Source organism: Perognathus longimembris, chromosome 9 (genome assembly GCF_023159225.1).
Source record: "Perognathus longimembris pacificus isolate PPM17 chromosome 9, ASM2315922v1, whole genome shotgun sequence".
Classification (NCBI taxonomy): Eukaryota; Metazoa; Chordata; class Mammalia; order Rodentia; family Heteromyidae; genus Perognathus; species Perognathus longimembris.
The window spans coordinates 39,455,635-39,527,723 of NC_063169.1; the positions used below are offsets into that span (position 1 = coordinate 39,455,635).

General features: G+C 41.1%; 1 protein-coding gene and 1 long non-coding RNA gene across 2 annotated transcripts; both read left to right on the top strand.

Moving 5' to 3' along the window:
* Positions 1-7,926: 7,926 nt before the first annotated feature.
* LOC125357221 lies at positions 7,927-28,359 on the top strand. The gene is made up of 2 exons (XR_007212091.1): positions 7,927-7,970; positions 27,691-28,359. It is a non-coding gene; the product is annotated as an uncharacterized LOC125357221 (long non-coding RNA).
* Positions 26,066-26,874, top strand: LOC125357220 (syndecan-4-like). Its single transcript, XM_048353980.1, has one exon. It carries the CDS (start codon positions 26,096-26,098, stop codon positions 26,705-26,707), a length of 612 nt encoding a protein of 203 aa, XP_048209937.1. The 5' UTR covers positions 26,066-26,095; the 3' UTR covers positions 26,708-26,874.
* Positions 28,360-72,089: the final 43,730 nt, after the last annotated feature.

Here is a 72,089-nt window from a genome sequence, read left to right on the forward strand (position 1 = left end):
GATGTCAATACTTTTGTATTTGCTGAGGTTCTTTGTGTAGGCTATGACGTGGTCTATTTTGGAGTATGATCCATGGGGTGCTGAGAAGAAGGTGTATTGGGTCTCTGTAGGGTGGAAGATTCTGTATAGGTCTGTCAAATCCATTTGGGATATGGTGTTACTTAGGTCCTCAGCTCCCTTGCTGATCCTCTGGGTGTTGGATCTGTCTCTTGGAGAGAGTGGGGTATTAAAGTCACCCACTATGATTGTGTTTGCGTCTATCTTGTTCTGTAATTCTGTGAGAATTTGTTTGACATATGTAGGGCCTCTTTTGTTCACTGAGTATACATTTATCACCGTTATGTCTTAATTCTGGATTTTTCTTTGTATTAATATGTAGTGTCCTTCTTTGTCTTTTTTAGTTGATTTTAATGAAAAGTCCAGCTTGTCTGAGTTCAGGATGGCTACACCTGCCATTTTGGTCGGTGCGTTTGCTTGGTAGATCTTGCTCCATCCATTCATTCGGAGCCTGTTTTTGTCTCTTGTTGTAAGGTGGGTCTCTTGTAGGCAGCAGATGTCAACTTTTTGTTTGCGGATCCATTCTGCCAGTCTGCTCCTCTTTATTGGAGAGTTTAAACCATTTATATTTAAAGAGATCAAGGATAAGGGTGTTTTTTTCTCCTTCCATTTTCTTGTTGGGCTGTTTTTTCCTCTTTTTTTTTTCTTGTCTTTAGTGAGCTGTTCTTTCTGTTGGGCTTTGGCTATTGTAGTTTCTTTCTGTTTCTGTCTGTGTCTTGTACGATCTCTGTTGGGTGGGGCTCCCCTCTTAGAATTCGCTGTAGGGCTGGTTATTTATTCACATACTCCTTTAGCTCCTCTTTGGTGTGGAAAGATATGGTTTTCCCTTCGAATGTGAACTCCAATTTCGCTGGATATTTGATCCGAGGTTGCATATTGTTAGCCTGAAGTACTTGGATGGTGTTCTTCCATTCACTTCGTGCTTGGTAAGTTTGTGTGGATATGTCTGCTGTTATTTGGATCCTCTTCCCATTGTAGAAAATTTCTTTATTCACTTTGGCTGAATTCAGAATTTGCTCTTTAATCCTGAGATCTGAAGTCTTGAATATTATGTGCCTTGGGGTGGCTTTTCTGGGGTGTGGCCTGCTAGGTGTCCTATAGGCTTCGGTTACCTAGATGGGGTCCCTTGTGAGATTGGGGAAGTTTTCTGCAATAAGTTTATTGAGAACATGATTAAGCCCTCTGCTCTGGTATTCGGCTCCTTCTTCTATTCCAGTTATGCGCAGATTATATCTCTTGTCTTTGTCCATTAGTTCCTGGATTAGTCTGCCTTGAATCTTCACCGTTTCTTGGAGTGTGATCATTTTCTGGTTGTTGTCGGCTGCTTCATCGTCCAGGCAAGAGATTCCATATGGTCAGTTCTTTGTGCTGTGGATTCAATTGCGGAGTTTATGGATGTCAAAGAGCTATTTATGGTTGTCAGATCAGCTCTGATCATGGAAATTTCTTCCTTTAAAGAGTTGTATTTTAAATCTATTTTTTCATGCATTTCAATTCTCAGGATGTTAAGATCTTCTTTAAAGGAGGCTTGCATTGTATCCATTTTTGCTTCCATTTCTTTCTTGGCTTCCTGGGTGTCCTTCCAGATTTCTGCTCTAAACTCCTGGAATTGTTTTCTGATTTCATTTCTGACTCTTTCCATCATTCCTGTTAACATGGCTTCATTTGCTTTTTTATTCTCCATCTCCTCTTCAGTCGTGATGCTTTTTGGAGCTGGCGAGTTGGCTTGCTCTTTGATGAACTGTATTATGTCTCTTTGTGATTTGCGCATCTGTAGATCTGTGGATAGCTTCTCAGGTTTGGTTTATAGCTCTGCCCTCACTTCTATGTAGGCACATCTACCAGAGCAGGTGCTGCCACTGTGGCCCCGCCCACCTGTGTGGGGCATGCCTACCAAAGCGGGCGCTGTCGCCGGAGGCCCTGCCCACCTGTGCACTGTGGGCCCGCTACAAAAGGCGTTGGTGCTGTGGCCCTATCCACTTTAGCAGAGTACGCCTCCCGGAGCGAGCCCCGGGTTGTTGGGTTGTGTTTGCACCCTCCCGTGATTCCAATGTGGGGGCGATATGTGTGGGGCCCAGTGGGATCAACTGTCTGGGTGAGGGTTAGTGCTCTCAGACTGCGCCTCCCCTGTGGGGGGGGGGCATGATCAGGCCCAGGTGTCCCTGCTGTGCTGGTATTGCCCACCAGTGCCTGTGATTTTAGTTGTAAGAGTCCGCGAGATCCAGGCGCCTTGGGTGGGGCTTGCACTGCCGGCCGTCCCCCGGCCCCTGTTCTGAAGGGGGCAGGGCCGATTCGGCCAGTTCATGATCCTGCGCGGCCTTGGGGCTGCTCTGCCCTTCCCCTGCTAAACTGACTTCCCAGTGTCTGATGGTAACTTCCCGCCTGATTTGGGGGTTCTTTGTTCCCTCAGGTTGGGGGGAGGGAGGGAGATCTTTGTAGGTTTGGGTCTCTGGTAGCTCGTCTCCCGTTGGGGGAGGCGGGTAATGGGGGACTCACTGATTCTGGATTGTGTGTGTGTCCCGCACAGCTGTTGGTCCTTCAGGGGGTGGCGAAGTGTCGTGGTGGCATCTCCGGCTCCCCCCTTCTGCCGTGCTGGGTTCCCCAGCCACCATCCGTCCGATCCCGGTGTGGACCCGAACTTCTCGTCGCTGCCGTCGCCGTATGTCTTGGTCTGCACTCTCCCTAGAGTCTGTGGGGTCCCCCTGTCTGAACTCTGCGCTCCCGGCAGCCTGTCTGCCGATCGCTGGGTTCCCCTTTCCCAGCCTGGCCCTGTTGGGGCCAGGGTCGGCTGGTGGGGGGAGGGTGCCCCAGAGATTCTCGGGCTCCATGTAGGTTTTTGGCTCTTCTTTTTTACTCCTTTGTGTTTTCCTGTGTATCTCCACTGCTTCTGGCTGCTGGTTTTGCTGGGTTGTTGATGGGGTGTTGGGTGTTGGAATTCCCAGCTTGCTATTCAGTTGGAGCAAGTCAGGGTGCCTCCCTACTGTGACGGCACCATCTTTCCTCTCTCCATAGTCTTTTTCCAGCATTCAAATTTTAAGCTGTAACTTTAGTGCTAAAATCTAACAGTGGATCTGGGATAAAATTTAAACTCTTAAGGGAACTGTAAACATTTCAGGATCTGTCTTCTGCCTTACACTCCAGTCCTTATTGTACTTCCTTCAGCATTGTAGCCCTTTCCCCCCAACTCTTTGCTTGACAGAACCCTCAATATCTATCCCCAAAATTAATGACTTTTTTTTTTTGCCTTGTGCCTTTTCCTACAGCATCTCTAGGAACTTCCCACTCACCCTAAACACATTATATTGTAGTTCCTGTTTATCTTTAAAAACTGTTTGAGTTGTCACATCTTTAAGGAGGGCTTTCTGGTGTGCTCCATTCTCAGTTTGAAGCCACTATACTCATTCTTGCTGCCATTATTTTATGACTGTGCCTTTTATTTCCTTTCAGAAATAATTACATCTGACCATATTTGTTAGTTTTACTCACTGCAATGAAATCCCTAGAAAAATTAAGTGAATAAAGTTTATTTGGGCTCCTCATGATTTTGGAGGATTCATTTCAAGTCTGAATGTTCCCAGTATCTTGGGCCTCAGGTGAGTTGGCACAAGATGGAGGGAGTATATAGCAGAGGGCTGCATGCACAGTGAGCAAATGCCTATCTCTCTACTCAGGCATGGAGCAAGGAGGGCATGGAGACCTATCACCACCTTCACAAGCATGTCCCCAGTGCCACATTTCCTAAAGGTCCACACTATATCCCACTAGTGCCACCCTGGAGACTAAGACCTTAACAAATGAACCACTGTGGGACATTAAATATTCAAACTATAACACTATCTAATTTCATTATAACATTATCTAATCTCTCTCTATATATACTATCTATAACTATAACATTATCTAATGTCTTCCCTAACAGTGTGAAATCTTTGAAGGCAGACACTTCACATCCTCAGATGAATTGCCATTCAGTAAAAGTTCAATAGGAGTTTATGGATGGAAGGACTTACAGCACCAGGCAAGAAGGTTATAAATGATGAATCCCATCCCATAGAGGTGATTTAATGTTGATATGTGACTTTTGTTTACCATTTGAAAACCCCTGAAATTAGTGATGCAGATAACACTTGTTGGTCTTTGCTAGTGTTTGGAGAAATTATCATCACACACACAAAGTGTCCCACAGGAATTCCTGAGAATCTAAAACAGATTAGGGTTCTGTGTGTACCTGCTGCCTTCTCCTGCCTATTCTGGGTGCTTAATGAATCTTGGCTACTTGCTGCACTTTTCCTTGTGTGATGCCAAAACAAATCTACGTGCTTTAAGTTAGTTTCATTTGCCACTTGCCTCCTCTCTCAATTTTTCTTTCATTGAGGCAGAATAACAATAAGCACATAGGTAAAATCAACACTTTCAAATCATCTTGTTTTATATTTCAGATGATCTCTCAATTGTACTTTTCTGATCATTCAATAAAGATAAATAATGTATCCTGTCCTATTTCTATATTGCTTTTCAATTTTTGAACATTCAAAGTGAGTTCTAGACTTTGCTTGCTGATTCACTGTTCTATAGAGGAATGCTGTGCTTTCTAGAGGGCCAAGCTACCATAGTTCTGTGACTTAGGGTGTGTTGAATATATTGGATCATGAAGGCTAGAGTGGTAAATAAAGCAAGGGGTGGTGTTTAGTTTCAGAGGAGACAAGGTAATGAGGATTTGATTAAGTACACAGTAGCTAAAGATTTCTTTCACAATTGTCTTTCAATTTATTGGTCAAATTGTGGTTTAAACATCTCATTCTACTCTTACCTTGCATTGTTCCATAAGAGAAAATAGAAATGAACAGAAAAAAATAATTTCTTAAATTCTTGAAAAAACAGTATTTAATATTGTCTGTCTTATGCAAATACTGTTGATAATAATTTGAATTTGGCTTCTGGTTGAAAGACAAAGTAACTCTTACCATTATGAAAACTTTGTTGGGGTCTCTTATACTCGTCTGTCTTAGAATATTCTCATTTTATTTCTTCTAACAACTAGGCCCAGAGTTATATGTAACTGCTAAATAGGCAAGATTGGCATTTATTTTCAAATTATCATTAAAGAATAGAAGGAAAGCCCGGCTCTGGTGGCTTTTACATAAAATCCTAGGTAGTTAGGAGATTGAGATTGTCAGAATTGAAATTCAAAGCTAGCTCCGTTAGAAACGTTCATAAGATTACATTTGGAGATACAACGCTGGCCATGGGAAAGCAAACTAAGTGAGAGTACCAGGCCTTGAGTTCCAATCCAAAAACTGGCAAAGAAAGAGAAGAGAATTAGCAGGAATTGGTTGCATATTATGTTCTAGACACAGTATTGTCTGTTTTATATATGGTGCATCCTTTAATTCTTACTCTGATCTAGTGGTATAGACATTATTGTCATCAATTCATATGCATATCCTGGAGTGCTAAAGGCTTATATAATTTGACCATTGGAGTATGAAATAAGGGAAGCTTGGGTTTAAATCCAATGACAGTTGATTCTAGAAAGTAAGCATTTAAATACTCAAATGTATAATGTGACATCTCACTATAATCTTGTCCTTCCAAAGGGAATCATTGCTAACAATTCAATTTTATACAAAGATGTTCCAGACGGAAGGAATATCTTGAGTGGTTAGAGTGCTAGCTGTGAGCAAGCAAGCCAGGAGACAGCAAGAGTTCAATCCTTGGTACCAACAAAAAAGGGGAAGAATTATCCTTCAGATATGAAAATGTATTTTAAAGCAATGGTAACACAGAATGATGATTCTCCCCAGACATAAATAGGAAGATTCAAATAATAGACTGGAACAAACAAGACTTAGCAAAAGACCACACTCAAATGGGTACTAGATCATGGGAGAGATGCAACCTTAAATAAACATGAACTGATATGCATGGTATGATTCCTTTTTTTTCTCTTGTGCTAGTCCTAGGGTCTGGGTGCTGTCCTTAAGCTTTTTATGTTCACGACTAGCATTATACTGCTTGAGCCACAGCTGAAGTTCAAGCTTTTTGGTAATTAATTAGAGATAAGAGTCTCATGGACATTCCTGCTGGATTTGAACTGTGATCCTTAGTTCTCAGCCTCTTAAGTAGGTAGGATTACAGGTGTGAGCCACTGGTGCCCAACCAAGATTTCATTAATTTCAAGCTTAGCCACATATAAAATAGTGTGTGGTATTGACAAATATAAATTTTGAAAGTAAATTTAAAAAGCAGATACAAAGTATCTCATCCACTTCACCATAATGGTTACATGTAGGAAAGAAATAGTAATTGGGAGAATCAAGGATCAGCACTGGAAGAAATACAGCCATGTTTATTGATCTATCTGGAATATATCACATTTTCTGTTCCATTGAAGCAGACAAGCAAGACAGGAGTAGCCGTCACAGGCTTTCTACCACCTTAGCTTCCCGATGACACAGATCATTCCTGCTCATGATTTATTGTCTCCAATTAGTTATTTGAGTTCATCCAAACAAAGGGCATCCTTTTGCTGAACACTAAAATGTTTGCCATAGTTCATGTTAAGCTCTAGAATAAATACTTCATAGCATTTTTATTTGCTTGTATTAATCTGAAACTCCCCAATAATTCAGCTTCCCTGAGTCCTGCAAGCTGGATCTTTTGTTGGATCTGCCAATGAATTCCTTGAAGGTCTTAATGGAGATCAACTTCCTATCTCACAGAACCAACAGATGGGAGCAGAGGGTACCAGGGTTTATTCAACAATAACTCACCAATCCTAGAGTGGCTCCACACTTTTTGAAGGTTCTGTAGAAGTGCCTAGAATATTTTTGGTTTTATTTTATATTTTTTGCGAGTCCTGGGAGAGGACTCAGGGCCCGAGCACTGTCCCTGAGCTTCTTTTGCTCAAGGCTAGCACTCTACCTCTTGAGCCACAGTACCACTTCTGGCTTTTTCTGTTTATGTGGTACTGAGGAACTGAACCCAGAGCTTTGTGCATGCTAAGCAAGCACTCAACCACTAAGCCACATTCTCAGCCCCTATTTTTGGTTTTAGATGTAAATCATAAATATTAATCATTGTAGTTATTGTTTAAAGTAATTTAGGATGCACTCCTTATTGGATTAATAAAGCTCTTTGATTAGAGAGTCTTTAATGAGGTGTGTGCCGACTGGAGAATCTTCCATAAGCTTTGGAGACTTCAACTGCTCATTCATCAAAGCCAGCAGTTTTGGCAAACTGCGCACAGCTTTAATGAGTATCACGTTGCTTTCTTCAGTTGGAATTTTTTTTTTTTGGCCAGTCCTCCGGCTTGAACTCAGGGCCTGAGCACTGTCCCTGGCTTCTTTTTGCTCAAAGCTAGCACTCTGCCACTTGAGCCACAGCGCCACCTCTGGCCGTTTTCTATATACGTGGTGCTGAGGAATCGAACCCAGGGCTTCATGTATATGAGGCAAGCACTCTTGCCACTAGGCCATATTCCCAGCCCAGTTGGAATTTTGTATAAGTTAAAGCAGCCAGGGAAATATTTTACTCAACTACACCTGCTCACACAGCATCACCTATCCCCTGGTTTTCCCATAAATAGCTCAAGATGAAGAATTGACAGTCTACATGTTTCCATACTCACAGCATGGATGACCCAACTGAACATATGGAAAGACAGATTCTTCCTGAGCCAGAGAAGTGGGCACCTAAGGCTGTTTTCTTACCTTCCTTGAACTCTGTCTGTCTTCCAGGCTTAGAGCTGGTCTGGTAATTAAGTCAGAGCTTTCACTGGCTTTCATATTGTCCTATAGTGATCTTGTACATTTTTCTGAATAATCTTAGAAATCAACATGCTCATTGATTGTCAGAACTGCTTGGACCCTTTATTTAGGCACCTATGCCAATTTTCTTTTAATTAAGCATAGGTGTTAAATAATTTGGCTCTATCATGAAATTAGTTTTTGTAAACATAGAATTAAAATATAAAATACCATTCTGTAAACATAGCTGTATTGTATAACTAGTTTTCCTTACTATTGGTATAAATTCCACCTTCTGTTGTTTAAATAATATATGAGATTTGAGAGTTCTTTTTGAATAATGGAGTGGAGAGGTAGAAGCATGTCCATGGGAAAATAGCTAAGTGTCTTATAGTAGTTTGGGTGGGATTCTTTTCATCATTCGCTGACTCTGCAAATGGATATCTCACTCTAGACATACTCTGTATTTCACAGAAGTCACTGACATGCTGTATATACACCAGCCAGGCAGTTACGATGTCTTCCACAATAAAAAAGGAACTTTCTTTCCATGTTCCATATTCCTCTTTCCAGTATACATGGAGATCAGAGCACAGATATATTTATCTTAAGTAGATCAAAGGGATAGACATGGAATGCATTGCCCATATGCCCCTCAATAAGGATTAATTCCCTAGCTTTCCAAAAGAGCATCCAGCTACTTGTTCATCTGAATTTCACTCAAAGGCTTTGCTGGTCAAAATAGCAAGGGAAAGTTTTGGATATTTTGGCCTGATGTGGGTCAACTCTTTTGGACAATATTTGTCCCCAAGTTCCTTACTGTGCCAGCTAAGGCTTTGGTATGTCTCACTAAAGGCTGGCTTTTCATTCTATCTTATCTTGCTCCTATCTCCTCCTTTCCACATGTGTTGATCCTTAATTGCTCCTTATATGCCAAACTTTGTCTCAGTATCTGCTTTTGAACAACTCCACCATTACAGAGAGCAAAGATCTCTCCTTTCATTAAAAAACATCAAGCAAGCTATGATTTCTGTACATTCAAGAATGATGGCTCAAGCTGGGTATGATGTTACATGGCTGTCATGTCAGCTATGAGAGAAATGGAGATAGGAGGACCTCATTTCAAGGTTAGCCAGGCAAAACAGCTAGTGAGGTATTGTCTCAAAAATAAGTTGAGCCATGTGTTGGTGGCTCATGCCTGTATCTTAGTTACTCAGGAAGCTGAGATCTGGGTTTCAAACCCAGTTTGGGCAGGAAAGTCTGTCAGACACTTATCTCCAGCTAACTACCCACCCCCTTCCAAAACAAAACAAAACAAAACCCAGAAATGGTGCTGTGGCTCAAAGTGGAAGAACACTAGCCTTGATCACAAAAGCTCAAAGACAGTGCCCAGACCCTGAGTTCAAGCTCCAGGATTGGCACACATATATACATATAACAAAAACTTCACTTTTCAATCATAAAGAAGAATGAAATTAACTCATTTGCAGCAAGGTGGACAGAACTAGAGAGGACCACACCAAGCAAGATAAGCCCAGTTCAGAAAGTCAAATACCACATTTTTACATATATGCAGAATCTAGACCTGCATAGTAATAGTGATGAGAATAACAATATGACATGCTTACAAAAAGGAGGCTGTTTTCAGGGGGACCACTGGGAAGGAAGAGGTAGGGAGAGGATAATGGAGGGTAAATATGACTAAAGTATGTAACATGTGAAAATAGCAGTTCATTATATTTGTGAAAATAGCATAATGAACCACACTAAAAACTATTAAATAAGACAGAGGTTAAGAAAGAGCAGTCGAGGGAAGCTGGATGGCACTGATGCATGTCTATAATCTTGAGAGGCAGACACTGAGAGGACTGTGATTCAAGGCCAGCCCAGGCAGAAAACGTTACAAGTCCCTCTTCTTACCAAAATATTGGATATGATGGTTAGCACCTGATGTTTTAGCGACCTAGGAAGCCTAATAGAGGTAGATTATAACCAGGTGCATGACTGGGAAAGAAGTGAGACCCTATCTAAAAAACAGCTAGTGAAAATCAGGACTGGTGGTGTGGCTCAGTGATAAGAGAGCCTGCCTAGCAAATTTGAGGATCAGAGTTCTCCAGTACTAGAGAGAGACACACAGAGAGAGAGGAGAGAGAGTTTGATAAAGTTATCATATATGTATTAAAATATGACAATGCAAACCCTTTGTATAATTAATTACATCAATAGACACAAAAAACAAGTAAAAACAACAGTAGCATCAATAAAACAAAGCCAGTGTTGGTGGAGCTCATATTCCCTCCCACCTCCTGGAAAGGGGAAGTAGGAGGATCAGCATCCGAGGCCACAATTTTGCAAAAGATGTGAGCCTCTATATGCAAAATAAACTAAAGCAAAATGCTGAGGCAATTCGCTCAAGTGGTAGGCCTTTGCTTTAAAAGCATTAAACCTTGAGTTCAAATTCCAGTATTGCCAGATGAAAAATAGCGATAGCTCAGGTGGTAAAGGGAAATAACACCTTGCACGGCCATTTAATTATGGATTTCAGGGATTGAAACCTAAAGATTTGGGAGCTGGGAGGCTCCTTTGAGTTCATCTAATCCAGCTCTTTCAAAGACATAGTCAGAAATGACAGGTCTGGCTTAGGAGATTGGCTGTTGTGTAAACATAACGAATTGAGGACATCACAGGTTCATTCCTCCTGCAAGGAAAGTGAGAGCTTCAAGAGATCACTCCCAAGGAATGGCGCTTGAACTTGGCCTAGTGCTGCAGAGTAAAAGACTCTAGTTTAGGAAGGAAGCACAGCCTTACTGGGGATGGAACATAGAAGTGCCTTTTCCACAGTGGGTGTTATTGGCTTAACTGGGAGATTTTCTGTGCATGTGTGTGAGTTGAACCCTTGGTCCCCAGCTAGTGGAAATATCTGGGGAGGCAGGGCTATGTTGTGAGGCATGGCCCAGCTGGAGGAACTGGGTTACTGGGGGCATGCCTTAAAGTTATAGCTAGTCTCATCTCATAATTTTTCTGTGCTTCTTGTCTACCAGCCAGTGAAGGACCTCTGACACATATTCCTACTGCCATAATATTCTGTCCTACCACAGGCCCAGAATCAACAGAGCCATGTAATATGGACTGAAATCTCTGAAACCATGAGCTAAAACAAATATTTTCCTCCTTGAGTAAGTATGCTGTCACAATGACTAGAAAGCTGTCTAATAATAGTGGGCTTAAGAGAATGCCAGACCATTTGTTCATGCCAATCCCAGCTACTCAGGGGATGAGATCTGAGGATCTTGATTCCAAGCCAACTAGGAAAGACAATTCTGATAGACTCTTATCTCCAATTCTTCTTCTTCATCATCTTTTTTTTTTAAATAAAAAAGCCAGAACTAGAAGCTTGGTGCTGGTGACTTGTGCCTGTAATCGTAGCTAGTCAGAAGGCCGAGTTCTGAGGATCATGGTCAAAGCCAGCCTAGGCAAAAAAGTGTGTGAGATTCTTATCTCCAAGTAACCACCCAAAAAGCTGAAAGTGGAGCTGTGGCTCAAGTGGTAGAGCACTGGCTAAGGCTCAGCACGTAGGCCCTGGTTCAAGCCCCACACTGGCATAAAAGAAAGCCAGAACTAGAGGCTTGATTCAACTGGTAGAGCACCAGCCATGACAGAGCTTAAGGCCTTGAGCTCAAGTGTTAGTACTGGCACATTTATGTGCACACACATGTGCATGGGTGTGCACACAGTGCTTATCTCAAGAATGATATGGCACAGGAGGTCTGCATGTCCATAGAGATTAAAACAACAACAAAAGATTGTCTATGGAGGTGGATTACTGAGGAAGTTTAAAGCTACCTGGAAGGCATGAGCAACTCACAAAGGCTGTTCCTGGGTGTGACTGCCAATATGGGCATTCTCTATGAGCTAACTCACTCCTGATGTGAATCGGTTTTAAAGGTTAGCTTGGCCAGAGTGATTTTCGTGTATACTAGGACAGCTCCTATTCTCTTTCCAAAGGGACAGCCTCTAGGAGAGGCTGCCAGGGCCCACACGTGGGGGAGCGAAAGGATCTGGCAGATGCCTCCCAGGAGCAGCCAGGAGCAGCCACTTTTCTTCTCCTTCCTAGAGCCTCTACTAACAGCTGCCTGGGAGGTGCTCGCTGTTTGGAGCTGCAGTTTTGAAACATTGCAATTACACTGTTTGTTGTGAAGTCCTTACTTTGGGTTGCTCTTGAAGTTACTAGACATTTTTTTTATTCCCAAGGACAAAGAATGCCAATTTTGCTCAAGGACAGAATGGGGCACATGGTACCTGCAGGAAGGAAAACAGAAGAGTAAAAGGCACACAGAGCAAGGGAATGTCACTGTGTGAATTCCTAAGAACAGCACAGTGGGTAATGGTTAGGGCTGTGGAGCTAAGTCACCTGTCTGCAAACCTACATTTATTAACTCTTTGACTTTGAGCAAGTTACTTGCCTTCTTTGTGCCTCTATTTCCTCATCTTCACAATGAATAATAACTGAACTGACTCTGTAAGGTTATTATAAAATAACTAAATTCTTTAACTCATAACACAAACTTTGAACAGATGTATAACAAACGATCTTAAAAATACTGGGTACCATAGACTATCTCTTTTGTTGTCTTCCATGGAAGCATACAAGAAGCTTCCAAGGATGACAGTTATTAATGAGATTTCTTCTCTGTTGAATCAGAGTAAAAAGGTCTATGTTCTGTAGTCCAGAATATACAAGCTTATTATTATTATGATGATAGCTCTGAAGCTTTCCCTTCCTGGAAAAAGTCCCCACAGGAAAAAATGCTATTTTATTTCATTATTAAAATATTGTGCATGCCAGTCCTAGGGCTTGAACTCAGGGCTTGGGAGCTGTCCCTGAGCTTTCTGAGGTCAAGTCTAGCACTCTATCACTTGAGCCACAGGTCCCTTTTTGCCATTTTTAGTGGTTAATGGTAGATAAAAGTTTCATTACTTTCCTGCCCGGGCTGGCTTCTAAGTGATCCTCAGATCTCAGTCTCCTGAATAACTTTAAATAGAAAACATTTTTCATTCTTTTTTTTTTTTTTTGGCCAGTCCTGGGCCTTGGACTCAGGGCCTGAGCACTGTCCCTGGCTTCTTCCCGCTCAAGGCTAGCACTCTGCCACTTGAGCCACAGCGCCGCTTCTGGCCGTTTTCTGTATATGTGGTGCTGGGGAATCGAACCTAGGGCCTCGTGTATCCGAGGCAGGCACTCTTGCCACTAGGCTATATCCCCAGCCCCACATTTTTCATTCTTTTCAGAGGTGGATTTCATGAGGAGACCAGCAGGAGGTGTTGTTCCTATGCAAATCTAGCAAAAGCACACCCATTTATTCAGTATCCAGGACATCATGCCTCGAAGTGGGAGGGAGGGTTAGCATCATTTGATAAAGATTTCTAGTGTGTTACAAGTTTCACTCTGTGAATTCCAATATCAGATAATAAGAATTATTTTTCAGTTCTTTGCCCAAACTTGATTCCATTTGCAATGGAAGAAGAGTGGAAACCCAAATATTTTTATTTATCCCTTAGGAGATGAAATATCTAATATTCAAAATCTATCTACTGAAGCTGGGCACCAGTGTCCCATACCTGTAATTCTAGTTATTTAGGAGGGTGAGATATAAGGATTTTGGTTTGAAGTCAGCCCAGGCAGTATGTAAGATTCTCATCTCCAATTAACCACCAAAAAGCCAGAAGTGGAGCTATGGCTCAAGTGGTAGAATGCTAGGCTTGAGCAAGAAGCTCAAAGATAGGCCCTGAGTTCAAACCTCAGGTTTGGTGTGCACACACACATGCACGCACGCACACACACACACACACACACACACACACACACCTATCTAGTGGCATCTAAGTATTCACAGCAGAATTTATTTATTTATTTCTTTTTGTTAAATTTTTATTGTCAAACTGAAGTACAGGGAAGTTACATTTTCGTATGTTAGGCATTGGATACATTTCTTGTACTGTTTGTTACCTCCTCCCTCATTCCCCCCTTCCCTTCCCTCTTTCCCTTTCCCCCCATGAGTTGTTCAGTTCATTTATACCAAACAGGTTTGCAAGCATTGCTTTTGTAGACGTTTGTCTTTTTTTTTTTTACCCTGTGTCTCTTGATTTTGGTATTCCCTTTCTATTTCCTAGTTCTAATACCAGTATCCACGGTTTCCAATGTACTCAGATAAGATAAACAGATAGTGCAGGTACAACCATAGGACAGGGATACAAGAGGATCATCAATAATAGAAGCTATGGTTTCACATCGCATGTTGAAAGTAATTACAACAATGATATGACAGTCGTTTCCATAACATGGAGTTCATTTCACTTAGCATCATCTTATGTGTTCATAAGGGATATTGGGCTCTTGTGATCCTCTGCTGTGACTTGCCTAAACCTGTGCTAATTATTCCCTATAAGGGAGACCATGAAGTCCATGTTTCTTTGGGTCTGTCTCACTTCACTTAGTATAACTTTTTCCAAGTCCTTCCATTTCCTTACAAATGGGGCAATGTCATTCTTTCTGATAGAGGCATAAAATTCCATTTTGTATATGTACCACATTTTCTTGATTCATTTGTCTACTGAGGGGCATCTGGGTTGGTTACAAATTCTAGCTATGACAAATTGTGCTGCGATGAACATTGTTGTGCTGGTGGCTTTAGTGTGTTCTTGTTTGTGGTCTTTTGAGTAGATGCCCAAAGTAGGGCTGCTGGGTCATAGGGGAGCTCTATGTTTAGTCTTCTGAGGAATCTCCATACTGCTTTCCAGAGTGGCCGAACCAGTTTACATTCCCACCAACAATGAAGTAGGGCTCCCTTTTGGCCACATCCCCTCCAACATTTGTTATTGTTAGTTTTCTTGATATATGACATTCTTACTGGGGTGAGATGGAATCTCAATGTTGTTTTGATTTCCATTTCTTTTATGGCCAGTGATGTAGAGCACTTTTTCTTATGTCTCTTGGCCATTCTCTTTTCCTCATCAGAGAAGTATCTTTTTAAGTTTTTAGCTCACTTGTTGAGAGGGCTGCTAGTTCTTTGCGGTTTTGTTTTGGAGGAATGTAACTTTTCTAGTTCTGCATATAATTTAGATATGAAGCCTTTGTCCATTGTATGGATATTAATGGGTATTACATTGAATTTGTAGATAGCCTTTGGCAAGATTGCCATTTTCATTATTTTAATCCTCCCAATCCAGGAGCATGGGAGGTTTTTCTATTTCCTTAGTTCTGCCTTAATTTCATTTTTCATGTTTTTAAAGTTCTCATCATAGAGGTCTTTCACTTCTTTGATTAAGGTTATTTCTAGGTATTTTATGTTTTTTGAGGCTATTGCAAAAGGAGTTGCTTTCCTGATTTCAGCCTCGGCGTTTGGGTCATTAGCATATATAAATGCCATTGATTTTTGAAGGTTTATTTTATATCCTGCAACTTTGCCAAAGTTTTGGATCAGCTCTAGTAGCTTGGAAGTAGAGTCAATGGGGTTCTTTAGGTATAGGATCATGTCATCTGTGAAGAGAGAAAGTTTAACTTCATCTTTTCCTATTTGGATATCCTTTTTATTTTCTTCTTGCCTAATTGCTCTGGCTAGGAATTCTAGTACTATGTTGAAGAGAAAGGGAGAGGGTGAACATCCCTGTCTTGCTCCTGATTTTAAAGGGAATGGCTTTAGGTTTTCACCCTTTAGAATTATGCTTGCTGTTGTTTTGTCATAAACTGCCTTTATTATATTCAGGACTGTTCCCTGGAATCCCAGTTTTTCCAGGGCTTTTAGCATAAATGGGTGCTGGATTTTATCGAATGCCTTTTCTGCATCCAGAGATATAACCATATGTTTATATCTTACCTTGCTCTGGTTGATGTGGTAGATTACATTAATTGACTTGCGTATATTGAACCAACTTTGCATCCCTGGGATGAATCCAGTTTGACTGTGGTGTATGATTTTTTTGATGACCTGTTGAATTCGATTGGCCAGAATTTTGTTGAGAATTTTTGAATCTATGTTCATCAGGGAAATTGGTCTATAGTTCTCCTTCTGTGATGAGTCCTTGCCTGGGTTTGGGATGAGGGTTATACTTGCTTCATAGAATGTGTCTGGTAGTGAACTTTCTCTTTCAATTTCATTGAAGAGTTTGAGAAATATTGGTGTGAGTACTGTTTTGAAGGCCTTCTGCTGTGAATCCATCTGGACCTGGGCTTTTCTTGGATGGGAGATCACTTATTGCTGTTTCTAGTTCAATGATGGATATGGGTCTGTTCAGAAGGTTTAAATCTTCATGGTTGAGTTTGGGGATATCAATTTTTTTCTAGGAAATCATCCATTTCTTCCAGGTTCTCGAATTTGTTGGCATAAAGGTTTGCAAAATAGTCCCTTATTGTGTTCTGAATTTTGGTTGTTTCTGTGGTGATGTTACCTGTTTCATCTCTGATCTTGTTTATTAGGGTTTTCTGCTTTCATTTTTTGGTCAGGTTTGCTAGGGGTCTGTCTATCTTGTTAAATTTTTCTAAGAGCCAACTCTTTGTTTTGTTGATTCTTTCTCTAATTGATTTAATTCTGATTTGATTTTAATTATTTGCTTCCGTCGATTGACTTGGGGTTTGGCTTGTTGTTCTCTTTCGAGGAGATTAAGGTGCTTCCTTAAGTTGTTGAGTTGCTGTTTCTCCAGTTTGTTGGTATATGCACTCAGAGATATATATTTCCCTCTGAGTACTGCCTTTGCTGTGTCCCAAAGGAGCTGGCACTTTGTGTGCTCATCTTTGTTGAATTCCATAAACATTTGAATTTCTGTTCTAATTTCTTCAATGACCCACTGATGGTTCAGCAGTGTGTTGTTTACTCTCCATGTACTGTAGGATTTTCTGCGGTGGATGTTTGAGTTGAGCTCTAATTTTATTCCGTTGTGTTCTGAGAGAATGCTAGGAATGGTTTTGATGCTTCTGAATTTGTACAGTTTTTTTTGTGCCCTAAGATGTGATCTATTTTGGAGAATGTTCCATGTGCTGCTGAAAAGAATGTGTATTCTGTTGTTGCTGGATGGAATATTCTGTAGATGTCGGTTAAGTCTAGTTGGTCTATGCAGTTGTTTAGTTCTGTGGTTTCTTTGTTCAGTTTTTGGCGTGTTGATCTGTCCAGAGGTGATAGTGGAGTGTTAAAGTCCCCAACTATCAATGTGTTTGGGTCTATGTGTGTTAGAGTCAGTAGTGTTTGTTTGATGAAGTTAGGTGCTCCTGTATTTGGTGTGTAGATATTTAGGATGGTTATATCCTCTTGTAGGAGAGATCCCTTTATTAGGATGTAGTAACCTTCTTTGTCTCTTTTTACCTTTTTTAATTTGAAGTCAATTTTTTCTGACACTAGGACTGCAACACCAGCCTGCTTATGGGGGGCATTGGCTTGATAGATTTGATTCCAGCCTTTCAGTTTTAGAAGATGTTTACTTTTGCTGGATAGATGTGTCTCTTGGAGGCAGCAGAAGGATGGATCTTGATTTTTGATCCAACTTATGAGCCTATGCCGTTTGATTGGAGAATTAAGTCCATTAATGTTGAGAGTTAGGACTGAGAGATGATCAGTTGTTCCTTTCATTATAGCTATCTTGTTAAAAGCTGTGTCTTCACCTTCCTATGGTTGTACCTACACTATCTCTGTAATCTTATCTGAGTATATTGGAAACCATGTTTACTGGTATTGGAAGTAGGAAATTCAAAGGGAATACCAAATTTGAGAGACACGGGGTAAAAAAAAAAAAAGAGAAATAACTACAAAAGCAATACTTGCAAAACTGTTTGGTGTAAGTGAACTGAACACCTGGGGGGGGCGGGGAGGGAAAGAGGGGGAGGGAGGGGAGCATGAGGGACAAGGTAACAAACAGTACAAGAAATGTATCCAATGCCTAACGTATGAAACTGTAACCTCTCTGTACATCAGTTTGATAATAAAAATTTGAAAAAAAAAAGCTGTGTCTTCCCATTTCTTGATCAAATATTATGGTTTACTAGTTAGGTTTCATTTCTCTGTCTGTATTGGGATCTTGATTATTTTTCCTGTATAATACGTTTTTGAGGCTTTTCTGTTAAGGTGGTTTGGTGGAGATATATTGTTTCAGTTTTTCCTTACTGTGGATGACTTTTATTTGACTTTCGGCTTTGAATGAGAGTTTAGCTGGGTACGCTATTCTTGGTTGATAGTTATTTTTATTTATGGTTTGGCATACCTCATTCCAGGTTCTCCTTGCTTTCATGGTCTGGGGTAATTCTGATTGCTTTTCCTTTATATGTGATTGCTTTCTTCTCCCTAATAGCTTTAAGGATTCTTTTCTTGGAGTCTATTGATCCTGTTTTGATCATAATGTGTCGGTGGGATGTCCTGTTCTGGTCTGGTAGGTTTGAGCTTGTAAATGCTTCTTGTATCTGTATAGATCTATCCTTCTGAATATTTGGGAAGTTCTTGGCTAATATTCTGTTAAATAGGTTGCCTATTCCATTAACTTCTTTCTCCATGTTTTCCTCAATACCTTTTAGCCTTAAATTGGGCTTCCTGATTGTGTCTTGGAGCTCCTGGAGTGATATGTTTTGTCGATTGGATTGGTTTTGTATTGATTTTTTTTTATCTTTCTCCATAGATTCTAGGGAATCTTCAGCTCCTGAGATTCAATCCTCTGCTTCAGCTGGTCGGGACTGTAGGCTAGCTACTTGATTTTGAATCTCTTTTCCTTCTGACTGGTCTTTCCTGATGATTTCCATGTCATCTCTTTGGTCCTGCATGGACTTCTTTACTTCATTAACTTCATTAATTTGGTTTTGAGTGCTGTCTCTCAAATCTTTTAGCTGGGTAGCTATTTTACATTAGACTGTTGAATTTCATTTATCTTTCTATTTGTCGAGGCCATGAAATTGTCTATTACTTTATGGAAGGATTGCTGTACTGATTCAAACTTTTCACTTATCATGTTTATCAGTAGCCTTTGTAGAGTGTTTTGAGGGTTCTCTTCTATGTCTTTGATTGACTGCTCTGTTTCCTGCTTATTTTGAGTGGGAGATAAGACTCCATTGTTTGCCATCTTTCTTGTGTTTCTTCTGCCCATTTGGATTGGAATGCCAATCTACAATCACCTGTGAGCACTGTTTAAGACCCAAAGCAGACCTTACCAAGCACTGTTGTGTAAATTTTAGAAGTTCACAATTATATACAGATACCTTGTATACCTGTATATAAAATTGGATTTGGTGTTCCTAAAGAATACAATTTCAATATGACAACCAATCTTGAGATCTGTTCAGTAGTTACTTATTTACTGTTACAGCCCTATGAGCAATTCTTGTTCTTATATTAAGTTCTTTTTGGATTTGCTTTCTCTATGAACCCCTTTGATTCACTTGGATTAAGAGGGATACCCTCTATCCAATAACCAGGAGTCAATGGAATCTGGAGGTCCTGGAAGTAAGTCAGGAGGGTAAGTTAAAGTTCGTAAAGAGAATAGAGTAAAATGTATGTGTGTGTGTGTGTGTGTGTGTGTGTGTGTGTGTGTGTGTGTGTGTGATGATTTTGGTTTAATTTCAGTGACGTGAAAATGTGGAGTAGAGTAGAATCAGTAGAAAGAACAAGGTTAAAATGATAGACAATGGGGAGTTAGCAGAAAAGACTGGAGGTGTTATTCATAGGAAAGTAATTTTTAAAGAAAGAGAATGTAAAGAGAGAAATAAAGAAAAAATACTGGAAGTCAAATGCACAAAACTGAGAAAAATTATTTTTTTTAAAAAGGAAAAAAAACAGAAAAATGAACAAGCAAAAAAAAACTTGATAAAACAAACAGGTAAAAATAGAAAAAAAAACACCAACGATGTTTCAGATATGAAAAAGAAAAAAAAAGCTTAAAAATGTTTGAAAAAAATAGAATTTTCCTTGTTTGGGTGGGCTTTCTACGGTCTCTGGTTTCCTTGCGATGGTCTGCAGTTTATTTTGCTGCTTGGCTGGTTTGACTTGCTTTCAGTTTGCAGGGGGTGGATCTGTTCTGACCCCCCTGTTAGTAAAATGCTGGGTCTCTGTGGTTCACACAGCTTGCAGGTAAGTTTTGGGCATCCTCTGTAGATGCGGATGTGAACAGTCTCGGGAACCGTGGCTCCTCTCATCTGCTCAGGGGCGGCTGCCTCTAACATCTGGCTTTGAATAGGCTGTGGACTCAGCAGGGTGGCGCACCTCTGGCCTGGTTTACCTGGCTGAGAGTCACTTGCCTGGGGGAGGTTCCTCCCTCCTGGGTGGGGTGGCATCCTGCGCAGATCTGGCTATGGAATTCAGCTCTGTTTTGGGCTATGAATTGGGCTTCTTCTGTGATGGGACCATTTATCTGTCTTGGGAACTGTTTGTTCTCCCATCTGGTTGTTCCGTGCTGCCAGTAGCAGCTCGCTGCTTTCGCTTTTAATTTATAAATTCCAGTGGGTAGGGTGGGGCACCTCTGGCTGAGCTGCAGCCCTGGACTAGCCTCCCACCTGGGCAGGGGTCCTTCTCCTGGGCAGAGCTGACTATCACTGATTGTTCCCTTTTGCCCTTTTCAAAGATGCCCCTTCGTCCTCGCTTTCCCCAGGCTGGCTTTAGTTCCAGTCTGTTCTGACCCTATGCCAGTGTCAAAGATGGTGCTTTGCTCTGGCGGTGGGGGAAGGGCTATGTTCCAGATGCTGCTCTATGGGCACGAGTGAGAATGTCGTTCCTGGGGTACTCATGCTTTCTCTGAGATTTCAGCCCATTCGTGCTCAGCCTGCAATCCTCATCTGTCTGCCGCCGTCTGGAGGATTTCTTCCTGGTTGCTGCTGTGTGCTTTAGGTGCACGAAGTGTGGGGCACTGTGCCGGTGCCGGCACTGGCATGGCGGCGGGATGCCACCCGGAGCTCAAATCTGTATTTTCAGGCTAGCAAAGTAGATTTTTTTCTTCCTGGCCAGAATCCTTGTACTGTTATAACTTACTTGGGCTGTCTTTCTAGGAATAAAATTTTCTCTGGAGTAGGAAAACTGTGATGTCGGAGGGAGACTAGCTAGGGCTCTGCTGCTTCTTCGCCGTCTTCCCAGAAGTTCCTCAAAGCAGAATTTAAAACAATATATTTTAAGAGAATTTGACTTTTCTTTTTACATCAGAGTCTTGTAATTTATTCCTATGTTCCACATATCCTGTATTTAAAATTAACAATCTCATTTTATAGAATAAATAATTGAGTTCAATAATATTCATATAAAAGCATAAATTCAAAGTTGTATGAGAGAAGAGTTACAGGAACATGCTGTATGGCTGTTTCTGTACCTGGCTGTGAGTAATTGCTTATATGTCCGCATAATTCAGTTAAATTGTTTTCACTTAGCATGCAATCTGGCAGCAGGCTGGTAGGGAGGAGACATAGAGTCCTTAGCTTGATAATTGTCACTGTCAGCCATGACAGGTCCTATTTTGAAGGCATCATCTTGTATCTTTCCATACTGCCTTTCAAATGGAAGGAATATTTCTTCTCAGCTGCATCATATTTTTCCTCCAACAAACTCAAATCACATAAATAATGTGTACACATAGTACTTAACTGTGCATGTTAAAACTTCAAATGTTATCTGTGTGTGTGTGTGTGTGTGTGTGTGTGTGTGTGTGTGTTGGTCCTGGAGTTTGAACTCAAGGCCTGTGCTGTCTCTAACCTTTTGTGCTCTACCCCTGGAGCCACAGTTCCACTTCTGGCCTTTTGGGCCATTAATTGAAGATAGGGGTCTCATGGATGGACTTACCTGCTCCATCTGGCTTTGAACTATAATCCTCAGATCTCAGCCTTGTGAGTAATTAAGATTACAGGTGTGAGCCACTAGCACCCAGCTTCAACGATAATCTGAAGACATTTCCTCCTGTAAAGAAATGATGTTTGTTACAACCTTTTTTGAGCCACAGGAATGGCTCAAGATAATCATGACAGAGGATTATGAGGCTCTAAAAATTGCCTTAAGTAATATGTACTTAAAAATTAATTAATTAATTTATTGTCAAAGTGATGTGCACAGGGGTCACAGTTTCATACATAAGACAGTGAGTACATTTCATCAAACTTGGTACCTCCTCCCTCATTTTTCTCCCACCTTCCCCTTTCCCCAGTGCCCTTCCCTCCTCCCTCTGAGTTGTACAGTTGGTTTATAGCCTATTGTCTTCTGAGTATTGCTGTTCCATTTGTTCACCTTTTACCCCTTGCCTCTCCATTTTGATGTTCCTCTTCCCTTCCCTAGTTCTGATAAATTTATGTGCAATACCCAGGGTACAAAAATCAGTTATAGTGACATCAGGGGTAAAACCATGGAGAAGAAAGGCAAAAGAAAAAGGCATAATTTCACATGGTATATTTAAAATAACAACAATAATAGCCACTTCAATAAGTTGGAGCTCATTTCGCTTAGAATCATCTTAAGTCTACAATTCTTTAGTGTGTTACATATTGAAATACCTGCAGAAAACAGGTTATTGAGTCGCAATTTATTTTTACCTTTTTATTTATTAGTCACTTCTTACATGTTATTTACTGGTTATGATTTTAAGAAGGTGGCTACTTTGAATCTCTATGTGGGTAACATGTTTTTGTCAAGGCCACAGTAGATACTCTGTTGACATTATCGATTGAGGTATTTGCAGTGTGTAGCTTGAAGCAAAAAATTGAAAACTAAAAAAGCAAACAAGACATATGAAAGATTCAAATTTCAGACTGAGAAGAAAGTTTTATTTGATCATGATATTGGAAAATAACATCTGAAAGTGCTTTGAGGAAATAGATGAGCCAGTAAGATTTCACATAATAGATACCAGGTTCCCTTCTTGTATACTTGACCTTTGCTCTTGTGTGGAGTGAGGTTATTTCCTATCTGCTTAAGAGCCTACATCTCTGTAGTCTCTCCTATGGACAAATTTCCAGAGCAATGCATTAAACCTCCAGCCCTGGAGGCTTGTAAAATGTAAGTATCACTTTAGGTCGGTGATTCTACAATTAAATTCTCAAGTTTCTTCACAAGCTTAGGATACATTTAAAAACATTCTATCTTTCTAATATCATTCTGTTGGATCTACAGTATCAGCATGTTTGATATAGTATTTTTGATCTGCTGCAAGTCAACTTAAAAGTGACAATATCCCTAGGTTTTCTCAAAAGGGTTATGAAATATGTGTATGTCTTCAAACTAACTTCATCTCATGTTGAAGGCACCATGCTAAGGGCTCTAAGAAATGATCAAAGATATTCTCTGACTGGGTGCTGGTGGCTCATACCTAGCAATCGTAGCTACTCAGGAGGCTGAGATCTGATTCAAGGTTCAAAGGCCATCCAGGCAGAAAAGTCCATGAGACTCATATCCAATAAATAAGCAAAAGAAAAAAAAAGCCAAAAGTGGACCTGTGGCTCAAGTGATAGAGCACTAACCTTGAGCAACAAAGCTCAGGGACAGCGCTTAGGTCTTGAGTTCAAGCCCCAGAACTGCTTCCCTCAAAAAATAAAAAATAAAGATATTCTATGTTCTTTGCTTTTTAATTCACTAACTGCTCTTTTTGTTTTATGATTATGAAATCATAAACTTCAGAACTTGAACCCAATTGTAAAGTTTAAAAATATGCATTTTGATTCCTTGGTAGTGTAGACTTTTGTTCTCCTTTTATTCTCTTCTTTTAATGCTTTCCCACACCTACTTCCATGTCTCGTGCTTTTCTTTTATGGATTTGTATTCTTTCCAGGACTTTTGAGAAGTTGTATTAAGTAATGTTCAGGTTTCTTGGGGGTTTACAAGACTCCTATTTTAATGAAGAATCCTTTGTACTTAATTTAAATTGATCATTCAGTAACTTACAAGGAATTTATAATTGCTGCCTTTTCAATGTCGTGCAGTTTTTTGTCCAGATCAGTTGACTTTTCCAGTCCACGTTGCCAAATGTCTAAGTGTGGAGCCACCCACAGATATTCTGTTAGTTTCTTCTTTTAATTTTTTTCTCTTTTTGGTGCCATTACTTGAGCTCTTTATTGACATTTTCTGCTTAAGGCTGGTGCTGTACCACTTGAGCTACAACTTCATTTCTGGCATTTTGCTGATTCATTGGAGATAAGAGTCTCAGAGACTTTCTGCCTGAGATGGCTTTGAACAGGGTTCCTCAGATCTAAGTCTCCTAGGGTTACAGACATGAGCCACTGCTGCCTAGTTTGTTAGTTCTTTCTTTGTCCTGCAAGTTGCTTCTGGTGAATTTCTGTCTTCCTTTCATGTGGCTCAACATTAGCTTCCTGTTTTGTTTTGAATAATTTATAATCTTTTGTGAGAATTTTTCACTCATCAAATTCCATTGGTTTTCCTCTTTTTTTTTTTTTTTGCCAGTCCTGGAACTCAGGGCCTGAGCACTGAGCCACAACACCACTTCTGGCCTTTTCTATATATGTGCTGCTGAAGATTTGAACCCAGGGCTTCATGTATACAAGGCAAGCACTCTTGCCACTAGGCCATATTCCCAACTCCATTGGTTTTCCTTATACCTTCAAAACTCTGAGATACCCATTATATTAATCTCTTGCATATGTCTTTCCATAGAAAACTTTAGGGGCAAAACTTCACACATGCACACAAGTATTTTTATTATTAATTAATTAATTTTTTTGTGCCCATCCTATGGACTGAACTCATGGCCTAGAAGCTTTCCTGAGCTTTTATTGTGCAAGGCTAGTGCTCTTCCACTTGAGACACAGATCCACTTCTGGTGCTTTTTTTTTGCTGGTTAATTTGAGATAAGAGTTTCACAGACTTTCCTGCCCTGGATGGCTTCAAACTATGATCCTCAGATCTCAGCCTCCCCAGTAGCTAGATGTCACCCGAAGGTGCTTGGCTGACAAAGATATTATTAAAGAAAGCATATATGAAGAGAATCAGTCTAATTATGATGACTATTAATATTAGATAATGTAAACATTAAAAAAGAAAATCACTTAAAAATAATGTGTATGAACAGTAACTTTTGGTAAAGTGAGTATTGCTGGGTATGACTGCTTGCTAATTCATGTAGGATCATGCTACAATAAAAATTTAAAGTCTTGACTTGCAAGGAATAAATTATTTTTCCTACATCTATAGAAAAATGATCATAGAATCTTAGTTGTGTTATTCAGAGAGAAACGAATAATAGGGAGGGCAATGGTTGGAACATTTCTGTAATATTTTTGCCTTTATTATTTCCTAAGGGAACATAAATATCTTATGGAGGAAAAACAGAGAGAAGCCACACTTTCATTTTCCTTCAAGGACAGTAAAATACAATGACATTATTTTTTAAAGACTTTGTGTGTTCATGCTTGACATTATGAAGTTATGAAGAAAACTAAGCCTTCTGTTGTTTAAAAGTATAAGAAATGAGGCTGGGAATGTGGCCTAATGGTAAAGTGCTGGCCTCATACACATGAAGCCCTGGGTTCAATTCCTCAACACCATATATATATATAGAAAAAGCCGGAAATGGTGCTATGCCTCAAGTGGTAGAGTGCTAGCTGTGAGCAAAAAGAAGCCAGGGACAGTGCTTAGGCCCTGAGTCCCAAGCCCCAGGACTGGCAAAAAACCAAAACAGGTATAAAAAATGATGGTAAAAAAGCCCTAGTGGCAAGAGTGATTGCCTTGTATACATGAGGTCCTGGGTTCGATTCCTCAGCACCACATATACAGAAAATGGCCAGAAGTGGCGCTGTGGCTCAAGTGGCAGAGTGCTAGCCTTGAGCAAAAAAAGAAGCCAGGGACAGTGCTCAGGCCCTGAGTTCACGCCCTAGGACTGGCCAAAAAAAAAAAAAAAAAAGCCACAATATTTTCTAGTGCTGACTTTTATGAACCTTTAGAAAAATACTTAATAAAAATGATAGAAATAAATTCTCCTTAGTGGTCTTTGTAACAACGTATTTTTAGTTTGAAATGAAATATCATTTTTGTAAGGAATAATAGTGCAGTATAAGTAACCAAAGAAAATCCTTGAGTGTTCTTCCTGAACCAAATTTTACTCTAAGGATTTTTAAATTTTTATGATATAAAGACTGACTCCTTCAATAAATATCTTTTTTTTCAGTTGCACCTGTATAAAAATCCTTTATTAGTTTTAAATATACATTTTCTGACATTATGAAGCCAATTAAATATTTTCCAGGTGATTTCAATAAATATCTTTGTCCCTGGGGTCCTGGGCATTAAAAATGGGATATCCTTGGCTCCGTTCGCAGCCCGCGCTCCGGCCCCGCTCCGCTCCGCGGCACCATGGCGCCCGCCCGCCCGCTCGCGCCCCTGCTGCTGCTGCTGCTCTGCGTGGGCCTCCCCGCAGCCGTCGCCGAATCGATCCGAGAGACTGAAGTCATCGACCCTCAGGATGTCCTGGAAGGTGGATACTTCTCTGGAGACCTCCCTGATGATGAGGATATCGGAGGGCCGGGGCAGGACAGCGATGACTTTGAGCTGTCAGGCTCTGGAGCTATGGATGACTCAGAGGACCATAGGACCTTCCCCGAAGTGATCCATCCCTTGGTGCCTCTAAATAACCACATCCCAGAGAGGGAAGGGCCTGGGAGGTGGGTGCCCACAGAAATTGGGGAACTGGAGGAGAATGAGGTTATCCCCAAGAGGATCGCACCCTTTGGGGATGAGGATGTATCTAACAGAGTGTCCATGTCCAGCACCGCCCAGGGCAGCAACATCTTCGCGAGAACGGAAGTCCTGGCAGCTCTGATTGTGGGTGGCGTTGTGGGCATCCTCTTTGCTGTGTTCCTGATCCTGTTGCTGGTATACCGCATGAAAAAGAAGGACGAAGGCAGCTACGACCTGGGCAAGAAACCCATCTACAAGAAAGCCCCCACCAATGAGTTCTACGCATGAATGAAGCTCCTCGTGGGCACAGCTTGGACTTTTGGGGGAGGGAATCCAGAGGATTGTGAGTGATGGGCATTAGAGTTAGGGGGTGGGCACCTTCATACTGACCCGTTGGGTGTCTCCAGCTCTGATTGCCTCTCCAGCATCAGAAGAGACATCTTCCACTGTGCTGCCTCGAGCTTCTTGATTCTTTGGGCCTTACCTTAGTTATTCTGGCAGGAAAAATATATGGGGTTACCCTTGACCTTTCTAAGGGCAAGCCTGGGGCTGGGGTTTGGGTCATTCAAAAGATTTTTAGATTCAAATCTAGAGCTTTTACTGAATGCATCTCATTGGAGCGCCCCCCCCCCCCCCTTTGTCTTCTATAAAATCTAGAGGTGACTTGTGTGAGTCCTGGTTAGAAGTCTGCCTGGGCTGTCCTCCTTTCCCATTCTGTTCCCAGCCTGCCCCTCTGCCAGGAATCAGCACAAGGCACTAGAAGGCCCTGCACCTTGGCGCCTCGAGGCCTGTCCTCCGTGGGTGCTTCTACACTACAGGAATCTCTGTGGTAAACTTGGGGCCATTCTAGGCTCTGTCAAGTGACTTTTAGAAATCAGTCTTTTCTTTCTTCTTCTTTATTATTTTTTTTAATGTGGGGAGGGAGGAAGGGTTGGGGAGATGCGTGGAAAGCTCACTTTGAAGTGGATTTGTAGAGTATTTGTGTATCTATTTTGTTGAAATGACCGTTCATTCCTTTGTGTGCAGAGTATCTGTGCCTGGGCAAGGGTGTAGAGATGGAGAAATGTTTTTATCTCGTTTTGTTTGTTTTTTTTCCCACTGCCTATGCTGTTTGTATTTAATGGTTTTGTTTTTGTTCTTATGTGTTTCTTGAAAATGAAAGGAGAGCAGGAGATGTGATTTTTATTAATTTTTTTTTTTACTATTTATAGCTTCAGACAGGGCCCCTCCCTTGTTTCCTCTTTTTTTCACCCCTCTTTTGTTAAAAAAAGTTCAACACTCCCTGCTTATGACCTTTGCCTCTTTCTGAAGCTGCTTCTTCTAAGTTAGCTTTTTGCTGAAGCCTAGTTTTCTAGCAAATCCAGATTCCAAAATATAATATAGTGGATGGTGGGGAGTTTATGTCTGTGTTCTTTCTTGTATTATTCTCCTTTCTGGTTCTAGAAAAATAGATAAATATATTTTTTCAGGATAGACTAGGGTATTTCCAATTTCATGTTGGCTGGATGGATGAGTGAGTGGATTTTTGTATGACTAGTTTTTTGTTTTTTTCCTCTTCCCTTTTCTTGCCCCATTCTTGGTGCCTTCTCCTGACTGGGCTGAAATGATTGAGGGTTGAGCATTCAAACGCTTTTTCTGCCTTCTTCCTGGGACTCGGCAGAAGGGATTCTTGGATTTGCTTTCTCTGAGCCACTCACACGTGGCTTGTTTAAATCAGTTCAGTTTCCATCATGTGAAGGGAGAGATATCACCTCACAGTTGCAGTGACTGACCACACCGGAGAGCTCGGTGGCTCCCCTTCCTGGCCCTAGGAGAGGAGAGGATTTCCACGGATTGGGCACCTTGTGTCGGAGACCTACACTGGCATAGTGACTCACGGCTTAGCTTTGCTGAGAAAACCCTTATCTCCCTGGGCAAGGAAAAGGGACGGGAGCAGGGAGGAGGGCAATGGAACGGGCCTGTGGCCTCTGCCTTTTACAGAAAAGAGGCCTGGTGCATTGGCTCATGTCTTCTTATGCCATTGGCTGGAGTGGGTGGGAATCAGGTTCCTCTACTGCATCCAGTGGCTCCTGTCATTATCCCAGCCCCGGGTCCCAGCTGGCTGGGTCTTCTTCTGGCCCCAGTCTCCTGTATTGGAATGAGCACCTTTCTGTAGTCCCTCTGACACTGTTGTCTGTTACTGATTTTATATATATATATATAAAAAAGATAATAAAACCTGGTACGTTCTAGACCGCCAAAAAAAAAAAAAAAAAAAAGGGATATCCTCTAAGTTGATGGTGATGTTCTAAAACAGATTTAATGGTTGAAAAACACATTTCTTCTTTTTCTACAGAAGTTCATTACGAATTTATGATGTGTGTGTGTGTGTGTGTGTGTGTGTGTGTGTGTGTGTGTGTGTGTGCATGTATGCAGGTACTGGGGCATGAACTCAGGGGTGTCCCTTATCTTTTATGTTCAAGTCTGGTACTCTGGCACTTTAGTCACAGCTCTACTTCTGGATTTTGGGTGGTTAATTGGAGATAAGAGTCTCATGGGTTTTTCTACCTGGATAGGCTTTGAACCTAAGTCCTTAGATCTCAGTCTTTGTTGGGCATTAGCTTGGCATTGAGGGGGGCGGTCCTGAGATGCAGCCTCTCCTCCCGCCCTGGGGCTGCGTGGCTGTTATTCACTCCTACCCCCTTCCCTGGTCGGGAACTGGAAAGGGTAGCTGACCAGCCCTGCCTTCCGTCTTGTGAGCACGTGTAGGCCAAGAATGGCGACTGTAGGAGCCCAGGGGGCGGTCCTGTGGTATGTGACATTAGCCCGTGGGGAATGTCCTAAGAGGCCCTTGGAGGGACAGCCCAGGTAGACTGTCACTAGCGTCTAGCTAGTCACTCCAGATCCCTCCCCTTCCTGCTGTCACTACTGCTATAAATGTGGTTGTTTTTCCCTGAATAAACCGGAATTCCAAGAAGCTTTCCCTGAGAACGCCTGTGTCCTGTGTCCTGATTTAAGCCTAAGAGGGGGGAGGGGCGTCTTCATGTCTACACACAGTCCAAGGCTTGCACGTGGCACTGTACTCCAGCTGTTCCACCCGTGGGATGGGGCGGAACACGCGCGAGGGTGGAAGGGTCTCACAAGTCTTAAGAGTAGTTAGGATTACAGGCATGAGTCACCAACACCTATCAATTTCTGTGATTTTTATCTATAAAATGCTCTGCCAACACATCAAATCAATCAACCCAGTCAATAAAACCTGCAAAATAAAGAAACTCGTATTTATTCATTCAATAAAATCTTACTAGGCCCTTGATACTGTTCTTATCATGGTAACCCAAATAATCTTTCCTGAACACAAGAATATTTGTGTTTAAGAGAGAGAGATAGAACTTAATAAATAGAAACATACACATTTCCTGAATTCTGAAATGGCAACCCCTCTGTTCAATACCTTAATAATAACAATAAGGTTATATTTCAAGAGTTAATAAATATGCAACTTAATCATCTAAAATATTAACTGGCATATATTAGCCATTAATATTTTATATAGTTACCTCTATTGAAGTATAGCTTACACAAAATGACTTATGCCAAATAATGAGACCTTAGAGATGATGCCTTTCTTAATCTCCAGAGCCTTTTATTACTATTTGGTGTGGGTGATTGAGATTAAAGGTGGACATTGAATGGCCTATCAATGAACCTTAAAATAAAGGATTTACCTCAGATCACCTGAATGAGCTCACAGGAATCAATACAATCCTTTAAGTATCTGAGAGTAGTAAGCAAGAGGTATCTTTGTCCAGGTGATGTGACCTGAGGCTGATTTGACTAGTACTTGCTGGCTTTGAAGACAGAAAGGGTGCATGCACAGGTTTTTGAGTATCTTCTATGCTGTTTCCCATAGGCTGCATCATCATATGTGAATTCCAGCCTCTCAACAGGCCCAGACTCCTTTGCTTCCCTCCCTCACTGAGCTCATTTCTTCCCTGGCCTGAGAATCTTTGGGTTCTCAGGAAAGTACTTTGAGGAAGGAAACTGATGTGCATGTGTTGTTCATTTGTGTTCCTTAATTTTCAAGCTTTAAAACCAGAGTTCTCTGTTATTCAATACCTGATAGGTTTTATAAATATAAAACATTTATGGTGGAAGATTAAATCCACTACTTTTTATTTCATCATAGCCCAAAGAAAAAGTCTGTCTATACATATTTTTTGGTGTGCATATATGAACGAATTTGACTTTGTGTTCCTAGTCCAGTATACATCCTGTCACAGTTAATGCCTGATTAATGGTTTTCAGATAAATTTCTAAGATTTCAATGCAAATGTACTTCAAACTCCATTATTAGTCTACTATAAATGTAGAAGACAGGAAATTAGGGATAGAGGATGGTGCTAAGGGTTAATATGGTACCTTTTTCTAGTTCAGTTATTTTGCAAATAGAAAGAACTGTTTCTTTTATCAAAACTTTTATTTAGTTAGTAAACTCTATAGAGAAGATTGCAGCTCATTACTTTCTCAGTAGAGAGTTACTTGACATGTATAGTAGATGCAGCTGAGGGAAACAACCATGGTGTTGATACAGGAAGAAATAAGTACATATACTTTTCTATGAGAAGTAAGAAAAATAGTCTGGACAAAAGCCTCCTATCTTGATTGATTTTTGGATGCCATTTTCAGGTTTCTAAGAGAGCAACCTCCTGTATTTCTTTTTTAAAAACAATTTTCAGCTTTTTTCCAGGAAGATTTTTCTCTCTCTCTTTTTTTTCTTTTTGGTGATTTTTATACCAAGTCCAGTTGGGGACTCCTCCTGTATTTGTGTCCCACAGACCAGTCCCTGTCACCCAGTGAGAAGGTTTGATTCATTCTTAGTGGTAATTCTGCATCTCTCATAGCAGGTTGACACCATACCTTCATGCTCACAGAATACAATATCTGTTGCTGCCAGAGTTAATAAGGAAAGTGCTTCTACTTTTCTTTCTTTTCAAACCAGGACTCCCTGTAGAACATCCATAAAGGGAATTGACTGCGACTCATTGTCACAGCTTAGAGACACACAGCTTCTTTATCTCCTTTACTCCCATCCTCTGCAATTATATGTAGGCACATATCTATGCTCTTGTTTCTAGAGCCACAAAGAGGCTGCAGACTTAAAATTTTCTACTAAATCATGTAAGTTTTCATTGAACAATGAAGTAGAGCTGATCTTGATGCTTTTCTTCTTCAGAGAATTAACTTGATTCAAGACTCTGGAAAATAAGATGATGAGTTAAGATATTAATGATATTGATTTATGCAAAGTAAGCCATGACAATGAGTATATTGTGCATTATGCAAACCAGAGGTGATGTACTTTAGAACCAGTCACTTAAAATCTTAATTGCAAAGGTTATACATCTGAGTTCCCAGCAGTGGCAATGCCCACATTAAACATTTAACTTCAGAGCTGTCAAAAAGTAACTGCAGTCTGAATAGAAAAAAAAAGGCAAAAAGACATTAAAGAGATCTAAACACCTAAATTGTTAGAAGCTTCCACATATTTCTTGATTTAACAAATGTGACAAGTGATAGAAGGTAGCTGAGCACAGTTGACATGTGCCTTTCTGCTTCATGACAATGCTTACATGCCTAACAAAGAGATAACCTTTTCTGTTATAATAAACTGGGGACTGAGGAAGCCATTAGTGCACAGCTGTTAGCTTATGTGTAACAAATAGATTTGGAAGAAAGCATCCCCTGTTAGGCTAAGCTGCTGCCATTTTGGTGAAACAGCAGTGGAATTTGCTGCACTAATAGCAATGATAATAATTCCCCATATTTACTTGGTGATTTACAGTTTGTAGATCTGACATTTTAAAGAGCAATGGCTATTGTGTCTTCATTGTTATGTGTGCTTTTGTTCACTTTCCAAATCTGATATGTACTCTGCAGCATAATGTAATTCTGACCACACCCTCATTAGGTAGCCAACATTTTTCAAATGAAAAAAAAAACTAATTTTGAAAGAAACTTACTGGAGGTAGAAGTAGTTCAGAGTTGAGGGAAGTGTGACTAAATATTATCACACACACACACACACACACACACACACACATACACACACACGGGGGCAGGTTCCTGGGACTTGAACTCATGGCCTGAACTCAGGGCTTGGGTGCTTCAGCTCTTTTTGCTCAAGGCTAGTGCTCCACTATTTGAGCCATGGCCCAACTTCTGGCTTTTTGGTTGTTAATTGTAGCTAAGAGTCTCAAGATTTTCCCTCCAACACTGATTTCAAACCTCCAAACTCATCCTCCTGAGTAGTTAGGATTACAGGTATGAGCCACTGGCACCTTACACCAAATATGTTTTGTTTGCTACTCACAATAAATATATTCTAACATTAAACGAATATAGTTTATCGCTGCCCTGCTCTAAAAGTGTTATTAATTGTTATATTTGGAAATATAATATGTTTATGTAAAGGAACAAATAGAAAAGGTTGTTAATTGGTACAATCTTTTCCTCTTCATTTCTTATGTTGCCTTTCTCTCCTTCATACCCCCAGATACACTCTCCTTCAGAACCAGAAAACCTTTAGTCAGACAAGGCCACTGTTCACTAGTCTGTCTACCCAGGAGGACCATCACAAAGGGTCCCATCCTTTGTGTGTGTGTGTGTGTGTGTGTGTGTGTGTGTGTGTGTGTGTGTGTGTGTGTGTGTAGGGGGGTTGAGGCAGTGGGAGAGAGAATGATTAGATCCAGAATTCTGATTAAAACATTAAGCACAAGAATGGAGGAGAAAAAGAAGCAATGCAGGAGGAATCACAATACCAGACTTAAAGCTCTATTATAGAGCCATCATAACAAAAAAAGCCTGGTACTGGCATAAAAACAGACCTGAAGACCAATGGAATAGGATAGAAGACCCAGAAATAAAGCCGCATTCTTACAGTCAGCTGATATTTGACAAAGGAACTAAAGACATACACTGGAATAAACAGAGCCTCTTCAACTACTGGTGCTGGGAAAACTGGGCAGCCACATGTAGAAAACTCAAAGTGGACCCTAGCCTATCACCATGCACCAAGATCAACTCAAAATGGATTAAGGACCTCAACATCAGACCTGAAACCATGAAACTACTGAAGGACAGAATAGGAGAGATACTAGAACTTATAGGCACAGGAAGGAACTTCCTGAACAGAGTTCCAGGGGCACAACAGAAAGGGGAAAGACTTGACAAATGGGACTATTACAAAATAAAAAGTTTCTTCACAGCTAAAGACATAGCCACTAAACTAGAAAGAGAGCCAACCATATGGGAAAGGATCTTCACCAGCACAGCAACAAAGGCCTAATATCCGTCATCTACAGAGAACTCAAAAAACTAACCCCCTCCAAACCCAGTAAAACAATTATTAAATGGGCAAAGGAGCTAAAGAGAGACTTCACAGGAGAAGAGATAAAAGTGGCAAAGAAACATAGGAGGAAATGTTCAACATCCCTGGCAGTAAAGGAAATGCAAATAAAAACAACCCTGAGATACCACCTCACCCCAGTTAGAATGGCCTATACTCTGAACTCATGCAACAACAAATGCTGGAAGGGATGTGGGGAAAGAGGAACCCTTCTCCACTGTTGGTGGGAGTGCAAACTAGTACAACCACTTTGGAGAACAGTACGGAGGTTCCTCAAAAAGCTCAGCATAGATACACCCTATGACCCAGCCATACCACTCCTAGGCATCTATCCTGAACAACAGGTCTCAGGATACCATAAAGACATCTGCACATCCATGTTTATCGCTGCACAATTCACAATAGCCAAAGTATGGAAACAACCCAGATGCCCCACTACAGATGAATGGATCAAAAAAATATGGTACCTGTACACAATGGAATACTACATAGCGATTAGAAATGATAAAATATTGGTATACACAGGGAAATGGTCAGAGCTTGAACAAATAATGTTGAGCGAGACAAGCCTAGAACACAGTGAACAAAGGGGCATGGTCTCCTTGATATATGACTGTTTGGGGTGGGGAGGAGAGTAGAGACCAGGTCTGCAAAATAAGAAACTTCTTTTCAAATGGTATTTCCACATGTTTGGGTCAGTGACCTTACATTATGTATATAAAACCAAACAACTACTAAACAAACATAAAAAGGTCTAGGATAGACCTACCAGTGAATCACAATAGCTCAACAGCTACGTACACATGATTATATAAGACGAGGACAAGCAGACGAGGACTGTTGCATGTCCTTAGGGACTTAAGAAGGCCAGAAGGAATAAAAGGAATATTTAATCACCATTTCACCATTTCTTTCTTTTTTCTTTTTTTTTCATTTTGAATGATATGATAGATATCATAGATAAATCTTCCAATTTATTCAACTTTGAGCTACATTCAGGTTTGTCTGGTTAACTCTAATCTCCAAGAGAAGGACACAGGAGGATTCTATTGTTGTCATATGTTTAATGTTCTAGGTGAATTTTCTTTGGCATACCCTACGTGGTTACTGTATATGATTTTGGTACACTGGATATTGTATGTATGCCTACCTGAACTAGGCAAGGGAAAAAAATGAGGGTGTAATAGATATCACAAGAAATGTACTCACTACCTTATCATGTAACCCTTTGTACAACACCTTGTCAATAAAATTTAATTAGTAATAAAAAAGCTAAAAGAAAAGAAAAAAAAAGAATGGAGGAGATAGTTTAAGTAGCAAAGTGCCTACCTAGCAAGAATGAGGCTTTTAGTTGAAATCCCAGTATAATCAGTCAATGAACTAATCAACAGCCTATCAATTAAAGATCACATACAAAGGGAGAAATCAGTTTTTCTTATTGGCAGCAGTGGTAGCTCCTATGCACTATCCCTGACTCTTTTCCAAGTCATGCAGGGGTATTCATATTAAGTTACCCTCTCATTGATTCAATGAGTAATTCTGAAGTATTTACTGTATAGCGGGCATTGTGCTAGAATCTGGAAATCCATTGAGAAATAGAAATATTTTCTTTATCTTCATGGGACTTATACCTCAGCTGGGAAATAGATAGTAGTCACTACTAAATAGTTTGAGGGAGGTTTTGGAAATGTTAAAGCCTAAAGCAGAGAACAGCAAAGAACAAAGTGGCTTTTTTGTTGTAGGAATACAAAGCTTTTGGATGGAGATCAGTGCCTCTCAGTTCCTTGTGCTTCTATTTTTGTTGGAGCAAATGAATTAGTATATCACCAAGCATGTCTCAATTTGTGTCTCATTCTCTGGAGGTCACTATTGTTTGTCTTTGCACCATTTCCCCATTCAACCTTACTTACGGGTGAGTCCGGGTTACCTACTGGTGAGTTTGGGAGAAGAAACCTGGCACAGGTATTCCCGCATCATCCAATTCCCCTCCTTGATAGGAACATAGGAACATGGATGTTCCTATCTACTTTTCTGTGCTGCTAAGTTGTTCCAGGTTGGCTCTGCACCTGAATTTCAACACTTTTTTAGTCTTGGTAGATGATTCTATTTAATCGGGGGATACAGTATTAAATGCACAAGGTCACCATAACTTAGAAGAATAGTGAAGGTGACTGTATAACCCCAATATGCCATAACTTTTCTGTTGTTTTTTTTTATGAATGCCTCTGAGAGTCATTTGGGTGGGGAATGGTGTAAATTACCAACTTCACATGCATTCCAGTAGTAGCCAGAGAAAGTACTGATTATAATAATTACCTTTAAACACCCATGCTTCAGAAAGGATGAGGAGAATTATAGAATTATTCTTACAACTCAATTGTCAATGTGATTACTGCCTATTATTTTATTTCCTGCAGCAAAGCCATTAGACTAAAAATGTGATTGGAATGAAAAGTGAGGAAATTCTTCTATGTTCAATGATTGGTATCTAATTTGTCTTTGACCTTTACTACCTACATAATTATTAGTGGTAAATTTAACTTGTGGTCTCTTGTGAGTGAGTTTTCCTTTTTATAATAAATGTACCTCTTTGTAGGCACAGAGGTTCATTTGGCTTGTTTTCATGATGGAACATATATATAAAAAAGCTTATAAGATACAAACACCTACATGCCATTGAATTATTACTCAACATTGACTTCTCCCTGTGTGAATTCTGACAAGGAAATTGGTATGATGGGTTTGCTTTTACATTGTTGGTTTCTTCAGCTGTCAGTAGTGAGAGCTTTGACAGCACTCTTCATCTTGGTTCTTTCTTCTTAGCAGTGCAGCAACCAAAATGCAGATGATCATGAGGACACCTCTCAATATGGGAACCTGTCTCTTATTGACCTCATGGGTGCTATTGAGACTCTAGCTTCCTTTTACCTCTCTGAGTGTCTCCTTGCCAGGGCCACTCCGTGTGTGTGGCCATGCAGAGAACCCTTACAGAGAGCCTATCAATGTGGGGAGAATGTTGCATGTCCTTAGGGACTTAAGAAGGCCAGAAGGAATAAAAGGAATATTTAATCACCATTTCACCATTTCTTTCTTTTTTCTTTTTTTTTCATTTTGAATGATATGATAGATATCATAGATAAATCTTCCAATTTATTCAACTTTGAGCTACATTCAGGTTTGTCTGATTAACTCTAATCTTCAGAAAGTCAAACCAGTCACAGACACATGTAATTTTGACAATAGGAACTGGTATTTTCTAATATGCTAATTTGTGTTCACTCAGTAACTTGATCCTTTATTATGTCTTTTAGGTCTATTAGGGTACTGAGAATGCAAAAATGAATAAGAAAAAGAAGTACAACAGAGCTATAAGCTATAGAGTAGATGTAGAAACTACATCTAGAGACACAAAAGGGCAAATTGTTTAATTTGTATTGGAGCCATTAGTGCATCAAGATAAAGGTGAGGGCTGGTGGTCATCAGAAATTGGGACCAACCTGTCAAGTGCTAGCAGCTCATGCCTGCAATCCTAGCTATTCAGGAGGTTGAAATTCAGAGGATGGTGGTTCAAGGCCTTTAAATTAAACAGCGAAAGCAGGACCAGAAACAGGTGAAAGTGGTGGAGTACCAGCTTACCCCTGAGATCACACCTTACCAGCAGAAAAAAAAAAAGAAAATAAAATTGAGACAAACTCTCTGTTTCTCTCTCTGGTTGTCATTTCCTGCTTCATTCTCTCTGTGGTCTGACCTTCAACATCTATGCAGGCATATTGTAGCAAGTGATTTACTCTCTAATTCTTTTTTTTGGCCAGTCCTGGGCCTTGAACTCAGGGCCTGAGCACTGTCCCTGGCTTCTTCCCGCTCAAGGCTAGCACTCTGCCACTTGAGCCACAGCGCCGCTTCTGGCCGTTTTCTGTATATGTGGTGCTGGGGAATCGAACCTAGGGCCTCGTGTATCCGAGGCAGGCACTCTTGCCACTAGGCTATATCCCCAGCCCTCTCTAATTCTTATAGATCCTCAGTTTTAGTGCTTAGAGTTACTGTATCTCAATTATGAATTTCTGGAAGAGAGATCTATATGACTTTCCCACCTAAAGTCAGGTGTATTTCCTTGTTTCAGTCATTTGCTCCACTTGTCACTGCAAGGACAGGTACTGAGAAGCTAAAATGAGTAGGCTCTAGAGGATCAAGTGAAGTTGTTGGGGAAAAGATGTCAATTTCGTGTGTGTGTGTGTGTGTGTGTGCAGACAAATTTAATTTGTAAATTTTAATTATCCTTAAAAATTTCTGTTTTACTGAAGTGAATATAAGGCTTGCTTTTAGAATTAAGAAGTCAAGAAAAAGAAAGCTATAGTTTAAGTTGTTGGTGCATAATTTACATTATCATAGTTCAAACTATTAAGCACATATTAATATGAGAGGATTGGAAGTTGTGTCAAGTAGTAGAGTGATAGCCATTGCATTTCACTTCTAGAACAAGCACAAGGCCCTGAAGTGGGGCTGTGGCTCAATTGGTAGGGTGCCAGTGGCGAGAAAGAAGAGAAAGAGATTGTGAAACTAAGACCACTACCCCCCCCCCCAAAAAAAAAAACTAAAAACAAAACTTCATCTTCAAAAAAATCCCTTATCTTTGCTTTTACTTACTCTAAAAATAGGCTTTTTTTTTTTTTTTGGCCAGTCCTGGGGCCAGGGCCTGAGCACTGTCCCTGGCTTCCTTTTTTGCTCAAGGCTAGCACTCTGCCACTTGAGCCACAGCACCACTTCTGGCCATTTTCTAGATATGTGGTGCTGGAGAATCGAACCAGGGCTTCATGTATACGAGGCGAGCTCTCTTGCCACTAGGCCATATTCCCAGCCCTAAAAATAGGCTTTTTTGATAGTAAAAATGCAATATGATTAAAGTACCAAGACTTGAGATGATTATGTTTCAAATGTACTTTACAATAGTTCTTTTCCATAAAATATAAAGATTAAAGTTTATTTTAGCTGTTTTATTTGTTCATTCATTCATTTATTTATACATACACACATACATACAAATCCATTCTTACATCTTTGAGCAGGATTTTATCTCAGTTCAATAAAGACCAACATGAAAATACTAAATACATGTGTTTGCTTTGTGTAATTTGTGTGATATGTGATTTTGTTGTAGAGCCGACTCCATCTTGATTAGGGAAACATGGTAGGAAATGTTGGGGGGAATAGAGCTGACTCCATCTTGATAATTAGGTCAACCTTACTGCAAAATTCTGCTTCTGTAAATGGCTTGCTCTGTGTCAAGCCCATACATCTGTGCTACGCTTTTACCTTTATAAACCCTGCTAACTGAAGGGTTGGGGTTCTCAACCCAGATCTGCTGCGTCGGTGATGGGATGGTTGTGAGTCCAAGCTTGAGCTTGCAATAAAGACTCTCGTGTGTTTGCATCGGAATTAGCTCCTTGGTGGTTTTTGGGGACTCCAAACCTGGGCATAACAATTTGAGTTGTGTGATAAGTGATTTGATTTGTGTGGTGTATTGTGTGATATGGTTCAATTTTTTACATTAGTGAAATAAGCTCGTTTTCAAATATTTCAGTTTATTTTGAAGTAAGTAAATATAAATCCACAGATAATAGGTAATTGTCACAGTAAGGTTATTGCTGGATTTCTGAACCTTAGTACTGTGGACATTTTGTGGAGGAGCATTCTTTGTCACATCCTGTGCATTGTAGAATATTTAACAGCATCTTTGGCCCCTACACACTAGATGTTGACAGTACAGCTTCCCAAGCTGTAATAATCAGACAAAAAAAAATCTCTAGACCCCAGAAGAATCCTCTGTGAGGCAAAAATCAACCCCTTTGAATCACAGATAGGCCCTGAGGCCTGTCTCACCATGCATGGAACAGCTAAGCTGCATCTTTGCCAGTTCATCTCTCAACCTTGAAGATAGGCACACAGGCCCATCCTAAATTTTCCTGTCCTTTCCTCTTGATCTTTAACTGAGAAACATAAAGCAGTTCTTTAACAGTGATAAAACATTAATATCCAAATTTCTGAACAATTTTTAAACAGTGGAGGAAAATAAATTTCAAATTCCCAAGTACTTTTGCCAGATAATCTGATTACAGTGCAAAGACCCTAACGCATTAAGATATCAATATTTTCAACTGCAAATTAAAATCTTTTGTTTAAACTATAATTCCTCTTTAAAGCAATGTGATAATCATTTAAAACATTTGGTAGGACCCAAACTTGATGACCTTTTGGAGTTTAAACTGAAACTCACCCATTTTTACAGTGACCAACCAAGATTTAAGACAAAACTTTTTAACAAATGACTAGCATTCTCTGGCCTCATTTACCAGACCTTGCTTGAGTTAGCAAGGCATTTTAGTACACCAAATACTTGACGAAAGCTGGGTGGGAGTCCCCTGTAGTTAAACTGAGCCCACCCAGTTCTTGACTCTAGTCTTTAGCCCAATTTTGAATAGAGCAATTTAAATTTTCTCTTTACCTTTTGAGTACCTACAGTTGGGGGGAAAAAGGTGGTTATCTGAAGCTGATGTCTTAGCCAACCAGGTGGTTTGACTTTCTTTTGCCAACTTAAGCCAGGAGCACTTTACAATTTCAATTTACTCTGAGATTGAGATTAGCCAATGGTTTGAACATGGCCTTCAGCTGCCTGTACTCTTCCAACTGTCTCCTTAGGCTCTTCCTGGTTCATTGACATCAATATAAACATCTTTATCCACTTCAGTTGGACTAAGGAGGTTTTTGTATCTACTATTCTTTTTTTTTTGCCAGTTCTGGGGCTTGGACTCAGGGCCTGAGCACTGTCCCTGGCTTCCTTTTGCTCAAGGCTAGCACTCTGACACTTGAGCCAGAGCGCCACCTCTGGCCTTTTCTATATATGTGGTGCTGGGGAATTGAACCCAGGGCTTCATGTATATGAGGCAAGCACTCTTGCCACTAGGCCATACTCCCAGCCTTGTATCTACTATTCTTATATTACTTTAAAATAATATATTTTTATTTAGCTTGTCAAATTTTGGAGGTTATAAGCTGGCACAAGGGTACTTTGAGTTGAATTGAAAAAAAAAATCAGGTTCCAGGGCGGTGGTGTTGGCTGTGAGTGTAAATTAGTGTTAGAATTAGTGCCTGTTAATCACAAAGCCCTGGATTCTTCAAAAGTGAAGAGAGGGAGCAGCTGTAGGAGAGGAAGAATGGGAGGGTGACGGCATAGAGAGGAGGAGGAGAGAAGGACAATAGGATCAAAGACAAATTGAAAGTCAGAACAAGGAATATAGCTCAGTGGTAGAGCACTTGCATAGAATTCCTGAGGTTCAGGGTTCGATTCTTCAGTTAGAGCTAGGCTAGGGACAGGAGGGACAGAACAGTACAGAGAGAGGAGAGCCAGGGAGCCTCCTGCTCAGACCTGACATGAACACCCATCTGAGCAGAAAGAACATGGAGTTTATGGGGTTAAAACCTCATGTGCTACCATTCCTGATTCGAAGGAGCCAAGTAGCCAACTACAGACTGTCACTGCCTTCAGCCCAATGTGCCAGAGTCCAGGCCTTAATCTCATGGAAGTTCCTTTCTTTATTTGTAAAAAGCCAGGATGCAAACATCTCCAGACTTTGCAAAGATGTTGTCAATCCCTGAAGTCTAGGTCTTGTCCATGTATTGCACCCCAGCCAGTAGCAAGGTCATTGCCTAGGAGACCCAGGGAGTTCTCACTTTATACATGCCAAGTTCAACTCTGGTTTCCCTTGTGGGATCTCAGAAGGGATTCACTGTGGTTTACACTTGTGTGTCAGAATATATTAGATTTTGCCAGAAACCACACAGTCATCCTGGTACAAAAGAACAAAGGAAATGTTTATTGGCAACTAAGGGACCGGCAAGACCCTTTCTCACAAGGGAGAAGTGAGAAGTGCTGTCTATTGACTGGGGTGACATACAAAACATAGGAGGTCTTAGGGGTGGACCTCAGAGTGGATGTGTGTAACAGGAGCTTCATCACGGTGCACTAAGATTTATGGCTGCTGCCCAAATGGTAGAAAAGGGGTCCTGCAGCTGCCCAGGCCTGAAGGTCACTCTAAGGGGATCTTGTTGACTTATGTGGTTATAATTGCCCTAAAGGAATGCTATCTTAAGGTAAAGGGGGGATGGAAGCTGATCATTTACTGCCCTCACTAAATGGGCCTAGTGTTGCTTAGGAAAGGAGCATGCTAAGCTAGGGGAGAGGAGGCTATTGGGCTTATGTTGGATGAGGGAGAAAGTGAAACAGCTTCACAAGGGATGGACAGGGAGGACAGGGCACCGCAGAGGAGAGGGCATCCTTGGGATGTTCTGCTCCTTCCTGGCGGTGCCATCATGAGCCAATACAATCATGTAGTTCAACTTGAGTCCACGTCCTCAGAATGATGAGGCTAATGATGATGATGAGGTGGCTGGGAAGCAAATAGAATCATATATGTATGAACACATAGCTGCAAAGTGCTAATCTGGATTTAATGATGATCAGCAGGTCTGGGTTCACAGGTTAGTATTCCCTTTCAACTCTTGATTTAGCAAAACCCAGCAGTGGGAGGCCTGTGATAGGGAAGAAATTGTTCTATGCTCCAGGAAATAAGGACTGGGGTCTCCTCTATATGTACTAAGGTTTACTGAGAGGCTTGGTAGGTAAGAGAGTGGTACTGTCACAGAAGTCTTCAGAAGAGAAGGCAATGGGGTAAAGGTGCTTACACCTGTAATACAAGGTACTCAGGAGGCTGAGATCTGAAGATTAAGGTTTGAAGCCAGCCCTGGCAGGAAATTCTTTAAGAGTCATATATAATTAATGAAGGATGGTGCTCTTGCACTTGAGCCACACTTTTACTTCCAGTTTCTGGCTGACTAATTGGAGATAAAAGGTTCACACACTTATATGCTCAAGTGCTGGCTTCAACCTACAACCCTCAGCTCTTCAAACAGTGATCCTCACATTACAGCCTCCTGGGTATCTAGGATTACAGGTGTGAGTCACCTGGCTAAAGTATCGTAATGTGTGTGTGTGTGTGTGTGTGTGTGTGTGTGTGTGTGTGTGTGTGTGTAAGGGGCATTAGCACATTTTGATAAAACATTTAACATTTGATAAAACATAAAACATTTGATAATAATTTTACATGGAAATAAACTACTTTTACACATAGAAAGACCTCACCATTCAACAATAAAAGTTGTTTCTGTTGGGGAAAAGGAACATAGAACTTCTTCACTTTGAGCTCTACTGCCAGCCCTTCACATCAACTCTGGAAAATATGTTAGAAGACAGTAAATAGTAACATCATTATACTGTTCATTTATAACAAAAAAACCTATAATTTATTTAAAAACATTAGTCACTAACTTCAATACTTTTGCAACTAACCATTTGTAGCAGCATAATTGACAACTGACTGTGGTGATTCACTGATGTGTTCCTCACTAACAGTGAAGTGTGACTCTAACAGTTAATTGTGGAAAACTCTACTATCTACAGCCAAACCCAGACTAATTTCTGGGTCAGCCTGCAAGCTAGGAATGGGCTTTGTATTTTGTAATGGCTTATAGATATCAAAAGATTATCTTTGCCATGTGAAATTTATATGAAATTCCAATTTAGTCCATTGTTAGTGTACTGTAACCATGGTCATTGTTTTGTACTGTGTGTGGTAGAGTCAAACAGAACCAATGCAGATAGCAAAGCCGAAGCAATTAATAATGTGGTCTGCTTTCTCTACAGAATGTCCTCCTGAGACATTCATATTCTCCCCCAATACCTCCCCTCTAACAATTTGAAGCACAAAGTGTTTGTGCATCCTAAGCAGAAGAAGGCAGGAACAATTGGTGTGCTGCTTTAAAAAGTTAAAATCTTATTTAAACAAGGAAAGAAGCTGGGCAACAGTGGCTCACACCTGTAATCCTAGCTACTCAGGAGGCTGAGATCTAAGCATCTCAGTGCAAAACCAGCCCCAAGTAGCAACATTCATGAGACTCCTTTTTTGTTGTTGTTGTTGGTCTTGGAGTTTCAACTCTGGACCTGGATGCTGTCCCTGAACTCTTCAGCTCAAGGCTAGCACTCTACCACTTTAAGCCCCAGTGCCGCTTCAAGTTTTCTGGTGGTTAACTGGAGGTAAGAGTCTCACAGACTTTCCTGCCTGGGCTGGCTTTGAACTGTGATCCTCAGATTACAGGCACAAGCCACCATTGCTGGCAGTGAGACTCTTATCTCCAGTTAACCAGAAAAAAGCTGGAAGTAGGAGTTTGAGGTGTGGCGGTAGAGTGCTAGCCAATGTGTGAGAGTGGCAAGTAGCAAGTTTGTGTCCTGGTCTCAGACATTAAAAGAAAAAAAAAGAAAGAAAAGAAAAGAAAGAAACAAAGCTAGAAGTAGAGCCATGGCTCAAGTAGTAGAACACTAGCCTTGAGCAAAACAGCTCAGGGACAGCACCCATACCCTGAGTTCAAGCCCCAGGCCTGGCACATATGTACAAAACATCACAACGATAACAACAACAAACAAATCACTAGGAAAATACTGAAAAAAATTTAAGCAAAATATAAGATGGATACAAAGTAAACTGTGACTCTTCCCCAAAATAAGTTTTCACATTCCTTGTTAATTACTAAGGATGGGGAAGGCACCTGGCTAATTTGATATAGCAGGTTCCATTTAATAAATGTTTCAAAGAATTGATATGAAGATGCATGAAATTAAGAAAACATATTACCTCCTTGGGCCTTTGCTGCAACTTTGTGTATTAGACTAAAGGAACTCTAAAGAACTTTATAGAGCTGGAAAATTATGCCAGATGATCAGCCTCAGGTTTTTCATCTGTGAAATTGGGCCAATAATATAATCTTCCTGGGGTTGTGAAGATTAAATAAATTAATCCACATAAAATGCTTGGAAAATCTTAAATATATTTAATTAGCATTATTATTCTACTCAGAGATTATATCAATCACACTGGGTGAGCATCTCCTCTATTATACATACAGAATTAGGAGATGGGAATATAGAGACAAATGAAAAGTTCTCTACATTAGGTAAGAATGAATGAAGTTGAAGTCTAGGGATATTTAACCTCAGGCTCTCTGTCAAGGGATGGTTCTCTGAGATGCTGTTCTGTATACTAACTCTGAAATGCTGTTTATACAAGATGATGACTGTTTTTCCTTTTTTGTCAGTCATAGTATTTAAACCGAGTCTGAGCTCTTTTGCTCAAGGCTAGTGCTCTACCACTTTGAGCTACAGCTCTACTTCCAGTTTTCTAGTGGTTAATTTGAGATAAGAGTCTCATGGACTTTCCTATCGGGCTGGCTTTGAACCATAATCCTCAGATCTCAGCCTCCTGAGTAGCTAGGATCACAGGCGTGAGCCACAAACCACAAACATTTAATAATTTTCAAAAAAGTCTCGTGGACTTTCCTGCCTGGGCTGGCTTTGAATGGTGATCCCCAGATCACAGCTTCCTGAGTAGCTAGGATTACACGCATGAGCCACCAGGGACTAGGTAATGGTGTTTTTTTTTTTTTTTTAAACTGGTCCTGGGGCTTGAAGTCAGAGCCTGGGAGCTAATCCTTGACCTTTTTTTTTTTTTATTTTTTTTTTTAAGGCTAGTGTACTTCCACTTCCAGCTTTTTTGGTAGTTAATTGGAGATAAGAATCTCACTGACTTTCCTGCTTAGTCTGGCTTTGAATCTCAATTCTCAGATCTCAGCCTCCTAAATCAGGAGGATTAGAGGTATGAGCTACTGGCACGTGGCTTTTATTATTATTCTTAAGTAGTTCTACAAAGGAGTAACCATTCAGCAAATCAGTTTATGTGAATACAGTGTTTCTTGATCATTCTTTCCCATCACTCCTAACACTATCCCTTTCTTCCATTTTTTTTTCTTTTTTCTTTTTGCCAGTCCTGGAGCTTGAACTCAGGACCTGAGCACTGTCCCTGACTTCTTTTTGCTCAAGGCTAGCACTCTATCACTTGAGCCATAGCGTCACTTCTGGCTTTTTCTATACATGTGGTGCTGAGGAATTGAACCCAGAGTTTCATGTATACAAGGCAAGCATTTTACCACTAGGCCGTGTTCCCAGCCCCTCCGTTTTTTTTTTTTTTTTTTTTTTTTAATTTTGTAGGATAGGCATTAAACCTTATGACTGTATTCTCCCTCCCTTCTTCTTTTCATTGGTCTCATCCTCCTCCTCTTAGCCCCTCCCCCACCATTCTAATACTTGTTTCCCAGTATTCATCTTGTTGAATTGTGAGTTAGCTTTTTTTCTTTTTTTGGCCAGTCCCGGGCCTTGAACTCAGGGCCTGAGCACTATCCCTGGCTTCTTTTTGCTCAAGGCTAGCACTCTGCCACTTGAGCCACAGCGCCACTTCTGGCCGTTTTCTGTATATGTGGTGCTGGGGAATCGAACCCAGGGTTTCATGTATACAAGGCAAGCACTCTTACCACTAGGCCATATCCCCAGCCCCGTGAGTTAGCTTTTTTAAGGAATCACTCAACATTTTCTTCAAGATTCTTTGGATCATAGTTTGTTAAGGGACACTGCACTTATAGATTATATGTAGAAGAAAGGTGATGGGAGGGGACCACTGAACACATGTGAATCACTGAGTTATACTATCAGGACAGCATATGAAACAGCAACTAGATGGACAATTGCTCCATTAGGGAATGTATGGGATACAGAATATCCTGTCCACATGTGAGCATTTCTGCAATGGAAACTGAGATCTCTAGGCTAGTAGAATATAAAGTAGCAGAATGGCTGGGAATGTGGCTTAGTGGTAGATTGCTTGCCTAGCATGAATGAGGCCTTGGGTTTGATTCTGCAGCATCACATACACAGAAAAGGCCAGAAGTGGGCATTGTGGGTCAAAGAGGTAGCAAAAAGAAGCCAGGGACAGTGCTCAGGCTCAGGCCCTGAGTCCAAGCCCCAGGACTGGCAATAAATGAATGAAAGAGTGAATGAATGAATAAATAATTGTAGCAGGAACCTGGATCCATAAGATTGCTAATGAGTCACTAAGATATCATTGAGGGCTACCCCTGCCATTCCCATGATTTCTGCACCTGTGTATATTGACTATAAGAGAAACAGCATCCTATATTGGATACTTATTCAGAGTACATACAGCCTTCTGGAAAACTTCACTTCTAAAAGTTTTTACCACCCAGATGGCACCTGCTGATTCAAGCACAGTCTTCCCTTCATAGCAATGTCTCCCACCAGAGTGGTACTTTTGTTACACATGATCAACCTACATAGATACCTCATTATCACTCAAAATACTTAGTTTACTCTTAGTGTCTACATTCCAATGAAGTTTGACAAATGTACAATGACATAAATCTATCAGTGTAGTATCATACAGACCAGTTTCACTGCCCTAAATTCTTGTGTCCTTTGCCAATTCTCCCTCCCTTTCCTCAATCCCTAACAAATGTAGATCATATTACACTATCCAGAGTTTTGCCTTTTCCAGGATATCAGACAATTCCAGTCATACTGTGAGGAGGCTTTTCAGATAGGTATTTCTTAATAATTAAATTTATTTTGTAACTCCATGCATTTAATTCAACAGCACATACTATCTTGTTTATTTGCACCCATCTATGCCTTTGAAATTCCTAAGTGGTTATACATGAAAAGCAGCAAGTTCTGCTGTTTACCTGTTAATCAGAAAGTATCACTTCAGTATTTGCTATTTTCTAGAACAGCCTACCAAGACAACAGAATCATAGACTTGTTAGTGAGAAAATTAAAAATGGGGTTCAACCCTAATACTTAAAATTTTCATATAAGGTATAAAATGGCAAAATATCTGCAGTCCTATGAATCCACAATGATTACTCATACTACTTTGTAATGAATTTTTAGAGATGTTCCATTTATAAAGTTGCATATTAAATAATAATACTTAGAAACATTTTCTGAGTCTATATACATATCTCTAGTGTGTTATATGATATTTGGAAACAACTACATATTGTGAATTGTTTAAAACAGGGAAATATCTTTATCTTATTAAACATTTACCATTACTGTGGAAAACTCAAAATCCCTTCCACTTAATAAAACAACAGTGTGTGTGTGTGTGTGTGTGTGTGTGTGTGTGTGTGTGTGTGTGTGTGTGTACGTGCTAGTCCTGGGGCTTGAACTCTAGGCCTGGGTGCTGTCCCTGTGGTTTCTAGCTCAAGGCTAGCACTCTACCACTTGAGCCACAGCTCTACTTCAGGTTTTTTGGTTGTTAATTGGAGATAAGAATCTCACAGATGTTCCTGCCTGGACTGGCTTAGAACCTCAGTTCTCAGATCTCATCCTCCTGAGTACCTAGGTTTACAGGCATGAACCACCAGTGCAGGGCCAACTGGGTTTTATACTCGAAGGGTCATATTGAGTAATGACCTCAAGATATATTTGTATAACCTCAGATTGTTAACAGGTCTTCCCCTGTCCTAAAAAAAATTTGAAAACCACTTGAATTTGTTTCTAATTTACCCCGTTCTCTAAAGAAAAGCAGTGGAAATTATTCCATACCTGATAAAGAGAAGCAGAAATAACCAGTGACTCCCACTGAATACTAATTATCTTCATTCAGAGGCAATGTATTTCAACACTGTTCATCCTCTTATTTTCTTTCCTCCCCACGCCCCCCTATTGTTTCTACTTGCCTCAGACATGCTCACAATTGCAAACACATTTTCCTATGTGTTTAAACATATATTTGTCTTTTAGGCCTAGCATTACCATAATGAGAAAAAGCATAAGATCTTTGTCCTTCTGAACCTGGCTGATTTCATACAATATGATGGTGTTCAGATCCATCAAATTCCCTGCAAATAACATAACTTCCTTCTTCTTTATGGATAAATGGCAGTGCTTTTTTGTATATCTATCACATTTTCTGCAATCATTTATGTGTTGTATCTGGGCTGTTTCCAGAGTTTAGCTGTTGTGAATAGTGGTACAATGTGCAAGTGCTGCTATTGTATCCTGACTTTCATTCCTTTGGACAAATGCTCAAGAGTGGTATTGTTCTAGCTAGATCTTCTCAGATTTTGGGAGTTAGTCATTTTCACCCTCTGGTGTTCCTTTGAATTTTCATTTAAGTTTCCACAGCATTTTAGTGAGGAATTGAGTCAGGATATGCCATAAAGTTAATAACAGGACAGATGAGCTAGAAAGTCCTCTTTGCCTTTGTGTGAAAGAATGAAGTTAGTCATGGAAAGGCCAATAGAATGAGCTAAGTAAAAAATAAAATCGTTTGGTCATACCAAAGCCATAGCTTATTTCAAAAGTGAAGGGCAGCTTCCTATTTGGCCTTGCTGGGCCTCTTTAGCCTTTGCTATCTCAGGATCTGCAATGGGCCTAGGACAAGCCCAGGACACAGGCATGGCAAAAACAATCACTCTAACTCCCATATCCCTTGGTGCCTACGAGGCTCAGAATTCATAAACTCTCTTGAGCTCCAAGGAATCCTTTCCAGGAACACATGATAAAGAAGTGTCCCATCAATTATCAAGCTATCAGTGAGGCACTGCTGCCACTATGTCCAAGAGAAAGCTTTCAAAGGAGATGCTAAAGGTGGTAAAGCTAAGGTGAAGGATGAGCCATAGAGGAGACTGCAATGTTGCCTTCTAGGCCTGCCCCTCTCAAACCAGAGTTTAGGCCAATAAAGGCTCCTGCAAAGAAAGGAGAAAAGCTGCCCAAAGGGAGAAAAGGAAAGGCAGATGCTGGCATGTAAGATGCCTCCACAAATTCAGTCACAGAAAGCAAGGCAATGGAGATGTCATGGGGCGGGGGGAGGAGGGTATGATAGCTTTCTTCTTTTATTTTTTGTGATGGTCCTGGGGCTTGAATTCAGAGCTTGGGCATACTCCCTGAGCTTTTGGTCCTATTGTTTTGAGACACAGAGCCATTTCCAGGTTTTGGTAGTTAATTGGAAATAAGAATCTCACAAACTTTCCTACCCAGGCTGGTTTAGAACCACAACCCTCAGATCTCAGTCTCCTGAGTAGCTAGGATTATAGGAGTGAGCCGCCAGTGCTCACTATTCTCTGTTGTTTTAAAGTTATGTTTAATACACAAGACACTACGTTGTTGTATTTTATGGAAAGAAAAATACGACTTCTATTAGTGTATTTCTGAAGCTGAACTGAAATGAGAAAAACAAACCAGGATTTTTCTATCCTAGTCTTTGAAGACCATCCTTGGTTTCCAGAAAAGATTCTTTCACATTCACTCATTTGAACTATAAGTACAGAATCCTTCCAATGTGGAGAAGCACAATTTGATGTCTTCTGATTTCGTCAGCACAGATCTAGCTGCATTAAGCCAACAGTCTTTCTTTTGTTTGTTTGTTTGCTAGTCCTGGGACTTGAACTCTTGGCCTAGGCACTGTCCCTGAGCTTTTGTGCTCAAGGCTAGCACTCTTACCACTTGAACCCCTGCTCCACTTCCAGCTTTTTGTAGTTATTTGGAGATAAGATTCTCATGGACTCTTGGACAAGCTGGCTTGGAACCACAATCCTCCGATCTTATCCTCCTTAGTAACTAGGATTACAGGCACTGAGCTCCCATTGGCTCCCAGCCAAGCCAAGTCTCGATGTGGCCTTGGCATCCCTGAAATCAACAGTGTCAGGAATAATACTCAAGCTTTCTAGTGGCAACAATAAATTGGTATTGCTTTAAGAAAGCCAAGATTCCTGCTTTTAGTATGTGGATCATTCTGGTGAGAATTATGCTGGTTTTAGTTCCTTTCTTCCACATCAGAGTTGGTCTTTGATTAAAATTACTATGTTTCTTGTGATATGTCCACATTCTATAAACTTGTCTGGCTCCAAGCAGCAGTAAAGAGCTTTATTAACTTTAACAGTGACTTTTTGGAAAAGAGATCTTGAAGTTATAAAACATGTAAGTTGTCAAAGTCCTACTGGTAGTAATTGTTTTGGAAAATTATCTAACAAAGCTAGAAACAAGTTGGCTTGTGGGGAAGGATATCATTTCTAGATTATTGTCTAGATATATTCCTTACTGCCTTGGAAAAGTTGATAGTTTTACTTTTCACATCTGTCTTTAGGTATTCCCTGACCTGATTTTTGTGCAAAGTATGAAGTAAAAATTGACCTTTTCCCTACTGATCTGTAAGTTCATTGTAAGTCTTCTTTCTGTGTCATTGAGTCTGTTGATGGTTCCTAATAGACTCACTGAGCACTATCTAATCTTGTCAATCTCAATTCGAATTACTACAGGTTTAGAAAAAGTCTTAACAAAAACCAAGGTGCTTATACATTTTATGATGACATTAACTAATCACACCTCCAGTGTCACTATCACATATTTCTTCTGCAAAAGTATGTTCACCGTTTTACTCATTTGCTCTTCCACACAACTTATAGAATTAGATTAACAAGTTCAAAAAAAGTTTAAAAATGTATACACTAATTTGGTGAGCCATGCCATCTATATAATGCTGTCTTCCATTCTATGAACATGCACAGCTCTCTAAGCCTTTTTTCCCAGTCCTGGGGCTTGAACTGAGGGCCTCTGCTGTCTCTGAGCGGCTTTTGCTCAAGGTTTGTGCTCTACCACTTGAACCACAACTCTACTTGCAGCTTTCCTGACAATTTATTAGAGATAAGAGTCTCACTGGGGCTGGGAATGTGGCTTAGTGGTAGAGTGCTTGCCCAGCATGCATGAAGCCCTGGGTTCGATTCCTTAGCACCACATAAACAGAAAAAGCCAGAAGTGGCACTGTGGCTCATGTGGTAGTGTTAGCCTTGAGAAAAAAGAAGCTAGGGACAGTGCTCAGGCCTTGAGTTCAAGCCCCAGAACTGGCAAAAAAATAAAAAGGAAAGCCAAATGAATGAATGTGAGAGAGGATTAAAAAAAAAGAGAGTCTCACTGACTGACTTTTCTGCTCAGGCTGGCTTCAAAACCTGATCCTCAGATCTCAGCCTCCTGAGTAGCTAGGATTACAGGTGTGAGCCACCAGTGCCTGACGTTACATAATACATATACATGTGTATGTATTTGTATGTATATGCACATATATATGTGTATTATGCAGGTATATTCTTATGACCTTTAAGTAGTTGGACAAAGTAGCTGCTATTCCAGAATAAATGTCTTTGAATGAAGTTTTATAATTTTCTCCATAAAAAAAGCCATGGCCAGAAAATGTCCTTGAATTTCATGTGACAAGAGTGGAAAGGTGTCAGTGTTTATATACATAATGGTGAAGTATAATAGCATAACAGTTTGTAAGCACTAATGAATTGTGCTGTGGGTGTGGAAAACCGAGACTTCTGTGATGTCAGTATTAATACAAGAGGAAAACTATCCTGCCTGTAATTCACACCGAGTAAGGTAAAAGTGTTCATATTTGCCGATGTAGAAAAACTACTTCTGCAAATTAAGGAGGCTGAGATAAGGCACATCAAGGTTTGAAGCCAACCAGAGTAAAACAAGTTTTCAAGACCTCTTTTCAATAAATAGCTGGAGGGTGATAATGTTGAGCCATCTCCGCTATGACAGGAAGTATAAAATTGGAGGACCAAGCCAGGAACTCACGGCTCACACTTGGAATCTTAGCTACTCAAGAGGCTGAGATCTGAGAATCATAGTTTAAAGTTAAACTGGGCAGGAAGGTCCATGAGATTTTTATCTCTGACTAGCCACCAAATAGCTGACCGTAGAGCTGTGGCTCAATTGGTAGAGTGCCAACCTTGAGCAGAAAAATCTAAGGGACAACACCCAGGCCCTGACGGCAAGCACGCCACCCCTCATACTGGCACCAAAAACAAAAACAAACAAACAAAAAACCTCCAAAAAAACTTGGAGGACCAAGGAACAGGCACAGCTCTGCTCAAACTCAATACCCCATATTAAAATCCTCAGGGTAAAAAGAAGGGCTAGAAGCCTGGTTCAATAGTCAACAGTGGGCCTAGGTAGCACAAAGCGAGGATGAGGAGGTGGGGGAGGGAGGAGGAGGACCAGAGTTGCTATGTATTTGTCAAAAAACATTCCTTACTTTAAAGGAGAGCTGACTTTCTAGAATTGATTACATATTTCTGAATGGAATTTTCTTTGAATTATTAGGTTAATTTTCTAACGTAAGACAGAGGTGAAAAACTGCAAATCTTTTTTTTTTCTTCAAATATTTATTATCAAACTGATGTACAGAAAGGTTACAGTTTCATACGTTAGGCACTGGATACATTTCTTGTACAGTTTGTTACCTTGTCCCTCATACCCCCCTCCCTCCTCCTCCCTTTCCCTCCCCCCCCCACACGAAGGTGTTCAGTTCACTTACACCAAACAGTTTTGCAAGTATTGCTTTTGTAGTTGTTTGTCTTTTTTTACCCTGTGTCTCTCAAATTTGGTATTCCCTTTCAATTTCCTACTTCCAATACCAGTATACACGGTTTCCAATATACTCAGATAAGATTACAGAGATAGTGTAGGTACAACCACAGGAAGGTGATACAAGAACATCATCAATAATAGAAGCTACAGATACACATAGGACGTTGAAAGTAGTTACAACTGTTTCCATAACATGGAGTTCATTTCACTTAGCATCATCTTATGTGTTCATAAGGGTATAGCTATTGGGCCTTGTGATGTTCTGCTATGACTTGCCTAAACCTGTACTAATTATTCCCAATAAGGGAGACCATAGAGTCCATGTTTCTTTGGGTCTGGCTCACTTCACTTAGTATAATTTTTTCCAAGTCCTTCCATTTCCTTACAAATGGGACAATGTCATTCTTTCTGATAGAGGCATAAAATTCCATTGTGTATATGTACCACATTTTCCTGATCCATTCGTCTACTGAGGGGCATCAGGGCTGGTTCCAGATTCTCGCTATGACAAATTGTGCTGCGATGAACATTGTTGTGCTGGTGGCATTACTGTGATTTTGTTTGTGGGCTTTTGGATAGATACCCAAAAGTGGGGCTGCTGGGTCATAGGGGAGTTCTATATTGAGCCTTCTGAGGAATCTCCATACTGCTTGCCAGAGTGGCTGAACCAGTTTACATTCCCACCAACAATGAAGTAGGGTTCCCTTTTGGCCACATCCCCTCCAACAATTGTTATTGTTAGTTTTCTTGATATATGACATTCTTACTGGGGTGAGATGGAATCTCAATGTTGTTTTGATTTGCATTTCTTTTTTTTTTTTTCTCAAATTTTGATTATCAAACTGATGTACAGAGAGGTTACAGTATCATACGTTGGGCATTGGATACATTTCTTGTACTGTTTGTTGCCTTGTCCCTCATGCCCCCCTCCCTCCCCCCCCACAGGTGTTCAGTTCACTTACACCAAACAGTTTTGCAAGTATTGCTTTTGTAGTTATTTCTCTTTTTTTTACCCTGTGTCTCTCAAATTTGGTATTCCCTTTGAATTTCCACCTTCCAATACCAGTAAACACGGTTTCCAATATACTCAGATAAGATTACAGAGATAGTGTAGGTACAACCATAGGAAGGTGATACAAGAACATCATCAATAATAGAAACTACACATACACATAGGACGTTCAAAGTAGTTACAACTGTGATATATCACTTGTTTCCATAACATGGAGTTCATTTCACTTAGCATCATCTTATGTGTTCCTAAGGGTATAGCTATTGGGCCTTGTGATGCTCTGCTATGGCTTGCCTAAACCTGTACTAATTATTCCCAATAAGGGAGGCCATAGAGTCCATGTTTCTTTGGGTCTGGCTCACTTCACTTAGTATAACTTTTTCCAAGTCCTTCCATTTCCTTACAAATGGAACAATGTCATTCTTTCTGATAGAGGCATAAAATTCCATTGTGTAAATGTACCACATTTTCCTGATCCATTCATCTATGGAGGGGCATCTGGGTTGGTTCCAGCTTCTCGCTATGACAAATTGTGCTGCGATGAACATTGTTGTGCTGGTGGCATTACTGTGATTTTGTTTGTGGGCTTTTGGATAGATACCCAAAAGTGGGGCTGCTGGGTCATAGGGGAGTTCTATATTGAGCCTTCTGAGGAATCTCCATACTGCTTTCCAGAGTGGCTGAACCAGTTTACATTCCCACCAACAATGAAGTAGGGTTCCCTTTTGGCCACATCCCCTCCAACAATTGTTATTATTAGTTTTCTTGATATATGACATTCTTACTGGGGTGAGATGGAATCTCAATGTTGTTTTGATTTGCATTTCCTTTATGGCCAGTGATGTAGAGCATTTTTTCATATGTCTATTGGCCATTCTCCTTTCCTCATCAGAGAAGTTTCTTTGTAAGTCTTTAGCCCACTTGATGAGGGGGCTATTGTTTCTTTGCGGTTTTGTTTTGGAAGAAGGTAATTTTTTTAGTTCTGCATATATTTTAGAGATGAGGCCTTTGTCTGTTGAATGTCCGGTAAAGATCTTCTCCCAGTCTGTGGGCTTTCTGTTTATCTTGAGAGCTATGTCCTTTGCCGTGCAGAAGCTCTGGAATTTGATGCAGTCCCATTTGTCCAACCTTTCTTTGATTTGTAGCCTTTCAGGGTCTTTGTTAAGGAAGTTCTGTCCTGTGCCAAGGAGCCCAAGTGTTTCTCCTACTCCTTCCTTTAGTGTTTTCAGGGTGCCTGTTTTGATTTCAAGGTCTTTAATCCATTTGGAATTGATTTTGGTGCAGGGTGATATATAAGGATCTAGTTTTAGTTTGTTGCATGTGTTGAGCCAGTTTTGCCAGCACCACTTGTTAAAGAGGCTATCTTTCTTCCATACTATTGTTTTAGCTCCTTTATCAAAGATTAAGTAGGCATAGTTATGTGGGTTTAATTTTGGGTCTTCAATTCTGTTCCATTGGTCTTCAGGCCTGTTCTGGTGCCAATACCAAGCTGTTTTTATTACTACAGCTTTATAATACAGCTTGAAGTTGGGTATTGTAATTCCTCCAGCACTGTTCTTTCTGCTTAGGAGTGTTTTTGCTATTCTAGGTCTTTTATTGTTCCATATGAATTTCTGGATTGCTTCCTCTATTTCATTAAAGAATGGTGTTGGGATATTAATGGGTATTGCATTGAATTTGTAGATAGCCTTTGGCAATATTGCCATTTTGATTATATTAATCCTCCCAATCCAGGAGCATGGGAGGTTTTTCCATTTTCTTAGTTCTGACTTAATTTCATTTTTCAAGCTTTTAAAGTTCTCTTCAAAGAGGTCTTTCACTTCTTTGGTTAAGGTTATTCCTAGGTATTTTATGTTTTTGGGGGCTATTGCAAAAGGAGTTGCTTTCCTGATTTCAGCCTCGGTCTTCGGGTTGTTAGCATAGAGAAAGGCCGTTGATTTTTGAAGGTTTATTTTATATCCTGCAACTTTGCCAAAGTTTTGGATCAGCTCTAGTAGCTTGGGGGTAGAGTCTATGGGATTCTTTAGGTATAGGATCATGTCATCTGCGAAGAGAGAAAGTTTAACTTCATCTTTTCCTATTTGGATCCCCTTTATATTCTCTTCTTGCCTAATTGCTCTGGCTAGGAATTCTAGTACTATGTTGAAGAGCAGGGGAGAGAGTGGACATCCCTGCCTTGTTCCTGATTTTAAAGGGAATGGCTTTAGTTTTTCACCATTTAGAGTTATGCTTGCTGTTGGTTTGTCATAAACTGCCTTGATTATATTCAGGAATGTTCCCTGGAATCCCAGTTTTTCCAGGGCTTTTAGCATAAATGGGTGCTGGATTTTATCGAACGCTTTTTCCGCATCCAGCGATAAAACCATGTGGTTCTTTACCTTGCTCCGGTTGATGTGGTGGATTACATTAATTGACTTGCGTATATTAAACCAGCTTTGCATCCCTGGGATGAATCCAGTTTGATCGTGGTGTATGATTTTTTTGATGACCTGTTGAAGTCGATTGGCCAGAATTTTGTTGAGAATTTTTGCATCTATGTTCATCAGGGAGATTGGTCTGTAGTCCTCTTTCCGTGATGAGTCTCTGCCTGGTTTTGGGATGAGGGTTATACTGGCTTCATAAAATGAGTCTGGTAGTGAACGTTCTCTTTCAATTTCATTGAAGAGTTTGAGAAATATTGGAGTGAGTTCTGTTTTGAAGGCCTTGTAGAATTCTGCGGTGAATCCGTCTGGACCTGGGCTTTTCTTGGATGGGAGATCATTTATTGCTGTTTCTATTTCAATACTGGATATGGGTCTGTTTAGAAGGTTTAAGTCTTCATAGTTGAGTTTGGGGGTATCAATTTTTTCTAGGAAATCATCCATTTCTTCCAAGTTCTCAAATTAGTTGGCATAAAGGTTTGCAAAATAGTCCCTTATTTTCTGAATTTCGGTTATTTCTGTGGTGATGCTACCTGTTTCATCTCTTATCTTGTTTATTTGAGTGTGCTGCCTTCGTTCTTTGGTCAGGTTTGCCAGGGGTCTGTCTATCTTGTTGATTTTTTCAAAGAACCAACTCTTTGTTTTGTTGATTCTTTCGATGGTTTTTTTCGTCTCTAATTGATTTAATTCTGATTTGATTTTAATTATTTGCTTCCGTCTATTGACTTGGGGTTTGGCTTGCTGTTCTCTCTCCAGAAAATTAAGGTGCTTCCTTAAATTACTGAGTTGCTGTTTCTCCAGTTTGTTGATGTATGTACTCAGAGATATAAATTTTCCTCTGAGTACTGCCTTTGCTGTGTCCCAAAGGAGCTGGTACTTTGTGTCCTCAACTTGGTTGAAGTCCATAAACATTTGAATTTCTGTTTTAATTTCTTCAATGATCCACTGATGGTTCAGCAGTGTGTTCTTTAGTCTCCATGAATTGTGGGATTTTCTGTGGTGGCTGAATGAGTTGAGCTCTAATTTTATTCCATGTGGTCTGAAAGAATGCAGGGAATGATTTTGATACTTCTGAATTTGTACAGGTTTTCTTTGTGCCCTAAGATGTGATCTATTTTGGAGAATGTTCCGTGTGCTGCCGAAAAGAATGTGTATTCTGTCCTTGCTGGGTGGAATATTCTGTAGATGTCGATTAAGTCTAGTTGGTCTATGCAATTGTTTAGTTCTGTGGTTTCTTTGTTCAGTTTTTGGCGTGTTGATCTGTCCAGAGGTGATAGTGGAGTGTTAAAGTTCCCCACTATCATTGTGTTTGGGTCTATGAATGTTTTTAGAGCCAGTAGTGTGTGTTTGATGAAGTTGGGTGCTCCTGCATTTGGCGTGTAGATATTTAGGATGGTTATTTCTTCCTGTTGGAGAGATCCTTTTACTAGTATGTAGTAACCTTCTTTGTCTCTTCTTACCTTTTTTAATTTGAAGTCAATTTTGTCTGATACTAGGATTGCAACTCCAGCCTGCTTATGGGGGCCATTTGCTTGATAGATTTGTTTCCAGCCTTTCACTTTTAGAAGATGTTTACTTTTGCTGGATAGATGTGTCTCTTGGAGGCAGCAGAAAGATGGATCTTGATTTTTGATCCAAGTTATGAGCCTATGTTGTTTGATTGGAGAATTAAGTCCATTAATGTTGACAGTTAGGATTGAGAGGTGATCGTTTGTTCCTTTCATTATCACTATCTTGTTTAAAGCTGTGTCTTCCCATTTCTTGATCTAGTGTTTACTAATTAGGGTTCATTTCTCTGTCTGTGTTGGGATCTTGATTATTTTCCCTGTATAGTACATCTTTAAGGATTTTGTGTAAAGCTGGTTTGGTGGAGATATATTGTTTCAGTTTTTCCTTATTGTGGAAGACTTTTATTTGACCTTCGGCTATGAAGGAGAGTTTGGCAGGGTACAGAATTCTTGGTTGGTAGTTATTTTTATTTAGAGTTTGGTATACTTCATTCCAGGCTCTCCTTGCTTTCATGGTCTCTGCTGAGAAGTCTGGGGTAATTCTGATTGCTTTTCCTTTATATGTGATTGTTTTCTTTGCCCTAACAGCTTTGAGTATTTTTTCCTTGCACTCTGCTGAAGCTGTTTTGATCACAATGTGTCGGTGGGAAGTCCTATTCTGGTCTGGTCGATTTGGGGTTCTAAATGCTTCTTGTATCTGTATAGGCCTTTCCTTCTGGATGTTTGGGAAGTTCTCAGCTAATATTCTGTTAAATAGGTTGCCTATCCCATTAACCTCTTTCTCCAAGTTTTCCTCAATACCTATTATCCTTAAATTGGGCTTCCTGATTGTGTCTTGAATCTCCTGTAGCGATCTGTTTTGTTGCTTGGACTGGATTTGTATTGATTTTTGATCTTTCTCCATAGAATCTAAGGAATCTTCAGCTCCTGAGATTCGATCCTCTGCTTCAGTTAGTCGGGACTGTAGGCTAGCTACTTGATTTCGAATCTCTTTTCCTTCTGACTGGTCTTTCCTGATGATTTCCATGTCATTTCTTAGGTCCTGTATGGACTTCTTTACTTCATTAACTTCATTACTTTGGTTTTGAGTGTTGTCTCTCAAATCTTTAAGTTGGGTAGCTATCTTTTCATTTGACTCTTGAAGCTCACTTATCTTTCTATTTGTGGATGCCATGAAATGCTCCATTAATTTTTGCTTTGCCTCCTCACACTCTAACATAATTGACTGAAGAGATTCAAACTTTTCATTTATCATGTTTATCAGTAAACTTTGTGGAGCATTTTGGGGGTTTTCTTCTATGTTTTTGATTGACTGCTCTGCTTCCTGCTTGTTTTGAGTGGGGGATAAGACTTCATTATTTGCCATCTTTCTTGTGTTTCTTCTGCCCATTTGAATTGGGAATGCCAGTCTACCAGCACCTGTGAGCACTGTTTAAGACCCAAAGCAGCCCTTACCAAGCACTGTTGTGTAAATCTTACAATTTCACAATTATATACAGATAACTTGTATACCTGTCTATAAAGTTAGATTTGGTGTTCCTAAAGAATACAATTTCAATATAACATCCGATCCTGGGCCCTGTATTCAGTAGTTACTTATTTACTGTTACAACCTTATACGCAATTCTTGTTTTTATATTAAGTTCTTTTAGGACTGGCTTTCTCTATGAACCCCTTTGATTCACTCGTATTAAGCTGGGATACCCTCTATCCAATAACCAGGAGTCAATGGAACCTGGAGGTCCAGGCTACAGTAAGTCAGGAGGGTAAGTTGGAGGTAGTAAAGAGAATAGAGTAAAGTGTATTGGGGGGGGGGTGGTGATTTTGGTTTAGTTTCAGTGATGTGGAAATGTGGAGAAGAGTAGAATCAGTAGAAAGAACATTGATAAAATGACAGACACCGGAGAGTTAGCAGAAAAGGGTGTAGGTGTTATTTATAGGAAAGTAATTTTTAAAGGAAGAGGACGCAACGAGAGAAATGAAGTAAAAATACTGGAAGACAGATACACAAAACAGAGAAAAATTATTTAAAAAGGAAGCATAAGTAAATAAAAAGGAAAATAACAGAAAAGGAACAACCCAAACAAATAAACAAACACAAAAAAACTTGATAAAACCAACCAGTAAAAATGGAAAACAAACAAAAAACAAACAAACAAACAAACAAAAACAGCCAATGATGTTTCAGGTGTGAAAAAATTAAAAGGAAAATTTAAAAGAAAAGTTTAAAAAAAATGTTTGAAAAGAAAAAGAAACCAGTTTCTGGTTTCCCTGCAATGGACTGCAGTCTATTTTCCTGATTGGCTGGTTTGACTTGATTTCAGTTGGCAAGGGGTGGTTCTGTTCTGACCTTCTCCCCTGTTGGTGCAATCGTGGGTCTCTGAGGTTCGCACAGCTTGCAGGCAGGCCTTGGGCGTCCTCTGTCGATGGGGACGTGAGCAGTCACAGGAACTGTGGCTCCTCTGTCTGCTGTGGGGCCGCTGCCTTTGATGCCTGGACTTGACTAGGCTGTGAACTCAGCAGAGCGGGGCGCCTCTGGCCTGTTTTGCTCCACTGAGAGTTGCTTGCCTGAGGGAGGCGGCCTCCTTGGCATAGGTGGGTATGGAATGCAGCTCCGTTTTGGGCTGGGAATTAGCTTCCTCTGTGATGGGACCGTTTAGCTGTCCCCGGAACTGTTTGTTCCTCCGTCTGTTGTTTCCGTGCCCCTGGTAGCTGCTCGCAGCTTTTGCTTTAAGTTTAGAAGTTCAGGCGGGCAGGGCGGGGCACCTCTGGCTAAGCCCTGGACTCACCTCCCACCAGGGCAGGGGGCGTTCTTCTGGGCGGAGCTGGTTCTCACTGATTCCGCCCCTCCTGCCCTTTTCAAAGATGGCTTTTTTGACCTCGCTTTCCCCAGGCCCGCTTCAGTTCCAGTCTGGTCTGACCCTATGCCAGTGGCAAAGATGGCGCTTTGCTCTGGTGGTGGGGACAGGGATGCCTTCCAGAAGCTGGACTGTGGGCACAAGCGAGAATAATTTTTTTGTGGGGTACTCACGCTGTCTCTGCGATGTCAGGTCCTCCGTGCTCGGCTGCCGTCTGGAGTATTTCTCGCTTTAGCTGCGAGGAGTGCGGGGGGCTGTGCCCGGCACTGTGCCGGAGTCGGCGCTGGCACGGCGGCGGGACGCCGCCCGGAGCTCAAATCTGTGTTTTCAGACCAGCAAAGTCGATTTTTCCTTCCTGTTCAGAATCCCTGTACTGTTAGAACTTACTTTGGCTGTCTTTCTCGGAGAAACAGTTTCTATGAGGTGAGAAAACTACGATATCGGAGGGAGCTCTGCAAGGGCTCAGCCGCTCCTCCACCGTCTTCCTCAGGATTCTGATTTGCATTTCTTTTATGGCCAGTGATGTCGAGCATTTTTTCATATGTCTCTTGGCCATTCTCCTTTCCTCATCAGAGAAGTTTCTTTGTAAGTCTTTAGCCCACTTGATGAGGGGGCTATTGGTTCTTTGCGGTTTTATTTTGGAAGAAGGCAATTTTTTTAGTTCTGCACATATTTTAGAGATGAGGCTTTTGTCTGTTGAATGTCCGGTAAAGATCTTCTCCCAGTCTGTGGGCTTTCTGTTTATCTTGCAAGCTATGTCCTTTGCCGTGCAGAAGCTCTGCAGTTTGATGCAGCCCCATTTGTCCAACCTTTCTTTGATTTGTAGCCTTTCTGGGTCTTTGTTAAGGAAGTTCCGTTCTGCGCCAAGGAGCCCAAGTGTTTCTCCTACTCCTTCCTTTAGTGTTTTCAGGGTGTCTGTTTTGATTTCAAGGTCTTTAATCCATTTGGAATTGATTTTGGTGCAGGGTGATATATAAGGATCTAGTTTTAGTTTGTTGCATGTGTTGAGCCAGTTTTGCCAGCACCACTTGTTAAAGAGGCTATCTTTCTTCCATACTATTGTTTTAGCTCCTTTATCAAAGATTAAGTAGGCGTAGTTCTGTGGGTTCAATTCTGGGTCTTCAATTCTGTTCCATTGGTCTTCAGGCCTGTTCCGGTGCCAATACCAAGCTGTTTTTTATTACTATAGCTTTATAATACAGCTTGAAGTTGGGTATTGTAATTCCTCCAGCGCTGTTCTTTCTGCTTAGGAGGGTTTTTGCTATTCTAGTTCTTTTATTGTTCCATATGAATTTCTGGATTGCTTCCTCTATTTCATTAAAGAATGGTGTTGGGATATTAATGGGTATTGCATTGAATTTGTAGATAGCCTTTGGCAATATTGCCATTTTGATTATATTAATCCTCCCAATCCAGGAGCATGGGAGGTTTTTCCATTTCCGTAGTTCTGACTTAATTTCGTTTTTCAAGCTTTTAAAGTTCTCATCAAATAAATAAATCTAACTACTGATAATCAAAACAAATCTTACTACTGATAATCAAAATAAATCTTACTACTGAATTTAAAAGATTTCTTTTCCTAAAGTTATATAAAACAGCGTCCTTTAGTTGACTTAGGGTTGATTACCATGGAAAAAGCTCAACAAGGAATATGAACAAGAGGAATACAAACAAACAATGAATATATTGCATAATTGGAAGGGAATGCATTCTTAAGAAAACAGGAGTGATGGTGCATACATGTAATCCAAGCTAGAATCCAAGCTAGTAATTTGGGGCCAGCCCGGTCCACTCATCTCTTTCTCTGCAAGGAGCCGTTCTGCAGCATAAAGGCAGGCCAGGCATGTGAGCAGTGGTTCTGACACAAAGGAACAGCATGAACTCTTCAAACATTTAAGACACTCCACCTTAACAGACAGACAGAACCACAGTGTGTCAAAACCAGCTCTAAGCTGAGGAAAACTGGTTCTGTGTCCCAAGGGTTGAAAGGCCTGAGTTATTAGGTGTTTGACTTCTAGAATGAAATACTTTCAGATACCAGGAGTTTGGGAGCCTATCCAGATTTTCTGGTCTGATGACAATATACAATATTCATTTTTTAAAATTTAATTTTCGTGTCAAGGTGATGTACAAAGGGGTTACAGTTACATATGTAAGGTAGTGAGTGCATTTCTTGTCAAACATTTTTACTCCCTCTCTTGTTTTTCTCAGACTTTTCCACCCCTCCACCCCTCCCAAGTTGTAATGTTCATTTCCAACATATTGTCTTGTGAGTAATGCTGTTGCATTGTTCATCCTTTGTTTTTTGTCTCACAATTTTGTTGTTCCCCTTAAGGGAGAACAACAAAATTAAGATAATGTATATACAATACACAGGGCACCAAAATCAAATACAGTGACAACAGGGGATGGACCATAGAGGAAAAAAGTGAAAGGAAAAAAATAACTTCACATAGTACATTAAAAACAACAATAACGAAAAACAATTTGCATATTGAGCATCTGTCCTGAGGTAACTTATTGAGAATTTGCCCATTCCCAACTAGTTGGCAACCTTTCCTGTACCATTGATGAGAGCAATCAGGCCCCGAGTTCAAGCCCCAGGGCTAGCGCACACACAGAAAAGTCACTAGGTCTCCTGGTAGACAAGACAAAGGAATCCACTGCTCAAGAATAGATGGGACATGCCCATCACCTTCTGGGATGTGGTGGTCTCTGTCTTGTAAGGCCTCAATGACATCCAGAAAGGAACGCAGACCCATTTACAGTAGCTCTCCACCCCTATATTTCATAGCCTGCTTCCTTGGTCCCTGTTGGGACCATAGGAGGTCTTACTATCAGAAGCATTTTTCTATTGCTCAACTTGGCCTTTACCTGAGGAGGTGGCCATATTGACACCCCTTTTGCTTGTTATTATTTCATCTTTGAATTATCATACATTGATAATGATAGGGTTTCATTGTGGCCTTGTTTTTTTTTTTTTTTTGTTAGTGGTAGTCATGGGGCTTGAACTGGGGGCCTGGGCACACTGTTCCTGAGCCTTTTCTGCTCAAGGCTAGTACTCTACTACTTTGAGCCACAGCACCACTTCTGGATTTATGGAAGTTAACTGGAGATAAGAGTCTCAAGGATTTTCCTACCTGGGTTTGCTTCAAACCTTGATCCTCAGATCTCAGCCTCCTGAGTAGCTAGGATTACAGGTGTGGACCACTGAGGCTGGGCTTATCATTGTGGCATTTTAATACACAGACACAACATAATTGGAAGAAATTAACTCCTCAAATATATTCCATTCTTCTTCACCCTCCTCCCTACTTTTCAAACAGTATTTAGTAGGTTTTATTACGCTCTGCTTATTTTTATGGTAGGGCCTCACCTTTATTCACAGGCATACCTGAAGCACAACCCACTTACTTATGCTTCCTATTATATCTGAAATGAGAGATGTGAACCAAAGAGACCAGCATTTTCTAAAAAGGTGTCTCAAGAATGTTTTGCTTGGGAAAAGTTTGAACCCAGTTCCATCCCATCTGCACTGCCTGGGTATCTAGGATTACAGGCTTGAGTCATCAGTGTATGGCCTACATGTACATCTGAAAGCAGAACGAGCTGCAGAACAGAAAGGGCTACTGCCAAATGCCACCTGTGCCCAGGGGACACAATGGGTCTGAGTCTGTGTCAATGGACTTTGTCTAATACCAAACAATCCCATGCTGCTTTCTCATTGTCTCCAAACCCAGAATTACCAGACAAGAGGATTTTGTCAGTCCCGTAGTGGGGAAGCATCCTGCTTGATGACAGGTGAGCCTTGCAAAAACCCACTTTCTTGCCTCTGAGTCCTGCTTGCATGCTGCCCACTGGTGGTGTGAAATCTGGGGAAATATTTGTCACTTTCTAGGAGAGCAAGTGGAGCTCAATAAAAATGCCAAGATAGATCTAACTTTTCCTGTTCTATAATTCCATAATGGGGAAGAGAATTTCTCAATGGTTGAAGATTTATATCAATGGGATTTCTTTCAAACAGAGGTGTGTGTATGCTGTGCTCTGTAACAGGAAATTGTCATATGTTGAGTGTCAGGCAGAGGACTTTGAATATATCAGGCAAGGGTAAGCTAAACACTGGGAGGAATGAACAGACAACAGTTCCTCAAAATAGCATCTGTCAAACTGTACTATATGCCAGAAGCTGAGAGGCATTGTGATTTCATAGAGGGAGAGAAGAAGGAAAAGAAGAAAGGAATGAGAGGAAGACATGATATTTTGACCGTGAGAATGCTGTAGGAAATATGGAGAGGAACTGGGTGACCTGCGGGTTAGAATAGGAAAGTGACTGATTGTGAAGGAGACCACCTAAAAGTGACATTCTGACATAAAAGTCAAAGGGCAAAATGAGTCACCAAGCTGGCTTTCTAGACAGAAGTAACAGCTAGGGGTGAGAATCTCAGGCAGAGTCCACTAGGTACAGTGGAGACGCCACAAGGACATCAGGGAAGTTGGAAGAGGGAGCTGAATGGATGTGGAGAATTGAGAAGGCCAGAGTCAGGTGGAAGAGACTCTCCTCATTCAGCTAGACAGAGGATACCCAAGGTTCACAGATGTTGGAGGGAAATTTATATGGGGCCTCAGAGCACCGAAGAGGAAGAACATAGAGAAAGCACAATGAGCATATAGGAGGGCGTGGCCAAAGAGCAGGTAAAGCTGTCTGACTCACCAGTTAATCTCTGTCCCTGCCTTTATGTCATGGGATATTTGTGCTATAGCCACGGAACCACACACACAATTAGTGAATCAGGCCTGAATATACTCAATAGTCCTAATAGATGTTTGAGGGACCTCCTGTGTGTACTGGACACCGGCCATATGGAAAGCTTGGTGACTGATCACTGGTGGTCCATTGGGAAGTAGGATAATGAGCCTGATGGACCAACTCTAAGACTGACCAACATGTAGCACAGAAATTTGTAGCCCCTTTTATGAGGAGTTGGGGAATTAGGGAGATAATATGACTACAAAGACCAGCCTTCCTACTCCATTCTCTGGAATCATTTCTACTTCATAAAGACAGCTACCCAGGATGGACCACATACCTAGGCAAAAAGGCCATCAATTACCAAAGAAGGGAGTTTTTCATACCACATACATAGCAAGTGCTTCCCTAGATACAAGATCAGGAAGATGGGGGGCGGGGAAGGATTATCTATGGTTAGTGGTCTTGTGATGGACATGTGGGGCCAGATGATGTTAATGGGGGGGGGGGTGAACTTTACACACTAGATATTTAAAGCTAAACAAAGAAATACACAAGTAGTGCAAGGTTTCCATCCTCAGCCTTGGGTCCCACTTAATCTTCAGGGCCAGCCCAATCCTGCAGCTATGCTGAAAACAAAAAGTTAATAAAGTCAAAGAGTACCTGTCCTCCCAGGCTGGCTCTAAACCACAGTTTAACCTGCCCATCCAGGAGCAGGCGCCATCTGGTAACCTCGCCCAAGTTCCCAGGGATCCGGCCTCTGACGTCAGTTCTGCTTGCTACAAACTTTTCTCAAGACCGCTTCCAGAGCCCTTAGGAGCGTGAACGCCGTTGGGACATTAAGCTGGAGGACAGGGGGGTGGGGGGGGAAGGGAAAGGGGGAGGAGGGAGGGGGATATCAGGGACAAGGTAACAGTATAAGAAATGTATCCAATGCCTAACTATGAAACTGTAACCTCTCTGTACATCAGTTTGATAAAAAAAAAAAAAAAAAAAAAAAAGCTAGAGGACAGCCACAATATCATCTCTCCAGAGTCCAACTCTGCTCTGCCATCACAGCCAGGAAACAGATTGCCACCACCTTTCTAGCGCCCCCACATAAGTAGGGGCAGCAAAGCAAAGGGAGGTTGCAGTAGATTACTCCGCCCACCCCAGTGTGGCGCCCCCCCCCCTTCCCTTTGCAGCCAGAGGCCACTCTGACAATTGTCTCCTCTTGGTTGTATTAACCCTTGGATTCCCAAAGCTTCACTGTTTTCGTGATGTGAGCAGCAGAAGCAACCGAGGGCAGCAAGTCATTGGGAGCAAGAACGCAGGTGAGAAACCCTGAGACTGAGAAAGAGGTGAGAGAGAGCAACAGAGCCAGCCCTCAAGAGCCACGAGAGATGGACTTAAAAAGATGGGTGGGAAAGAAGTGAAGGTAGAGTGAGAGAGGCCGAAACATATAGGAAGGGGGGTGTCGGTGGCAGAGATGAGTGACCAAGGCCGTCCCCACTGACCCTGCCTTCCTCTGTATGGACTCTACCTCCAGATGTCAGCTCCTCCCAGTGGTCTTAACCTTTGGGTTCCTAGTGCAGCTGTGTTTGCAGGACTTGGGCAGAGCAGGTAGCACCATAGAATCCAGATGGCCTGACCAGCTCCAGAGCAAAGAAAGCAAGAGAGACAGCCCGGGAGAGTTGGAGAGAGGCAGAGAGACAGAAAAACCTCCCAGAGCTGGGTGCCACAAGGAAACTGGCAGAGACAGACCTAAAAAGAAGGATGGGAGATAAGCCTGGAAGGAGAAAGAAGCAGACACAGATAGTGAGAAAAGGGTACATTGAGACAGAATGGGGGAGGGAGTGTTAAAGTCCCTAGAATAGGCCAGATGAGAGATGGAGTGGTGAGAGACCCAGAGAGAATTTGCTAGAACAGTCAATGTGGGCATTTGGGTCCTGGGACAAGAATTGTCTGTTGTTGTTTTTTGTCAAACAGGAAGTACTTCTTCTGAGAGGACCCACGTTTTTTTCTCAGAAGCCCCATCACTCTAGTCTCTCTGAATGATGGTTGGAAAGGCGGCATGTGTTCTCTTTCTCTAGCATAGGACTGTGTGTGGGGGAAGGGGGGAGGAGGGGGCCGATCCTGGGGATTAAACTGTCCCCGAGCTTCTTTTGCTAGAGTGCCAGCCATAAGCAGAAAAGCTCAGGGACAGTACTCTGGCCCTGAGTTCAAATCCTAGGACCACCACACACAAAAAAGAAAAGAAACCATCTTTTCAAAAAGAAAGAAAAGAAACTGTCATCTCATTTTCCTATAGAGTACTTTGCACCAAAACTTTAATTCTTTCAATGTATGAGAAATGGTAAGGCATGGGTAATTAATCAACAAGACATACAAATGTGTTTGCAGAAATATTAAATTGGAATAACTTACTCTTGAGAAAATTGGAAGGCTAAGATCCAGTACTTTATCATGTCTATGTCCCATACCCCCATAAGTTTGACAATGATTGTGGGGTTCACAGAGGTACACAGAGTGTCCAGGACAGAACTGCTAGCATGTTACCTGATGCTGAGCTTGATGCCATAGCTTGCTCCAGAGCTCCATATGCTGACCTTTCATCAGGGTCCCTCCTCACACACTCTGAAATTTACAAAACTCACTCACTTGGTGGCCAGGATTTTGGATTCAGACTGCATTACAACACTGTCTTACCCGGCTCTCCAGCTTACATGTGGAAGATAATAGGACCTCTCAGGCTTATTGGTCATAATAATAATGTCAATTCCCTTAACAAACTTCTTTTCCCTCCTTCCATCTATCTATGCACAATACAATGTGTGCGTGCACACACACATACACACACACACCCTATTGGTTTTGTTCCTTTTGAGAACCTCAAGTAATGTAAGTACTGTTCTATTAAACCCATTACAAGCATTTACCTTACTCTGATTCTGTACCAGGGTCTGGCTGACTATTTGACATGAATCATGCTTTACTTACACAAACTCCAATAATGGAAATTATACTTCGATAGCCAATGAATAGATAAGAAAAGTGAAGTTCTGGGGCTGGTAATGTGGTCTTGGGTTGGATTCCTCAGTACCACATAGGCAGAAAAAGCAGGAAATGGTACTGTGGTTTAAGTGGTAGAGTGCTAAAGAAGCTCAGGGACAGTGCTCAGGCCCCGAGTTCAAGCCCCAGAACTGGCCAAAAAAAAGGGGAGGGGGGGAAGAAAGAAAGAAAAGTGAGGCTCTGGAAGCTTCTTTTGTTCTTATCAAACCTGAGAACAACTTTGCAGGAGGCCTTCCTCATCCTCTTCCTCCACCTTGTTACTTAGAACTGCATTTCAATCATACAGAAACTCTTCCTTTATCTGCTCTCAGCAGAGGCTCAGCAGTTAGCTGGCTGCCTATGGTCCAGGACTAGGCCATATGCAGAGTTTCCTAATAACTATAAGTGACTTTTCTTTCCTCTTCCAAGGAGGAATTATCAGAGACTCATCTGGTCCATGTTAGTAAATCTATCATCTGACTACAAGCTGTGAGCCTCTATAAAAATAAAAAGAGCTGGGTGCTGGTGGCTCACACCTTTAATCCTAGTTACTTGGGAATCTGAGATGTGAGGATTGTGGTTTGAAGCCAGCCTGAGAAGAAAAGTTCTTGAGACCCTTATCTGAAATAAATTACTCAGAAAAAGCCAAAGTGGTGCTGTAGCTCAAAATGGTAGAGCAATAGCCTTGAGAAAAAGAACCTCAAGGAAAGTGCCCAGGCCCCGAGTTCAAGCCCCAGGACCAGCAAAACAAACAAATAAATAAAATAAAAAGCAAAGGTACATATTTCTAAGATACAATCATGTGACAGAGGCAAAACATTCATTCCCAATCCAGTGGGGAAGACTAGGACTATAGGAAGTAATGATGGGCCCCAAACTAGACTGATGCCCAGCAGTGTAAACACTAACCCCTAATATTAGATGTCTGTCATCCTGAAGCAGGATAAATTAGGGGAAATGAGGCCTGGTGAAGGAAACTCAGAAAAAAGGTATTCAGAAACAGAGAAGCACTATCTTTGCTTCTAAGAGACATAACAGGACGCATTTCTTACATCAAGAATTAGCACCTGGAGGGCAGGGAATATGGCCTAATGGCAAGAGTGCTTGCCTTCTATACATGAGGCCCTGGGTTCAACTCCCCAGCACCACATATATAGAAAATGGCCAGAAGTGGTGCTGTCGCTCAAGTGGCAGAGTGCTAACCTTAAGCAAAAAGAAGCTAGAGACAGTGCTCAGGCCCTAAGTCCAAGCCCAGGACTGGTAAAAAAGGAAAGAAGTAGCATATATTTGGTGGCCGAATGCATCCCTTCCTCAGAGAAATGCGCCTCTCCACCCCCCATTAAAGGGTGTACCCAAAACATAAACAACCAGAATGGTAAGCCAGCACTAGGAACTTAGAAAGTGTTTTAACTTAGAAAGTAATTAAGAGCAAAAACCACCTACCTATGTAACTGTGTCAGACTCCTGCCTTGGTCATATAAATACCCCTGTTGCCAAAAAGCTGTGTGTCTCTCACTTTGAGAGCAACCACATTCTTTTTTTTTTTTTTTTTTTGCCAGTCCTGGGCCTTGGACTCAGGGCCTGAGCACTGTCCCTGGCTTCTTTTTGCTCAAGGCTAGCACTCTGCCACTTGAGCCACAGCGCCACCTCTGGCCGTTTTCTATATATGTCGTGCTGGGGAATCAAACCCAGGGCTTCATGTATACAGGGCAAGCACTCTTGCCACTAGGCCATATTCCCAGCCCATGAGAGCACCCACATTCTGTTAGTGTGTCCCTGCCTTTCTGCTCCTCTGTTCATTTGCTTTTTTTTTCTTGCTTGCTTGCTTACTTATTTCCTCAATAAAGCTATGCTAAGTTTTCTTACCATGATGACTTGTCCAGACATTGAAGTCAAGGACCCTAAGAAGAGTTCCTACTTTTAGAGGAAAATGTCACAAACCCTCACCTGCATCCAGTGGCAATCCTAGGTATACTGATGAAGAATCTGCTCCCAAAGGCTTGGAAATCCCTGCCTCTGCGGCTTGCTGGTCCCCTCCTACATGAGCACTGGCTTCAGCTGGCTCTGCTTATTGTCTCCAGCATCCCCTCATGAGGGAAGTAGAGAGTTGCATCTAACAAGGTAGCAATAGAGAATTCGACCTCAACAACCAAGCACTGTGAGCTAGGTGACACTGCTTACCCTCTGCTACCAACCAGTAGCTCCTGGAGAGACTGAGAAAAGAGAGATTTATTGACAGATGTTAAGAAGATTCTTATTTCCCAATCAATTTACTTACTTAGAAGAACCCCACATTAAGCCATGCATGGATGGCTTACACTTATAATCCTACCTACTCAAGAGGCTAAGATCTGAGAAGCATGGTTCGAAGCCACCCCAGTGGCAGGGAAGTCTTTGAGACTATTATCTCCATTAAACTACCAAAGAAGCTGAAAGTGGAGCTGTGGCTCAAGTGGAAAGCACTAGCCTTGAGCAAAAACTGATCAGACACAGAGCCCAGGCTCTGAGTTCAAGCCCTAGGATCAGCACACACACACACACACACACACACACACACACACACACACACACACACACACACACATATTCACACAAACCAAACAAACCAAGAACAACAAAAACACTTCACATACTGAGCACTGGTGACCCATGCCTATAATTCTAGCTGTTATAAGGTAGTTTTCAGAGAAGCCATATTTTGAAGGATTGAATCTTGGAGTCTTTATTAGAGCATTTGCAATTTGCAGGCAGCCAGTTCTTACAAAGGTCTGCAGCCTGCTAATACACAACACTGTTAAGGAAACAGTCCAGAGAGGGAAGAAAGAACAAAAACAATACCAACAAATCAATTCAGCTCCAGTGGAGAGCTGACTTGGGATGCCATGGTGACTGCAGACAGGCCAGGAGACAGGACACAGGACATGAAGAAGGAGATACATGGCATAGCCTGAAGGTGCCTTAGCTGGCCTGACCCTAAAGAGGGTCAGGTCAGGAATCTGGGTCACAAGCAGATCTCAGTTCCAAGCACTAGACTGACATGTCCAGTAACCTATAGGTCACATGCCCACCCCTGTCTCTTGGGATTCAGGAACACCCATCACCTGGATGGGACTTCCCTTCCTCTAGGAATCTAGGCACACCAGTCAAGACAAGATGGCAGATCGTACAACTTGCCATGTGGCCAGTGACAGCAGTGGCCAGATCTGACTTCCATATTACATGAGAAAATTCAAGAAGTACCCAGAGTCCAGTCTTTGGCTTGTTCATGGCAGAGCAGCAGACCAGAGGACCTTGGAGAAGCTATTTGGCCTCTCAGTT

What these genes read in the sequence shown, in the direction of transcription:
- LOC125357220 (XM_048353980.1), top strand. Translation starts at nt 26,096, where the DNA reads ATGGCGCCCGCCCGCCCGCTCGCGCCCCTGCTGCTGCTGCTGCTCTGC.